Source organism: Mesoplodon mirus, assembly GCF_964341445.2.
Source record: "Mesoplodon mirus genome assembly, chromosome: 7".
In the NCBI taxonomy this organism is placed as follows: domain Eukaryota; kingdom Metazoa; phylum Chordata; class Mammalia; order Artiodactyla; family Ziphiidae; genus Mesoplodon; species Mesoplodon mirus.
In genome coordinates, this window is record NC_138983.1 from 116635178 (window position 1) to 116698592 (window position 63415).

The following is a 63415-nucleotide window of genomic DNA, read 5'->3' on the forward strand; positions in this document are numbered from 1 at the left end:
CACTGAAAGGTCATAATTTTAAACTATGTATGACCTTGAACAATGTCCTTTCCAAATACTCCATGCTTCCCCTTTCTTCCTAGGTGTTCAGACTTTTTCATTCCTACAACATCTTTTACACATGGTCAATTTGTGTCATAAGCTCTTCCTCCCTCCCACTTCTGAGTATATATCCAAAGGAAACATCATCAATATTTGAAGAGATATCTGTACTCCCATGTTCATTGTAGCATTATTCACAAGAGCCAAGGTATGGAAACAATCTAAGTGTCCATAGTAGATTATTGGATAAGGGAAATATGGTATATATATGCAATGGAATATTATTCAACCTTAAGAAGAAAATCCTGTCATTTAAGACAACATGGATAAAACTGGAGGACACTATGCTAAGTGAAATAAGACAAAGACAAATAGTACATGATGTCACTTATATGTGGACTCTAAAAAAATAACGAAATAAATCAACTCTTCTTCCCTGGACATTTTCCTCAGCAGAAGCTAGCAGCCTCTACTATGAGTCTCATCTTTTTTTTATTGTTTGTACCAGATCACAACCCCAGGGAACCTATGTATTTACGGATGTATATCTAGATTACAGTGTACCGTTGTTCATTTTCTTTGCAATTCATTCCTTCCACTTCTGGCATCAGAGCCTCATTTTTCCTTTGGAGAAGTCCTTGTGATTCAGGTAGGTGGTGTGTCTCCTCCCAAGGCTGTGTGACTTGGGCCTGGCTAGACACAGTGTTTTACATATACTCCATATGTCTTATGTACTTATTTCTCTGTTTTCCATGCTTTTCCCTCGAAATTTTAGTGTAGTTATTTTTTAATTGACATTTGTAATACTTTCTTTTGTTTGACTAAGGTACTGTTAAACTGATCTTCTGAGTGCTTAATTTCAGCTTTTTTAATTCTAGAACCTTTGGTTGCATTTCACAGATAATTTTTGCTTAAATTGTATATGTTGTCCTTTTTGAATACATTAATCATAATTTTAAATAATAGTTTCATTGAGATATAATTTACTTTCCATATTATTTAAAGTGTACAATTTAATGTGTTATGCATCTACCATCACAATCAATTGTAAAACTTTCATCCACCCCCCCCCAAAGAAAAAGAATCTATTATAAGTCACTCACTCCCCCACTTCTCCAAACCCTAGGCAGCCACTAATATACTTTGCCTCTACAGATTTGCCTAGTCTGGACATTGCATACAAATGGAATCATACAATTACTTAGCATGTTTTCAAGGTTCATTCATGTTGTAGCATGTATCAGTACTTGATTTCTTTTTATGGCTGAATAATATTCCGTGGTGTGGATATTACTGTGTTTCATTTATCCATTCACAGTAAATGGCCATTTGGGTTAGTTCCACTTTGGGGCTCTTAAGAATAATGCTGCTGTGCTTGGATTTACGTGCAAGTTTTGTATGCAGGTCTAGATTTGTTCTTTAAATTTGTAGACTATTTTGGAGAAGTTTCTGGTTTACAGAAAAATTAAGCAGAAAGGAGAGAGTTCTCATACCTCCTTACCTCTCTACCCAGTTTCCCCTATTACTAACATCTTAAATTAGCGTAATATATTTGTTATAGTTAATGAACCAATATTGATACATTATTACTAACTAATGTCCATGCTTTACTTTAGACTTCACTCTTTGTTTTGTATATTATATGATTTTTGACAAATGTGCAATAACCTGTATCCACCATTACAGAACCATACACAGGAATTTCTCTGCCATTAAAATTCCAGGCTTCACCCATCCTTTTCTCCCTCCCCACAACCTCTGGCAACCACTGATCTTTTGATTATCTCCACACTTTGCCTTTTCCTAAATTTCAAATAGCTACAATCATAGAATATGCATGTAGCCTTTGCAGATTGGCTTTTTTTCATTTAGCAATATGCATTTAAGCTTCTTCCATGTCTTTTCATGGCTTCATAGCCTTTTCTTTTTATTGCTGAATGCTATTCCTTTGTACGGATATACCATAGTTTGTTTATCCATTCACCTACTGAAAAACATCTTGGTTGATTTCAAGTTTGGGCAATTATGCAAGAAACTGTTATAAACATCCATGTGCAGGTTTTTATGCGGACATAACTTTTCAGTTCCTATGGGTAAATACCAAAGAGCATGATTACTAGATCACTGTATGGTAAAAGTACGTTTAGTTTTGTAAGAAAGTGCCAAGTATCCCGCTAGCTACAAATGAGAATTCCAATTGTTCTGCATCATCACCAACTTCGGTATTTCAGTTTGGGGATTTTAGCCATTTGAATAGGTGTGTAGTGGTATCTCATTATTGTTCTAATTTAAGACTCACTGATGACATGGAATGTGTAGCATCTTTTCATATGCTTATTTGCCATGTGTATATTTTCTTTGTTTAATCATAGTTTTTTTTTTTTAACCAAGGCCTGCTAACTCTTGTCCTCCTGTATCTATTTATATTGTCTCTTTTCTTTCTTTCTTTCTTTCTTTTTTTTTTGAGCTTTTGATCATTTCATCTTTTTCCTGGTATGTCAAATTATTTTTTATATTAAAATTGGGTTCAGCTTATTTTAGGAAACTATAAAGATACCTCCACATTCTGCATGTTGTTATCTTTCTCTTGAAAAGATTTACTTTTGCCCATGGCAGACAGTTACTATAGGGACTGGTAACCTTAGTCCATTCTCAGTTTGAGCTCTTTCAAAGCTGTTTTTCAGTCTGTGTGAAGGTTGGTCTATTTCTGTCTTGTCCTTCCTCTACGGGTGTTGCCCTTTGGGATTACCATGTGAACGTTTGGATTCTCCCTATTCCCAACTACCCTTGTATTTGTTAGGCTTTAAATGTAATGGTTCCTGCAGCCCTGTGAGACTAAAGATACACTTAGCTTGTCGTTCCATTAGTTGTTGCCTTTAGCTTTAGCTCTTGCCATTTGGCTTCTGTGGTTAGAGTCTTTTGATCTCCTTGGCTTTTCAGCTCCTAGGCTGTAAGATTTGAATCAGCAAATGCCCCAAGGAGAAAAGCTGCACCAAATGTCTAGCTTGCATTTGTGTTTCCCTTCTCTCCAGAACTTGGCCCACATGTCTTGGTGTCTCTCTAACATTCTGATGCCAGCGAACAGGTGTTTTCTTACTTTATCCAGGTTTTCTAAAATTTCTTTAGACTTCAACTGATCTTATGTTATTACTGAACTATCATCTCAATTACCCCAGGAACGAAATTTACAATTTTATGTTTTATTTTTTTATTTTCTATATTACCTCAGTTTCTGTAGAGACCTTTTACCTGATTGTTCAGTCTAGTTCTTGTGTTACCAGTAAGACTGAGATAAGGTGGAGGCTAAGAATATTGGCAGGAAATCACTGATGAATGGTATGTCTCGTCCTTTTTGTTTTTCCTCTCCTTATTTACTTTGGCAGCCTACATTTGCCTTTCTTCATTTGACCCAGTTGCCCAAATAAGGAACCCACTCTGGCAAAGACCTGACTTTACTCTCATAAATGTCTGCATGTTAAGATTAGCTAGATGATGAACACCATGCCAAAGTTCTTTGTGTGAGACTTTTGTAGACTTTTGTTAGCCCTTTAGTTTGCCTCTTGCCAACACTGCTCAGATTGTTGAGGTTTTCTAAGATTCTGTAGGTCAAACCTCTCTACCTGCATACCAGATGAGCCCTTCTCTCTTTCCTGAGGTCATTTGTGAGAGGTTAGCCCTCGGTTTTTCTTTTTCCCCATCCAATCATAATTGTTCATGAATTCCAAAAAGCCCTCAAAGTACCTGTCGTCCCTTTCTCTCCTCTTTTTTATCAACACTGTTAAGTATTAACCATATATTTGCATACCTCTTTCTTACTTACAGTGGAATACTGGAAGGCTCGATCATTAAGTGTGAGCCCCACCAAACTAGGACTCATACAACACTCTGCTCCAGGCCTAAACTTGTGATATCCACTGGTTTTCTTTATAATATCTTATATGTATCTAAATTGGTAATGATTTAGTTAATTCCTGAGTTATGTGACAATAAGAACTCAGTCAAATTAGCATGACAGAAGTGCAGCTTAGCTCTAGGGACCAGAATCAAGGACCACAAAAACCTGTTAACCAATAAGTTCCACTTGTACTTTATGTTTAACAGTGCTGAGGGTGAATGGGAAGTGAGGGAAAAGGAGTTTACCTCCATATCACAGAAACTTGCACTAAAATGAAGAGGAAAATGACCGAGTTCCTGGTTCAAGTCACTATAATCAGCTTAAATAAACAATAACAGCACATAAGAAAAACAAACACTATATGATAGGAACAATGGATAATTAATTACCAGATCAGGGAGGACAGATTACACTTGCTATGGGATTTCATTAAAGAAGTATTCCAAAAAGTACTGGCTTCTTCTGAGAAGACTTCTTAGAACAGGAAGCATTTAAATTGAGTCTTGAACAAGTATATAGGAAGAAGAGCAGAGGATAGGGAACAGGCCTTCCGGGCAGGGAACAGGCACAGTGTCAGGAACGGCACAGAGGGCTTATGGAATAGGGAACAAAACTGGCTGAACACAAGAGTGCTACGTGTTGGGGAATATGGGGGAAAGGCTGGCTGAGGTGGGTTAAACAAAACATAATTAGATGGAAGAGAAAGTAGGTGGAAAGACACATGGAAGAATGTGGAAAGCCCCTGAAGATGGAGGTCAGCATAATAATATTTAAAAATCAGTGGTTCTTTGACACTATATGAATGTCTAGGTTTAAAAAATCAGGGAAACACAATAAAAGAATAAACTACTGATATAATGATATGTGCCCAAATGCCAGATACCAAAGAATACACACTGTGTGTTTCCATGTATGTCATATATGGTGATAGAGGTCAGTTTAGGTGTTGCCCTGGGGGAATATGGAACAGAAAGAAGTAACAGAGAACATTGTAGGGTGTTAGAAATATTTTATAATATCTTGACCTGGTGTTGGATACATGGGTGCATAGAGATGTAAAAATTCAGTTATTAGCAATGCAATTGGAGTTTATTGTTTGTATGCATACATTAAAAAAAAAAAAACTCCAGTACGTTAATTAGGCTGTCAGTTGTATGAAGTAAATTTTGGTCAAGGAATAGCCAAGCTAGTAATGCAGTAATAAGTTATAAATGAGCTCACTGTGCTCTAGAATGTCACGATTGGAATTCAAGAAATATGTGTAAGAAAAAAGACAAATATTCAATATTGATGGTTGACTGAGCTGAATAAATTAGATACTCGCCTTTCAGTTTAAGAAGTTTGCCAGTGTTTGGATACCTTTGAACAAAGAAAAAATAGAAATAAAATTTTTATTAAGCATATGCTATGTATCAATTCCTGACTTATATTTTGACACATATAAACATGGGAAATATTGCACCTTGTAACTGAGACAATGAAGATGAGCGAGGTACCTGGTTTTGACACTAGAGGCTGAGAAAACAATCAGCTCATAATCGTAAGGAGTTTGAAGTCAGAGGAAAAGAATCAAGAGGAAATAGTGGTAAGTGCCAGGAGCTCCTGGAAACTACATAAGAGATGAAGAGCCCAGAATTGTTGAGCTTTCTAAGAGGCCCAATGACTCAAGTAAAAACAGAAGGCTTAAAACTGAAACCTGGGGGTATATGTATACATATAGCTGATTCACTTTGTTATACAGCAGAAACTAACACAACACTGTAAAGCAATCATACTCCAATAAAGATGTAAAAAAGAAAAACAAAAACTGAATCCTGCAAAGTAACAATTGTTAGGACAAACAGTAAAGAATTATAAGAAAAATAATCACATGCCTGTCCCAACACAGAAATATCCTAAGCTCCATCTCAGCATTTCTCCAATTGGCCTTTCACAAAATACAGTCCCATCAGCTGAATATAGGTTTGTCAAGTAAATGTGAGTAAGACTGAATTAAAAAAATTAAATCAATTCCTTCCTCCAAAACTTTTCAGAGTATATAATGTAACAAAGTGAAACTTGAATTTCATGTCGGGATGTAGAGTACGGCTCTTCCCAAATGCTTTTGTCTTGTAACTACATTAACATCATCTAAAACCAGTGTTCCTCAGGACAGAGATTGTGAAACACTGCTCTCATCATGTAAGATAACAAGTCTTTCTCAAAATCCATTCTTCCTTCTGCCCTTTCTCAAGTTGTCCCTGCCACCTGGAAGGTCCTCCTAAGCTCCACCTGCCAAAACCCTACCCATCTTTTAGGATCCAAGAGATAATAAAAGGCTTACATTACTAAAAGGCAGAGAAAGAAATTCCTTCCTAGCGATCTACATCTCCTTCCTAGGGAAAAGAAAAATTGTAAAGTATACCACAGTGACCTTAAATCTATGAATGTAACTGTGCTGTGTTACTCTGAGTTCTGTAAAAGTCAATGTGCTACAATATATATGGATATGAATGTTTGATCTCTTACAAGTAGAACTTGCTGATAACTTTCATCATGAGCAAGGTTAATGATTAAGGGAGCCATCATGTGTGTGGCTCAGCCCTTATACCCAGGGAATATTAAAATTGGAAAGGTCCCTAGATATTAGCAAATCTATCCACCTCATATTCTAAGTAAGGAAACTGAGACCTTCATAGATTGGATATTTATATTAACAAAGAATAAGGAATAAGATATTGGCAGATCTATCTTTTAGGTTAAGAATTTTGAGATTTTTGTAGAATACTAGGACATTATGTCCACTGATATTGAGACAATGTGTTTCTTAGTCATCATTTTCTATTGCAGTGACCAAGCGAGGTGGTAGTCAGTAGTTGTACAAGGGGAAAAAGAAAACTTTAGAAACTCCCAATTTATATACACAAGGAAATCCATCATTCATATTATTTAAGCTAACTGGATGCAGTTTATCAGCTACATTGAGGAATGGTGAAGTGAAGTGTCTATACAATTAACATGTTAGTTTGTGTCATGAGCTCCTTGTTGTTCAAGTGAGTTAAATGGTTAGCACTCAACTAGGCACTTAGAGTCCATTATAAAACTGGACTAAATGTTTATCTGTGGCATCTTTATTCTGCTTTGGTGCCCTTAGGCAGAATTAGCTCTCTTATGTTTTGATAAATTCAAGTATTAAACAGGGCTAAGGTTCCACAAGTTCCTTGGCCTAGACATGGGGGTAAGGAGGACCAATGAGCTGGAGTACTTCTAGATTTAAGAATGGTCAGATTGAGGAAGAAGAGTCTTATGCCAGAGGTGAAAGAAGACTGATTATAATTACCTATTTTAAAAAATTCCAACCCTTTTCAATGTTCTAAAATCATGAAGTACATGGGTATGCTAGGAAGTAAGGGAGTCAACCAAGAATATTCTGTAAGAGCTTGTGGATGGCAATAAAGTGTCAAGGAAAATAGAGAACATACTAGAAAAGGTTTCCGTTGGCCATAATAATGAAGTCAGAAGGAGAAGAAGAATGACAGATGCAATGGGAAAGAGAAAGCAAGAATAGAGAAGTAAAAGGGAAAGTCGAAAAATGAGACAAATTTGGAGAAGGAAATGAGGGAGAAAACTGGGTGAAAGAAGGAGGGAAGCACTGATGGTAGACCAGATGACACTCAAAAATTAACATGATGCACATTTAAGATGTGCCAACAATGGCCATGGTCATTACCCTCAAATAATTGACAGTATGTGTTTCAAAGACATTTATAAATAGAAAATGCCATTAAACTAAGTGCCAGTGTAAAAGTATTCATGGAATTGTATGGGAGAATAAAACGTCCCCTGTCAAAGAACCAAGGGCAAATCTTGAAGCACCCAGTAAAAGCCAATTCAAACAAAAAAGCTTTTCCACTTAAACTTGAAAAAGTTACGTTCCCAAGAGACCCCCTACATCAAACACCGAAGCTCATTTGGCAGTAAAAACAATAACATTCACCGAACACAAGAAATCTAAAACAATAGTTGTTTTACCAAAAAAAAAAAAAGCAGCTAATTAGTGTCTTTCCTGTTTGAAAGAAGGGGGTGGGAAGTGGGCAGAAGACCTGATAGGACAGATAAAAAGAAAAGGAAAAGGAAAATAAAAGTTTCCAGTTTGACAATCAAGCTGTCTTCTGCATCCATTTCATCTCAAGACCACCAAGCCAATGTGGAGGCTTTTTCCTCCTTTCCTTTTCTTTTCATGAGACTGATCACAACCAGCACTGCAGTGTCCATGGAATTAAGGAATGCTGTTGCCTACATGTGTGAATGAGCTGTGAGTAAAGTACTGAAGTAGAGGAGACCTAAATGGAAAAGTCCTCATGAATGTCCATGTGGCTGAGCAGGAAGGTAACCTGTCATAGATGTGCTAAAGAAGAAGAGTTGGGTTTTATTTTATTTACTTTTCCCTGGACTGTGTTGAATGACTATCATCTACAAGTTCAGGCTACTTTCTGGTGAGGATTAATGCACTGGGAGAGCTGCGAGAAAACTGAATAATAGAGCTGTCTTTTTCTTGCCCAGTTCACCTTACTTTCCCAAACTCAAAGTCTTTCCCTAACTCTTCCTCCTTTTTATTGTAGTAAAATGAACATAACACAACATTCACCATTTGATCATTTTACAACTCACTGTACCATTCAGTGGAATTTAGTACTGTCACAATGTTGTGCAGCTATCACCACTGCCTAGTTGCAAAACATTTTCATCACCCCAAAAGGAAACCTAAACCCATTTTAAGCAGGCATTCCCTCTTTCCCTCTCTTCCAAACCCCTGGCAACCACTGATATATAATATTTTCTGTTTCTATGGATTTGCCACTGCTGGACATTTCGTAGAAATGGAACCATACAATATGAGGCCTTTCGTGTCTGAGTTCTTTCACTTAGTTGCATCCATGATGTAGCATGTATCAGAAATCCATTCACTTTTATGGCTGAATTCCCTGATCCTGTTTTCTTCATACTGTTTGAATACAAACTTAAAAATATGTTGAGAGTGAAGCTCTGTTTTAACGGCACATCTATTAGGCCAATTCTTTAAAGAAGGTGAAAATGGAGATATTGTTGTGAAATGATAGTCGTTGAGAAGCCTCAGCCAATTTGATAATGTAAAGTTTGGGAAATGTTGCAAAAAATTATCTGCTTTATATTAAAAGGTAACCTAAATGAGTCAGAAGAAAATAACTGCCCTTTAAAACAGATTTTGAAAGGATTCTATTTATTCTTAATAGACAAATGGGAGTACAGGTTGTTCATATCCAATATGGACTCCCTGTCCAAACACTGTTTATCATTCTAGCCACCACTATCGAATTATATTTCTTGAGAGTAATGCAGCTTAATTCCTGCATATTACTTTTTAAAATTCATCTATCAAATCCATTAATACAATATAAACAGGAGAAGTTCATGTTTCAGTGCAGTTCAAATATCAGGTATAAAGAACCCCCAGTAAGAAAAAGAATCCTATATTTCTTGCCAGAATGTGGTCAGCTCTGGGGTGCTTTGCTAGCTGAAAAACACTTTTATTGTTAAGAGGATAGAACTTGTTTAAGAGGGATGAGAGCCAAAACATTTTAAGTACTTGTATGTGTTTAGAACAGTGCTAGGCTATCTCATACACTGTATCAGTCAAGGCTCACTATTTTACATATCTGAAAAGCGAAGTTAAAAGTGTTGTAGTAACTTACTAAAAGGCACAGAACCAGTAAATTCGAGCAAGAATTCAATCCCAAAGCTGTCACACTGAACTTTGAGCTAATACTTGAGATTAATAAAAATAGCACTAAATTAAAAGTTCAGAGATATTTTTTATTTCATACTCTTTCACTAACGCTCTTTGGAGATCAATCATTTCATTTATATGGGCCTTAGTTTTCACAACTATAATAGTTGGAAGCTTGACTAGATGATCTCTACGTAGTCTTCCAGTTCTAAAATGTTCCACTAATTTGGATTCCTAAAATAATTGCCCTTGCAATATATGCATGCTGCCACCAAGTAACAGAACAGAGTACTAGTTCCTTTTTTATCCCTAGTGGGGAGTGCATTTTGACATCAGACTTATCTGTCAATAGTACAGCCTATTAATATAACTATAAGATAACAAAATAATCTGGTATTATTTCCTGTAAAGCAGAAGCTTTACATTGTGTCTATGAATCGTATCAGAATCACCTGTAGGTTTTTAAACATAGAGGAAAGGCAGAACCCATTGAATGAGAATCTTCAGAGATGGGACTTGGGCTTCTGGATTTTTGGGCTCTCATCATTTGTGCATTTTATTTTTTGCCTATGTACAATATTTGTCACATCCTCTTGAATCTTTAACGATTTCTTTTTGTTTAAAAATTTTAGAATATTCTATAATCTTCATGTACGTTTCATAAGGCGTTTATCTGTTATGTTTATTCAATCTTGTGCTTCTCCTGGTTAAGACTTCTTATTTTCTTTCTTTCTTTCTTTTTGGGCCCTGCCTCATGGCTTGCAGCATCTTAGCTCCTGACCGGGGATTGAACCCCAGGCCCCAAGCAGTGAAAGCGCCGACTCCTAACCACTGAACCACCAGGGAATTCCCAAGACTTCTTTTTTAAATGACTTTTTTTCCCATTCTAATTCATTCCTGGGATCACTTTCATGTTTGAACATTAAACCAACCTTGCATTACTAGAATACAACCACTTTGATTGTGACATATTACTCTTTTACATACCATGGATACAGTTTGTGCTTTTGTTTACACATTTTGCATGCATGTTCAAAGGAGAAACTGGCCTGTGATTCTATTCTTGTAATATTCTTTTTAGTTTTCATCTGAAGCTTATGTTGGGCTTATAAAAATTTGGAGCAATATATTATTTTCTGTTTCCTGGAAGATTTTTATGTAAGATTACCACGATTTCTTCCCTAAATATTTGGAAGAACTTACTTGGAGAGCCATTTATCCCTGGAAATCATTTTCTGTAAAGGTACTTAAGTATACAAACAACTTTCTGAGTAGATATAGATTTTTTAGATATTTTTTCTTCTTGGGTTAGTCTTGTTAGGTTGCATTTTTTAAGAATGTGTAATTTTGGATGAATTTTCAAATTTATAAATATAAAATTATCATAATTTTAACAGCTTTATTGGGATGTAATTTACATACCATAATTTCAACCTTTTAATGTATACAATTCAGTGGTTCTTAGTGTAACCACTAAAAGACGTGTGTAACCATCACAACACTCCAATTGTAGATTTTTTTCCCCCCCCACAAAAAAACCCACTACACATTAACAAGGTTTTTTCATTCTCCTCAACCCTCTCAGCCCTAGGCAACCACTCATCTCCTTTCTGTCTCTACAGATTTGCTATTCTGGGCATTTCATATAAATGGGACCATAAAATATGTGATCTTTTGTGAGTGCTGCTTTTACTTTACATAATGCTTTCATGGCTCATCCATGTTGTAACATGCATCAATATTTCATTCCTTTTTATAGCTGAATGCTATTCTATTGTACGGATATTCCACATTTCGTTTATTCATTTGTCAGATTGATATTTGAATTTTTAGAAATATGCTTCTGTGAGCATTCACGTACAAGCTTTTGTGCACACAGAAGTTTTTATTTCTCTTAGGTATATATTTAGTAGTGGAACTGCTGGGTCATAGGGTAACTCTATGTGTAACACTTGGAGGAACTGTCAAGCTGTTTTGTAAAATGGCTGCACCATTTGATATTCCCACCAGCAATGTATGTGGGTTTCAATCTCTTGTCTTATAGCCTAGCATGTCATCTATGCTGGAAAACGTTTCACATGTAGTTGAGAAGGATGAGTATTTTACTGTTTGGTTGAGTGTTCTCTAGACATTTATTAGGTCTTGATAATTCGTAGTGTTGTCCAATTCTTCTAAATCCTTATTGATCTTCTGCCTAATTGTTCTATCCATTATTGACTGTGGAGTACTGAAGCCTCTACCTAATGTTATGGAATTATCTATTTCTTCCTTCAATTCTTCATGTATTTTGGTATTTTCTTCTTCATGTATTTCTGTTTTATCTTATTCAGGGCACATATGCTAATAATTTTTGTATCTTCCCTTTTTAATCATAAAATGTCCCTTTTCATATCTAGTAATTTTTTGTTTGTTTTAAAGTCTATTTTTTCTGGTATTAGTAGAGCCACTTCAGCATTCTTATGGTTGCTATTTGCATGACGTATATTTTTTCATCCTTTTACTTTGTTCACATTAGACCTTTGAATCCAAGGAGTGTCTCCTGTAGAAAACATTTTTTTAAACCCAGTTTGATAATATATGCCTTTTGATTGTATTGTTTAATTCATTACATTTAGTTTTTATTAGTGATATGGTAGAATTTATTTACGTCTAACATTTTACCTTTGATTTTCTACATGTCTCATGGTTTTGTTTTTTTTGTTACTGTTGTTGTTCCTCCACTTTCCTTTTATATTAAGTGGATATTTTCTACTGTAACATTTAATTCCTTTAATGATTTTTAACCACATTTTCTGAGTAATGGCTTCTCTAGAGATTACATGTAATACATCTTCTCACAATCTCTTCAGCTTCATTCCAGTGAGAAACAGAAACTGTACTTTTATAGAGCTGTATTACTTTCCCTCTTTTTTGTTTTTATTACATTTATATATGTTACATACTTAACAAAATATTATTATAATTATTACTTCACACAAGCTTATCTTTTAAAGGAGCTTAGAGAAGAAAGTAGAGCAAATAAATATTCATAGAGTTTGTTGGGGTAATCTATTTATTTACCATTTATGGTTCTCTTTCTGTCTTTCTGCGGATTCAGGTTATCATGCAGTGTCATTTTTATTCTAATACAGCTTTGTTCTCACTGCCTTCTTTGTGCCTTATCATCAAATATATGACATTTCTTTATGTTATATACAGGACAATCCAAATACAGTCATATTGTTTATGCACTTACTTTTTAAATTAGTTAAGAGGAGAAAGGAGAAGAAATTTGAAATTACATTATCTTTTATAATTCCCTACACAACTGCTGTAGTCAGCATTGTTTTGTTTTTATGGCTTGAGTTCAGGCTTGCTATCATTTGAAGAACTTCCACTAGTATTTCTTGTGATGCCCATCTGCTAACAATGAATTCACTCAGTTTCTGTTTCTGTTTCTGTGTTATGGTACAGTATTGATAATAAGTTGTGGACTGGTAGGAAAAACTAAAATGTGATGTACTGTATGATGTATGTTTTACTGAGGTGGCTTTGTCAAATTCTAATGATTTATGATAGAAATCACCTAAAGCTAGCATCACAATTCTCCAGGAATGTTCTGTAGAATACTGATGTTAATGATGAATATGTGAATCCCAAATCTTTCATTTGTATTGACCTTATCATCATTAACTCTTCTCCCAACAATGCCATAACTAGAGTTGACTTCTAAAGTGTACCTTCCTCTTTTCCCATAGAAATTGTCCCACAATTTCAAAAAGTGCTCAAAGGTGAAAAAGTGCACACGACGTTTATCACGTTTGCAAATGCCAATGAAAATGCTAAGGTAACACTGTCCAAAATGCAATATTCTTCTGTGAGAGCACCCAACTTTAAACAAATACACATATTCTAAATACAACTTAGATCTGTGACATATTTTGGCCAATGAAGTGTGAGCAGACATGATGGCCTTAAATGAGCAGCAGAGGCCTTAAATGGGCTTGTGCGGTTGGGCTCACCTCTTATGTTTCACTGAATTTTGTGAGAAGACAGGGCCTGGGAGCTGTGGCCTCACAGTTGGGGTCCAGAGGAAGATGTGTGGGACAGACCTCAAACTGACCCAAAACACAGAGCAAAAGCAGCCATCTAGAGGTCTAAAAGAGAGCCACTGCAGCTAGCCCATAGGTCCAAGAAAAACAAATTCTTGTTTATGTAACTGAGTTTTGGAGCGATTTGTTCCAAAGCATTATCACAGCAAAAGCTGACTAATACAACATCCTCCAAAGCTTTGTTATATATATGGCTGCCACCATGCCTACATGTAAGGCAACTGTGTACTCAAATTTTGAGAATTCTTGAACCCTTGGTGCCTCTCCAACACAATGTACATGGCTAAAGTTTCCCCAAATAAAGTCACTAATATACCACAAAGATCTCCCTAAACTTTTATTAAATGTAATGCAAAGTTCTTTCTATTCATTTTCTGCTTCTACGTAGTTAAAACACTTTTTATGAATCTAAAAGGATGGAAAATTCGAATGAAACATCTTTGTGGATAGCTGTTATTCACAAAGGAAAATTAAAAACAAAATAGGCATTTCACTGAGTATAGAGCACTGATGCCCCTAGTGCCTCTAAATGCCAAGTGGACAAAGGCACTTAATAAATATTGAATCCTGCTCTCTCCACTTGAGAGGGAGAGCAAGCTATTCTAAAGTGGTGGAAGGATGCTCTTAGCAGCTATTTGCAACACTCTTTGAGCTTGGACACTGTGTAGCTGCGAAGAAACCTTTTGTCTAAGGAAACTAACTAAAGAAACTTGAAAGTGGAAAGAGAAAGAATGAGAGAATAAATACCCTTCTCATGGTGACTCATTCACTTATTCGTTCATTTACCAAACATTTACTATGTGTATAATACTGTGCTAAGAACTGCACAGAACACAGAGATGTACCCCTGTTCTCAGGGAGGTTAGATACCACAGAGGGAGATAAGATGTAGATGCCTTATGGCGGTTCCACATATGTCTTGTTAAACTGTTTACAAGTTAAGGGGAGAGAAGGAATCCATATCTTGCTTGGATTCTCAGTGAAGTTTTCCCAGAGAAGGTGTAAGATAGATTGAAAAGAAAAAAAACTAACATCATAGGTAGATATGAAAGGGAGCAAAGATGCAGAGACAATTAGATCCAGTTATTTCTTAAAAAGTCTAGAACGTGAAATTAAAGCCAAATTATGGAGGGACTTGAAGGTCAATCTTAAGAGTCTGGCTGTATTGTGTTGACAATGGGTGTCATGGACGGTTTGGAAGAGGGCAATGGCATAATCCAAGAACCTTGGGAGGTGTAATAGAGGTCGTAGGGAGGAACATAGGAAGACATGCTATTCTCCGAAGCAATCATCGTAATCCAGGTGTAAAAATAATAAATGGTAGAATCGGAGTAATGGCAACACAGATGGAAGGGAGGAGTAAAGAGACACTATAAAGAAAAACTGTCAGGGCTTGGTCATTGACTGGATACATTCATTTCTCCATTTAACAAAGGTTATCAGTAACTGTGCTAGCCGCTGGGGATGAAAGAGTTAGCAAAACAGACATGATCTCTTTCTTACGGACCATATGGTAAACACCTATCTAAAACTGAATGTGAAATGTAATGAAGGCTATAAGCGAAAGGTACCTGGTGTTATGTGAGCTAAGGTAGGGGGATGTCATGAGTTGAGTAGGTAAGGGGATACTTTTTTGACAAAGTGACACAGGAGAAGAGATGAGAAGGATGAGGAGGCATTAATCAGTTGCAAACTAAACAGAAGGACATTTCATGCAGAGGGGCAGCATGGGCAATGTGCCGTTGTAAGTATGCAGGCCTGAAAGGAGGCCACTGTGGGCTGGATGACTGAGAATGAAAGGAAGGAGGTGCAAGACAAGGCTGCAGAGATCATGTTCCATCATGCCGAGGGGATGCCCTGACCTGCAGACTAGCGCACCCAGAGTGCCAGTGCACAACAAGATGAGAAGCTTGCTCTAGAATGCAAGTCAACACCCTGCTTCATTCATCAAGAAAGTCTTGCATGTTAAACCAAACAGTATATCTAGTGGACATATGATTTACATTGTGAAGCAAGCACCTTATCTTACACAATGGCAACAGCTCTCCACCGGCAGCTAGGCTGTGACTCCACATTTTAGACCACTGTGAGGAGGTGGGTCTTTATCCTAAGAGCAGTGGACAGTCACAGAAGGATTTGAAGAGGAGGTGGTGGTGCCTGCGTCATGGAACATGGATTGGAAGGCAGCCAGAGTCAGCAGAAAGAAGACGAGGAAGTGTGTGTCTGAACCCTTACTTTCCTGGTGAAAGAAGAGGTATCCTCTTCAGGTGAGAGAGCAAGGACACAGAACAGAGTCTAGTGGGACATGAAAAGCATGGAGAAAGAATCATTGTTAACAGCCATAAGTAAGGGAGTAGAAAAAAGAAATGGGCACCACATGTCAGTTAAAATAAAACAGCCTATGTTGTTGACATAGCTCTGTGACTGCATTTAACAAAACGCATTGCTCTGAAAGCAGGTCCAGAGAAGACGAATGTTAGAGATGAGCAAAAAACATCCCCACTGAGGTTCCATGGGAAGGTAAAATGGCTTGGCAGTCTGGGTATAATGTTGTCATGATGGACCAAGTCAAGTACAGGGAATCAGAGGTAAAATGATAAACTGTATTCTAGTCAAACTTACACTCACCATAGCCTGGAAGGAGGAGAGCCCGTGTCTTGTACTGCCCGGTAGCCATGTCCCTCCCAGCTCAGGTATCGGCAGGGAAGCCCAGGCATCTTGTCTTGGGCCAGGCATGCACCTGGCTTGCCAGAGGGTCCCAGAGGTGCTGTGGGGAGGCAGCTTTTGCTCACCATGTTCAGGGAAGCTAGAACACACCAGATGCTGAAAGGAGAACCAAAGCCACTATTAAGCCATAATTCAATGTAAGGAGGGAAGAGATGATCAGGCAAGCCTTGACTGCCAGCCAGAAAATAGGGAAGCTCGAGGAAAACACATTTTGAATTAACATATTAGATGATTATTTAATATGATGAAGCTTCACTAAGCTTCATCTGTAGGCAGTAGCCACAAGGTGCTAGTCATGACTTATATGGAGAATAGATGAGAAAGTTCCAGGAGTCATTAATCAGCACTTGCTCTGTACCAACATTGTGCTAGGCATAAGGAATATAAGGATGAATGAGACACGGTCCCTGCCTTCAAAGGGCTTATAGTCTATGGAAGGAAAACTATCTAAAAAGATGCTTATCGTTGGAGACACTAAGTATTATGATACAGGGATGTCAGGGAGCAGAGTAGTGAGGCACTAAAGAAGCAGCGGAGGGGCTTCCCTGGTGGCGCAGTGGTTGAGAGTCCGCCTGCTGATGCAGGGGACACAGGTTCATGCCCCAGTCCGGGAAGATCCCACATGCCGCGGAGTGGCTGGGCCCGTGAGCCATGGCTGCTGACCCTGCGCGTCCGGAGCCTGTACTCCACAACAGGAGAGGCCACAACAGTGAGAGGCCTGCGTACCACAAAAAAAAAAAAAAAGAAGAAGAAGCAGGGGAGGAGAGATGAGGGTTAGGGAAAGAAGGTCTCCTAGGGAAGCTGGCCCCCAACCTGAGGCTGGGAAAGCAGCAGATGTCAGCTCACTGAAGAGCAAGCAGAAGAGGAGGGTCTTAAGTAAAGAAGCAGCATCTGTAAAGGCCTAGGCAGGAATGATAGAACATCAAAAACTACAAGCTGGTCCACATGTCTAGAGAAGACATTCAGGAAGGAATGTAGCCAGAAGGCAGACAAAAGAGGTAGTCAAATTGTGAAGGAGCTCATATGCCAAGCTAAGGAACACAGATCTGATGCTGAGGACAATGAGAAATATGCAGCTTTCCAGGAGGCAGTTTGATGTATGGAGACAGTTATCTTTTTTAGAAGACATCACCCTGGAGGCGGAAAGTTAAGCCCGAACAGGAAAAACAGGAAATAAGATCGCCCAGAGAAACTGTGAAATGTCCGAAGGAGTGGATGCTGAGGATGGGAACCTAAAGAACACCTACATTGAAACTGGGTAAGCAAGAGACATCCAAGAGTGAGACTGAGAAGAAGGAAGTAGAGAGGGATAAAAACACTAACTGACTTGATGGAAAACACAGAAGAGGGAGCTTTAAGAAGATAGGAGACAACTACATTAAGTGATGCTGGAGACTAAAACAAATGGATGTAGCGACACAGAAATCATACTCATAAGGATTCCCACTCTCACCACTCACATTCAACATAGTTTTGGAAGTCCCAGCTGCAGCAATCAGAGAAGAAAAAGAAATAAAAGGAATCCAAATTGGAAAGGAAGAAGTAAAACTGTCCCTATTTGCAGATGACATTATACTATACAAAGAAAATCCCAAAGAGCCACCAGAGAACTACTAGAGCTCATCAATGAATTTGGTTAAGTTGCAGAATACAAAATTAATACTTAGAAATCTGTTGAATTTCTATACACTAACAATGAACTATCAGAAAGAGAAATTAAGGAAACAATCCCACTTACCATTGCATCAAAAACAATAAAATACCTAGGAATAAACCTACCTAAGGAGGCAAAAGACCTGAACTCCAAAAACTATAAGACACTGATAAAAGAAATTGAAGATAACACAAACAGATGGAAAGATATTCCATGTTCTTGGATTGGAAGAATCAATATTGTTAACATGACCATACTTCCCAAGGCAATCTATAGATTCAATGCAATCCTTATCAAAATGCCAATGGCATTTTTCACAGAACTAGAACAAAAAAATTTTTGAATTCGTATGGAAGCACCAAAGACCCCGAATAGCCAAAACAATCTTGAGAAAGAAGAACAGAGCTGGAGGAACCATGCTCTCTGACTTCAGACTATACTACAAAGTTAGTTATCAAAACAGTATGGTCCTGGCACAAAAACAGACATATAGATCAATGGAACAGGACAGAAAGCCCAGAAATAAACCCACGCACTTATGCCAATATACGATGAAGAGGGCAAGATTATGCAATGAAGAAAAGACAGTCTCTTCAATAAGTGGTGCTGGGAAAACTGGACAGCTACATGTACAAGAATGAAATTAGAGCATTCTCTAATACCATATACAAAAATAAACTCAAAATGGATTAAAGAGCTAAACGTAAGACTGGGTACGATAAAACTCCTAGAAGATAACATAGGCAGAACACTCTTTGACATAAATCACAATATTTTTTTGGATCCATCTCCTCAAGTAAAGGAAATGAAAGCAAAAATAAACAAATGGGACCTAGTTAAAGTTAAAAGCTTTTGCAAGCAAAGGAAATTATCAACAAAATGAAAAGACAACCTACTGAATGGGAGAAAATATTTGCAATGGATAGGACCAATAAGGGATTAATATCCAACATATATAAACAGCTCATAAAACTCAACATCAAAAAAACTAACAACCCAATTAAAAAATGGGAAGAACTGAATCGACATTTTTCCAAAGAGGAAATGCAGATGGCCAACAGGCACATGAAAAGATGCTCAACACTGCTAATCATCAGGGAAATGTAAATCAAAACTACACTGAGGTATCACCTCACTCCTGTCGGAATGGCTATCATCAAGAAGAGCACAAACAACAAATGTGGGCAAGGATGTAGAGAAAAGGGAACCCTGGGACAGTGTTGGTAAGAATGTAAGTTGGTGTAGCCACTGTGGAAAACAGTATGGAGGGTTCTCAAAACACTAAAAATAGAACTACCATATGACCCCACAAGTCCACTCCTGGATATATATCCAAAAACAACAAAAACACTAATTTGAAAAGATATGTGCACCCCAATGTTCACAGCAGCAGTGTTTACAATTGCCAAGATATGGAAGCAACCTAAGTTTCATCAAGAGATGAACGGGGGCTTCCCTGGTGGCGCAGTGGTTGGGAGTCTGCCTGCTGATGCAGGGGACACGGGTTCGGGCCCTGGTCTGGGAAGATCCCACATGCCGCGGAGCAACTGGGCCCATGAGCCACAGCTGCTGAGCCTGCGCGTCTGGAGCCTGTGCTCGGCAACAAGAGAGGCCGTGACAGTGAGAGGCCCGCGCACCGCAATGAAGAGTGGCCCCCACTTGCCACAACTGGAGAAAGCCCTTGCACAGAAATGAAGACCCAACACAGCAAAAATAAATTAATTAATTAAAATCAGTTGATGATAATCTATAAAAAAAAAAAAGAGATGAACGGATAAAGAAGATGTGGTACATATAACCAATGGCATACTACGCAGCCATAAAAAAGAACGAAATTTTGCCACTTGCAGCGACATAGATGCACTTGGAAGGCATTATGCTAAGTGAAATAAGTCAAAGAAAAACAAATACTGTAGGATATCACCTATATATGGAATCTAAAAAATACTACAAACTACTGAATATAATAAAAAAGAAGGAGACTCACAGATATAGACAACAAACTAATTGTTGCCAGTGCGGAGGGGGAGGAGGGGGCAATACAGGGGTGGGGAAGTGAGAGATGTAAACTACTGGGTGTATGATAGGCTCAAGGATGTATTGTAGAACACAGGGAATATAGCCAAAATTTTGCAATAACTGTAAATGTAAAGTAACCTATAAAAATTATATAAAATTTTTTTCAAACAGAAATCATACTGAAAATTGGAAACAATTTAAATGTCCATCAACAGGAAAATACACATATAAATTATTGTATTTCCCTACATGGGAATCCTACATAGCAAGGAAAGTACATGAACTACACAGATCTTTAGGTGTCAGCATGGATGAACCAAGCAAAGATAACACTAAATAAAGCAAGTAACAAGAGAAAACGTAGTAGAATACTATATGCTGTTTAAGAATACTTAAAAATGTAGCCTAAATATAAAGACATCCATGGCAGTGATGAAGACCAAGTTCAGAGGAGTGGTTACCCAGGGTCAGCTGGGGAGTAGCTGTGTTTGGGAAAGTTGTCACACCAGGCTCTTCAACAGGAATGGTAATGGTCCACTTCACACGCTAGCTGGAGGACGGAGGACTGTCTGCGATGTTATAATGTTAGCACGCTGCATGTAAAAGCCATTGCTGACCACATCTAGGGGATCTGATGCGCGGGAGCTGGTAGTGAGTGGAGGCATCCAGAAGGCGGTGGTAGAAGAGGAACGTTGTACACGTAACGCCTAAGGCCTGACCAGAGGACGACCACTGTTCTAGAAACTGGACACAAGTCCAACTTCTACAGCCAATGTTAAAAGACAAACTGAGGCACATTTAAAATTTTAAGAGTTTATTTGAGCAAAAATAGATTCAATTCAGGCACCACCAAAGCGAAAGCGGTGAGGAGCACTCCAGCCACAGGAGCTGCAGAGATTTTTATTTTAAAAGGGCAGAAGCAAAGCAAGGAAATGACTGACTTGCTATAGCTTTAAAGCCTAGTTGGTGGTTTGTGACTGGTTGTCCTCAGCGGTGTTCCTCACCCTCGGGCGTTGACAGGCTTAGATTTTGGTTGGTTTACGTAGGCGGCCGCATCACTAGAGCCACCGCAGGCTAACGGCCTCCTTGCAGGGTTCATTTACTAACACCAGTTGTCTGAGTCCTTCCTCTTACTCAGTCACTTCACTTCCTATGCCTCAGTTTCTCTTCCGTAAAGTGGATATTCAGTAGTAAATTCTCTGTGGAGTTGTCAGTACAAAACAAAGTGATTATTAGTAACCACGATCATGTCCTGAATGCATGGAACACGTCACCATTTGCCAACCACCGTGTCAAGTCAGCAGAAACTACAGAAATTAAGAGCTCTCCGCAAAAATTCACACAGCCGTGCACCAGGTAACGGACCACAGGCAGACGTTCACTCAGCTCTTCATGTGTCCCTCACGGAGTGCACGCTCTCTCCTGGGCGGGGCGAGCACAGACACTTATCGGGAGTTTACTTTTAAAATGCGCTGATACAACCATGTCTCACTTTTGTTTGGATGAGTCAGCAAACGCTTTTTGGAAACCCCAAATTCTCCACACCCCCTACCTTTCGCACCGCCCTAGTCTCGGAGCTCCCGCCCCTGCTCCTCAGGCCGCGTCCCCATGGGAGGCGTAGCTGCGTGGTGACGCACGGCGAGTTCGCTGACGTCCTAGAGCCCCGCCTCCACGGGGCCTCACACAGGCTTCAGTTGCAGCCCGGCGGCGTGGAAGCAGTGGAGGTCGGCGTGAACTGCAGATGTTGCGGCTGGAGGCGGAGCTGGAGCGCGGCATCAAGGGGCCGGCCTAGCTGGGGCCCGTGGCCCTGTGTCTTCTGGCTGCGACGCCGTTCCTACGCATGCTGCGGGGCCGCAGCCGCCGGGCGGTGGGCGCCCAAGGGGCCGGGAGGCGAGCCGTGGCCCCCAGGCGGGTGTGGGCATCGTTTCCGCAGCCAGCGTCCCCGAGGCCGCGTTCGGGCCATGATCACTCGGTGAAGCTGCTCCGCGACAGCGCGGCCGACTTCTTCTGGCGCTGTGAGGACCTGTGCGCGTTGCAGGATTCGGTGTCTCTGCCCGCCGTGCGCGCCGCCCCGCGGGAGAGCCTGCTGGACTTCAACGCCGACCGCCTCCGCGGGGTGGACTAGGCGCCGCTCCTGAGCACCGTCTGCCCCTGATCTGTATCCAGAGCTTCTTCCAGCCACGGCTTGGCGAGACAGGTTTGTAATTCCCGCTTCCGTGGTCTCTCGTGTGGGCGCTGCGAAGCGGGGTTTTAGATGGTGCAAGGTGGAGGGTGGGCACTAGAACCGGCGCCCAGTGCCCGGGTTTGCGTGCACTAGACGGGGCGTGCGGCCTAGGACTCCTACCAGCTCCGTGACCCTGGCCGAGTGCCCTAAACCTTCTAGGTCTCAGTGTTCTCATCTGTATCATGGGCGTAACAGGACCCGCTCTCTGTGGCGGTTGTATGGACTCACTCTGTTAATGCTCGTAGAGTCTACAATGTAGAACACTTAGCACAGTTTGGAGCATCGTTAATTATTCCACAGATGTTACCTGGTCTGTTGAATGACTTTGTCTGGTACAGACCAAAACGATTAGGAAATTGATATATCCCAGCTTCATTTCCTTTCCGTTAAAACAGGGCTCAGGAAAAAAAAATCTTTTTTTCAATAGTCGTATCATATAGGGGAAAGAGCACCGGTGTGAAGGCAGCTTAGGGTTTAAATTCCAGGGCTTATGCTCTCTGTGGCCTGGGCAGGTTACTTTTGCACTACAATCCCCACACTTGTAAAATGACATTAAAAACCACTCTTTCTTTGGGTTCTTAGAATTAATTAAGCAGGTTATGTGTGTAAAGTAGCCTGGCACTTGAATGAGTTGTCAGAACCAAGGGCTGCTGGAGACGATGCTTCTGCCCTAGGTAATCTTCCCTTCTACTGGGCGGCAGGTAAACACAAGCACAGTAGTCAGTGCTCTGGAAGAAGTGAGTTCTGGTGCTACAGAACACAGAATCTTTTTTTTTTTATTTAATTTTTATTTTATCTTGGAGTATAGTTGATCTACAATATTGTGTTAGTTTCAGGTGTACAGCAAAGTGATTCACTTATACATATATCCATTGTTTTTCAGATTCTTTTCCCATACAGGTTGTTACAGGATACGAAGTAGAGTTCCCTGTGTTATGCAGTAGGTCCTTGTTGATTATCTATTTTATATATAGTCACGTATATATGTTAATCCCAAACTCCTAATTTATTCCTCCCCCCAACCTTTCCCCTTTGCAGAGCACAGAATCTTGGAAGGGAAAGTTCAGGATAGGCTTCTTGGAGGAGGTGCCATCCTTTCTAAGGATATGTAGAAGCTCCTGGGGTGGCAGGAGGGATCAGTGTGTGTCAAAGTTTGAGAAATTGTAAGAAAATATGGCAAAACTGAGGTACAGAACTGGAACTCAGGGTTTGGGAAAGAAATGAGAGTTGATACTGGAAACCTAGTGGGGACAAACAGAAAGGGGCCTTGTTTGTCATGTCAAAACTTTGGATGTTTATCCTGAAGGCTGTGGGAAACACCAAAGAACAGTGAAATGGAATTCTGGTTTAGAGGCTCACTCGGACCTCCATGTGGAAGGCAGTTGATTAGGTGCAGGGTGAATTGTAATCTGAGGGTCACACTTAAGTTATAAAAGGTGGGACTGGATTTTGCAGATCTGAGAGAGAGTGGGTGAGGCCTGGTGACCAGTTAGCAAAGGGAGGGCAGCAAGCGTGGGTGACAGTTTACAGCTGCATCTTTTTGAGAGATACAGAGCACAGGAGAAAGGGAATGGGGGTGGCGAGAGGATCTTACTTAATTTTCAGTGCTTTAGAGAGGCCTGATAGACAGGTCTGGGCCCAAGGTACAGATCTGGGCTTTTGGGGAGGACAGGTGTTTGAAGGCATGGTAGAGACTTAGGTTATCCACAAGAAGGTCCAAAGAATCATAGGTCTGAGAGTTTTTTAAGTGGGTATATTTGAGGATGTTTATAAGGTGAGAGAAAGTAGCCAGCAGAGGAAGGGTGTGAGGATCTAGGAGAGGAAACGATTGTTCATTTGTTTTCAAAAAGCTGAATACTTATCGTGTGCCTGGCCCTTTTCTAGGATCTGGGGTTCACACCATCTGTTATCTCTTCTGCAAGGACAGTTCAACTCATCCCCTGGTGAAGAGAAGTCAGATTATTCTTTGCATCCCATTCAGGTGTAAGAACTGTTCTGTCCCTCTGAAGGCACTTTACTTAACCAGAGTAATAAGTTAGAAATCAAAAGAAATTAGAGCTGGCAGGGACCTTAAAGGCCACTGTACTTAATTTTGCCTAATGTTTTACATTGAATGTAAGAAAAATTTATTGCAGAGCCCATTCTCTTCAGAGTTCCTTCACTGAACCTTCTTTATGTCTTGCATCCAGTGGGTCTAGCTTGTGATTTTGACCTCCTAAATTTGCTTCTTCATCCATATTACATTTTGCCCGGCAGAAACTATGGCAGAAGCTCCTGGGTAGTTTCACAGCTCCTGGGCTCAGTTCCTCTAAGTTCATCTGCCTACTCAGGTTGAGTGATCTGCTAACATAAAAAGATACACCTGGGGCTTCCCTGGTGGCGCAGTGGTTGAGGGGCCGCCTGCCGATGCAGGGGACGCGGGTTCGTGCCCGGGTCCGGGAAGATCCCACATGCCGCGGGGCGGCTGGGTCCGTGGGCCCGTGGGCCATGGCCGCTGGGCCTGCGCTTCCAGAGCCTGTGCTCCGCAACGGGAGAGGCCACAACAGTGAGAGGCCTGCGTACCGCAAAAAAAAAAAAAAAAAAGATACGCCTAAAATAATGCTGCTAATGGCTTGCCCACACAGAGTTAGTGCATACTAGCCGCCCAGCGTGTGCTCTGCACAGAGGCGTGAGTCTGAATTGTGCTTGGCCAAGCCTCATGGGGCTCTTTGGCCCTGAGGAAGGGAAGCTTTCTGTGATCACTCCCTTTATCTAGTCGGTCCTTAAGCAGCGGGGCGCCTTTTTCTAATCAGCGAAGGCACCCTTACTCAGCCAGTGGTAGCCCCAGGCCTCATCACCTGTGGGATACAAGCCATGCTCTCTCCCAGGCTTGCTTCGGCCAACATCTCTATTTTCATTTCTGTCTCTTCTCACACTTGGACCCCTGGCCTTTAGTCATCCCCACCTGCAGTATTTACAGTGCGCAGCAGTTGTTAGACTTGAGTGTCTTTGCACAGGTGCTCCCTCTGCAGTTAAGGCACCTCCTCCTCCAACTCTGCATAGCCTCATCTTTCTAGATTGTACTTCAGGGTTATCATGAAGCCGTCACTTAGATATAACTTTTTGCCTCCATAGGAACCTCTGTGCATAAAGGTTATGGTTCTTTATCTCATGTGTTTGAAATTTTGAGTTTATACATGTCCCTCCTTAATGAAGGCTTTAAGGGCAGGAGTCGTTTCTAACCCTTAGCACGGAGCAAATGCTTTTTTTTCTTTAGATGCTTTTTAATGATGATAAAATGTATGGTTTAAATCACTCATTTACAATAATTTTGCTTTAGGTTCTGACAGAAATAAAGTTTACAGAAGTCGTGTTCCTGCGATAAGATATAAAGATGTGACCTTCCAGTTGTGTAAAGCTCTTAAATGCTGTGTAAGTGCGTCGGGTGCGCTAAGGAACCTGGAGCTAAGTGGGCTAGTTGTGAGAGAGAGAGACGTAACTATGTTAACAAAGGTAAGCCTTCATTGTGTCCTGCCAACATTTGATAGTTGCTTTTGGGGCGAACTAAACCAGTAAAATTTTAAATTCTTCCTCCACATTAAAGAGATTGAATAGATTGGCCACTTTGGTGCACCTGTGTCCTGCAAATTGTCCAGTTGGAGTTGGAGGTTTAGAAAGTGTGGTTCAGTCTTGTTTAAGTCTCTTCCCATCGGGCTGGTTTCGTGATTTCCTACACACCATGTTACTTCCTGTCTACCTTTTCTTGGTGTTGTTCATGCCTGGATTGTCTCCTGTACCTGCTCAAACCTTGGTCCGTTCTCATTTGTACCATGAAAGTTTGTCATGCCGGATACTGTCACAATTAATTTTACTTAAGTTTGTGTTAAGCCACAAACCACACATTTTGTATATTTTCTGTTTTTTTGTGTTTGTCTATATTTTTATGGTTTCTCTTCAAGAAATATTATGGGAAGGGAAATAGCAAGATGTAAAGAGCAAAAAAGTCATCATTCTCTTTAAATTGTTAGAACATCTATCTGCAATCATAATTATGATGCACTGTGGTATGTGTTAAAATAGGAAATACATGTAACGTCTCATAGGAGCAGCAAACTCAGTGGTGTTGGTGAGGGTGTGTCATGGAAGTAATCACAAAGCAGGTGACTGTTGGTTGGGGTCCTGAAACATTAGTGTGTGTTCCCTGTGTCCAGTAGTGGTCTGGAGGTGTAAGGAAGCCTGCCTTTCAATTTGAGGGAACAGAGGGTTTGAGGTCCTCTCTCTTCTATTGCTCTAGTACACTGCATAGCAGCAGTATACTGGGTTTATAGTTGACGTTTAAATCGCTGATTGATCATCAAGATTGGGATGTATCTTTGGAAATGAAAATAGGAAGAATCTTATGCTTTTTATTTTTTTCTTTTTTTTCCTATATCTGAAAAGGTGTGTAGTACTTTGCTGAGTGGTTGGGAATAAAGTTTTCAGTATTCAGTGTATTCAGTTTTAGTATCTAAATAGAATTAAACTGTTGCTGTAAACTGGAATAACACTTTGTCACTGACAAGTTTTAGAATGCATCTGTTCGTCAATTACCTGTTTGGGAAGATTGTAGTTAATGATTTTAAAAATGTGGCTATAAACCTCCAATTGACTCAAGAAAAGCAAATAAGTCAAGATTGACAAATGTATAGGCTCTTCATCTTATTGTGTGTGTGGTTTTTTTTTTTTCCTTTTAGTTATTTGTCAAGGTATAAAGAATTCTGTCACACTTAAGACAAGTTAAGTAAACTTCACGGGGTGTAATCTGACATGGCAGGGAACAGATCACATGGCCTAGATCTTAAAGGTGATTTTAAGTTTAAACTTTCATGAAAACATATGTGATTGAAGCACATTAATATATTGATACAGATGGCAGTTAATTTTTGTCTTTTGATACATGTGAGTGCAGCTTTCATTTTGCTGAAAGAATATGACCAGTTTGCAGTTTGGGATTCTACGATTTAGTAAAGATAGTCCACTTAATTTTAGAAATAAGAGATTTAATATATAATACATAATAATACTTTTATGTACTTTTAGTTACTGAAAACATTTATTGTAATACTGTGAAGAAACTATGCTGTTATAGTCTTCAAGACTTAAATGAATCAAGTGTTTATTAGTTGCTGTAGTTTTTAAACTAATAAAAATCAGTACATCGGGCTTCCCTGGTGGCGCAGTGGTTGGAAGTCGCCTGCCAATGCAGGGGACACGGGTTCGTGCCCCCGTCCGGGAAGATCCCACATGCCGCGGAGCGGCTGGGCCCGTGAGCCATGGCCGCTGGGCCTGTGCGTCTGGAGCCTGTGCTCCGCAACGGGAGAGGCCACAACAGTGAGAGGCCCACATACCACAAAAAAAAAAAAAAAAAAAAATCAGTACATCAGCAACTTGTAAATACAGTTTTTAAAATAATGCCTTAACAACTTTACAGTGGTTATAATTACTGTATTTAGGCCTAACGTTATTTAATAATTTGACATGAAGCCTTTTTAATAGTTTGCTGGTGCAGATCAGGGATAGGTAAACTATGGCTGGTGGGCCAGATCTAGCCCGTCACCTGGTTTTGTAAAGAAAGTTTTTTTGGAACATAGTCGCACCCATTGTTTACATGGTAGTTATGGCTACTTTCACCCTACGCTAGTGGGGTAGAGTAGTTGCAACAGAAACTGTATAGCCCACAAATCTGGAAATGTTTAAATTTAGATTTTAAAAATTGAAAAATTCTTTGAACCTATACAGGCCAAGTCCATTGACCCCTGAGGTAGAAAACAGTCAAGAACTTGGGTGCCGAAGCCAAATGGCCTAGGTTCAAATTCCCTTTCTCCCATTTCATAGCTAGTGACCATGGGCACATCACTTAACCTCTATGCCTCATTATGAGGTTTAAATGAACTAATTTGTATAAATAATGCTTGGCACATACTAAGCACTGTGTAAGTGATTGCTGTTGTTTCTGCTTGGAGCTTTTAGAAGTTATTGTTAATAGAAAAATGGCACTAATGATTTTCCTTTTAGAGTGTCAAAGGCACTTTGAGTCTTTTATTTTTTCAAGAATGTAATAAGACTTTTTTCATTTACAGTCAGTGTTCCCTGTTACCAAAATTTATTTTATGAATACAAAGAATTGAATGTCTTTAAGGCAGTACTTGTGCTTAAATGTCAAACCATTATTTTCCCAAGACACATCAAACTGGCTCTGCATAGTCCAGGCCTCTAAAGCTTGTGTGCATACCCTAGGTAGCATGTGAAATCCATTTTGTAAATATAGTTTTTAAAATAATGCTTGGGACTTCCCTGGCAGTCCAGCAGTTAAGACTATGCACTCCCAATGCAGGGGGCTTGGGTTCGATCCCTGCTCAAGGAACTAGATGCCACATGCATGCCGTAACTAAGAGCCCACATGCCACAACTAAAAGATCCGGCATGCAGCAACTAAAGACTCGGCACAGACAAACAAACAAATAAATAAATAAATATTTTTTAAAAATAAGTAAAATAAAATAATGCCTTAGGAGTTAGGAAAAGAAAATATTAGAACATTTTATTTTATTTTATTTTATTTATTTATTTATTTAGGGCTGTGTTGGGTCTTTGTTTCTGTGCGAGGGCTTTCTCTAGTTGCGGCAAGTGGGGGCCACTCCTCATCACGGTGCACGGGCCTCTCACTATCGCGGCCTCTCTTGTTGCGGAGCACAGGCTCCAGATGCGCAGGCTCAGTAATTGTGGCTCACGGGGCTAGTTGCTCTGCGGCATGTGGGATCTTCCCAGACCAGGGCTTGAACCCGTGTCCCCTGCATTGGCAGGCAGACTCTCAACCACTGCGCCACCAGGGAAGCCCCTAGAACATTTTTTACCTTTGTATTTTTAAAAATCTGTACATAAATTATATGTATGGAACTTTGTGTATATGATTTGTTAATAAATAAGATGCATATTAAAAAGTTTTCTTATGGTTTGTGCAGTCAGGTGTTTGGAGGCCATTAGAGGACAGAATGATGAAATATAGAACCTCATCAAAGATAGAATTTAGAACCAATTCCCTGACTTAGAAGATAAGGAAAATAATTCCTAGACTGTAATTGAGTTGTCCAACTTTACATAAATGTTCAAAAACAGGACATCCAGTGACTAGAATCTAATCACTGACCGACTAGAATCTGGGTCACTGGACTCGAAAAACCAGAACTGACTGTTTAATTTCTCAGGTTGATGTTCCTGGCATATATGCTTGATATGTGTGTGTGTAAATCTCTGACATAAAAAGCCATACTCAGTAGGCACACCCTGTTTCCATATTCAAGCATCTTAATTTCATCCCATTAAATCTTTGAAGTATCAGACTATCAGAAGGCACAAAGAAACCTGGGCTGAGAGTCTTCTTTCCAGGAGACCTGATCTTGACTGTATGGCTGGTTTGAGGCGCATCACTCTGAACTGCAACATGCTCATTGGTGACCTGGGTGCAAGTGCTTTTGCAGAATCTCTTAGTGAGGAATTATGGCTTAGAGGTAAATTCTAAAATTGAAAATATTGAATTTTTAATATGATATATGCTTAGCTTTTGGCATGATACTGTTGTGATAGGAATCTTTTTTTCTGATAGCTCTTATGTTGCTTTTAAGCTTTCTCTAAGAGTTGCATATATTCTTTACAGAAAATACAGAGTAACAGGAGAACAATTACCTTAATCTTAATACCCAGACATAATCACTGTTCATTTTGGTATATATACTTTCAGTCTTTTTTTTTCTATAAATATATTTGTACACTTAGGGATTACAAAAATAGAATTGTAGTACACTTGCTATTTCATATTCCTTCTTTTTTCACTTAATGATGTATCATGTAGTATTCCATCATATTGATGTCCCATAGTTTAATCAATTCTTTGAAATTAGATTTAGACAGTTTATTTTTCCCTGTCAGAAACAATGTGAATACATTGTATATACATCTCTGTGTCCATCAGGATTACTTCTGTAGAATAAGGTACTAGAAGTGGAATGACTAAGTGAGACATATTTTTAAGACTTTTCATACACGTTGCCAAATTACCACCCAGAAATGCTGTGCCAATTTGTAGTCCACCCCAACAGTGGATGTGAAGCCTGCCTCTCACAAACACTGGCTTGTAGCACTTTTAAAAAGTGTAAAACTTCAAAAATGAGTACCTCTCCCTTTTTGATGCAAGTGGGATTACTCCAAATTTTGTAACTTTTTTCAGTTAATTTAGTGTGAGCATCTTAGCAAGTCAGTAAATTTGCATCTACTGCATCATTTTTTGTGACTGTTCAGTGTTCCACTATATGAATATGCCACAGTACACATAGCTTATCCATTCTTGTATATAAGCTATGTCCAGGTTTTCAGTTACAAATAGTACTCTGATATATATCCTTACCTATATCTCTATTTCTTTTGGTTAAATTCTTAGAAAGAGAGTTGTTGGATCAAAAGGGTATAAACTTTTTTTTTTTTTTTTTTTTTTTTTGCATTACGCGGGCCTCTCACTGTTGTGGTCTCTCCCGTTGCGGAGCACGGGCTCCGGACGCGCAGGCTCAGCGGCCATGGCTCACGGGCCCAGCCACTCCGCGGCATGCGGGATCCTCCTGGACCGGGGCACAAACCCGTGTCCCCCGCATCGGCAGGCGGACTCGTAACCACTGCGCCACCAGGGAAGCCCGGCTTTTATTACAGAGTCTTGTCTTAATCTGATAGGAGAATAACCACATGTTGTTTTATTTTGTATTCATTTGATTTACTGGTGAGGTTTACTGGCTGTTTGTATTAATTTGGTTAATTGGTTAATTATACCCTGTGTCCATTCTTCTGTAGTGAGAGTTTGTAAGGGTTGTATCATATCCTGTCAGATCCATATGTCTGACTTTCTATTTCCGTGTGTCATGGGGTGTTGAAAGACTCCAGTTATTTTAATGTGATGGTCCACACGACACTTAAAAAAAAAGACTCATGGTAGTTTCCTTTCATGTAATATTTTTTAATACCTGTGCTTTTGTGATGATCCCTTTTGTTTAAATGAATACGTTGTTCAGCCCCAAAACTACTAGAATTCATGATCATTTATTCTGATTTTTGTCTGACCTTTTTTTTTTTTTACAACTTTATTGGAGTATAATTGCTTCACAATGGTGTATTAGTTTCTGCTATATAACAAAGTGAATCAGTTATACATATACATCTGTTCCCATATCCCTTCCCTCTTGCGTCTCCCTCCCTCCCACCCTCCCTATCCCACCCCTCACGGCAGTCACAAAGCACCGAGCTGATCTCCCTGTGCTATGTGGCTGCTTCCCACTAGCTATCTACCTTACGTTTGGTAGTGTATATATGTCCATGCCCCTCTCTCACTTTGTCACAGCTTACCCTTCCCCCTCCCCATATCCTCAAGTCCATTCTCAAGTAGGTCTGTGTCTTTTTTCCTGTTTTACCCCTAGGTTCTTCATGACATTTTTTTTCTTAAATTCCACATATATGTGTTAGCATACAGTATTTGTCTTTCTCTTTCTGACTTACTTCACTCTGTATGACAGACTCTAGGTCTATCCACCTCATTACAAATAGCTCAATTTCATTTCTTTTTATGGCTGAGTAATATTCCATTTTATATATGTGCCACATCTTCTTTATCCATTCATCGGATGATGGACACTTAGATTGTTTCCATCTCTGGGCTATTGTAAATAGAGCTGCAATGAACATTTTGGTACATGACTTTTTTTGAATTATGGTTTTCTCAGGGTATATGCCCAGTAGTGGGATTGCTGGGTCGTATGGTAGTTCTATTTTTAGTTTTTTAAGGAACCTCCATGCTGTTCTCCATAGTGGCTGTACCAATTCACATTCCCACCAGCAATGCAAGAGTGTTCCCTTTTCTCCACACCCTCTCCAGCATTTATTGTTTCTAGATTTTTTGATGATGGCCATTCTGACTGGTGTGAGATGATATCTCATTGTAGTTTGATTTGCATTTCTCTAATAATTAATGATGTTGAGCATTCTTTCATGTGTTTGTTGGCAGTCTGTAAATCTTCTTTGGAGAAATGTCTATTTAGGTCTTCTGCCCATTTTTGGATTGGGTTGTTTGTTTTTTTGCCATTGAGCTGCATGAGCTGCTTATAAATTTTGGAGATTAATCCTTTGTCAGTTGCTTCCTTTGCAAATATTTTCTCCCATTCTGAGGGTTGTCTTTGGGTCTTGTTTATGGTTTCCTTTGCTGTGCAAAAGCTTTGAAGTTTCATTAGGTCCCATTTGTTTATCTTTGTTTTTATTTCCATTTCTCTAGGAGGTGGGTCAAAAAGGATCTTGCTGTGATTTATGTCATAGTGTTCTGCCTATGTTTTCCTCTAAGTGTTTGATAGTATCTGGCCTTACATTTAGGTCTTTAATCCATTTTGAGCTTATTTTTGTGTATGGTGTTAGGGAGTGATCTTATCTCATACTTTTACATGTCCCTGTCCAGTTTTCCCAGCACCACTTATTGAAGAGGCTGTCCTTTCTCCACTGTACATTCCTGCCTCCTTTATCAAAGATAAGGTGACCATATGTGCAGAAATAAAAAAGATCATGAGAGATTACTACAAGCAACTCTATGCCAATAAAATGGACAACCTGGAAGAAATGGACAAATTCTTTGAAATGCACAACCTGTCAAGACTGAATCAGGAAGAAATAGAAAATATGAACAGACCAATCACAAGCACTGAAATTGAAACTGTCTGACCTTTTACGGAGAGAGTTCTTGACCATAATACTTTCATGATAGGTTTTTTAGTATGCTCTATTCACACACTCTTTGAATTTATTATTATTTGTATCCTCTTAGACTTGTCTTTTTTGTTCTAAAACTAACAGTTATTACATTTCTTCTATTTTTGTTTTCCCCTTTTAACTAGTTGCAAGTGTGATTTGGAGCTCAAGATCATGATCAAAAGAATGCAGTGCATTTCTGAGCTCCACCAGTTTTTGCTTGTGAGGTTTACACTGCCACTGCCACCCTTGCTAATTATGAACTGAGATTCATTTTGTGATGTTTTTTGCTCATAGGTTATATACAGTAATTCTTCAGTTCTGTAATTGTAAAATATGTTGGATGATTTATTGGTACTAAAGGCAGGGTTATCATTGCACATCCAAGAAGAGGTTTTTAAATTGGATTATGCATTATGTGTGTGTGTATACATTTGTTTTTTTCCATACCCAAAATTACAAACCTGCCATGACTTGTCTTCTGCAGGACTCTTCCACACGTGAGAAAATGAGAGTTGTCTATATGTTAAATCTGTATAGAGTTAGCAAGTGACCTTTTGTCTTTCATCAACAGCACTTGATCTGCAGCAGTGTGCCTCACCAATGAAGGAGCAAAGGCTTTACTAAAGACCCTTGAAACCAACAGAACTCTGCTCGTTCTGGATATAAGAAAAAATCCACTTGTTGGTATGGGTCACTTTTTTTTTTAATTGATAAACACATAGCAAAACAAAAAGAATTGGTTCACGTATTGACAATTTTTAAAACTTAATGTGTTTAACCTTCCTCATCACATACAGTTGACCCTTGAACAACTTGGGGGTTAAGGATGCCGCCCCCCACACAGTTGAAAATCTGGGTATAAGTTTATAGTCAGTGGTTCCACATCTGTGGATTCAACCAACCTTGGATCGTGTAGGATGATAGTACATATTTACTGAAAAATATCCGTGCGTCAGTGGACCCGCGAGGTTCAAACCCATGTTGTTCAAGCTTCAACTGTACTTTTCTAGTGTTGCACTTCCCTTATGTTTTTAGCAGATAATGTACTAATTAAAGTGAGTTATACTTGTAAATTGTTCTTATCTCTACTCTGAATAGAGGTGAACCTAGATACTAAGCCTGCTTCCACTGAGAGCATTGTTTCCTTCTTGTGCAAACTCTGAATTTTTGCAAGGAATACTTTATTCATTTGTCAGTTTCACAAGTAATTTTTTAATACCTTCTGTGTGCCAGATACAGGTTTAGGCACTAGGGATAAAGCGGTGAACCAGACAGACAAAAGTCTTGCCCTCGTGGAGCTTACATTCTAGTGAAGGAGTTCAGATAGAAATGAGTAAACAGATAAGTAATATAATTTTAGAGAGTAGGAAGTGCAAAAATACCTTAATGTAAGGAGAGTGACAGGGGGCAGGTAGGATTCCATTGGATAGGTTTGTTAGGGGACAGCTTTACTGGAGAAGTGGCATTTGAATGGAGACCTGAATGAAGAGAGGAGCAAGCCATGGAAGATCTGGGGTAAGCACATTCCAGGACAAGGAGGCCATGAGTATGCAGACATGTAGGTGGGTGGAGTATTTAAGGAAAAGCAAGGAGGCCAACATGGCCAGAGTACTGAGTGAACAAGAGTGTGGTATGACATGCGGTCAAGGAGCTAGCCAGGGGTCTACTCTTGTAAAGTCTTGAAGGCCAGAGTAAAGATGTGGATTATTCTAAACGAGTAGAGGGGTTTTGAAGTGAAAAAGGCATGATCCAAATAGTATCTGAATAAGGTGACCTGGTATAGAGAATAGACTTGGGGGGATCAAGAAGAGAAACAGGGAGACCAGTTAGGAGACTATCACAGTGGTCCAAATAAAGAGATGTTTATGGACTAGCTTAGGTTGGAAGTTTGGAGCAAGTGAAAAGCAGTTTAATTCAGTGTGTTTTGAGGGTGTAGCTAACAAGACTTGCAGATAGATTAGATGTGGGGTATGAAGGAAATAGTAACAAGGAGACAAGTTGTTGATGATTATGTGTGCAACTGGATGGTATCACTTAGCAAAAGGGGGCTGATGGGAGGAGCAGCTTTTGAGGGAATATCAGGACTTTGGTTTGATATCTTAGATGCCCTTTAGGTATCTAAGTGTCTGGATAGTGCTCAGACTGTACTTTCTATCCAAAGGTATCCAAAGCCACTTTAGATGCAAAATGTTTAAAGTTGACCTTTGCTGCTGCCAAAATAGTAGCCACTGGAGGCAGTCTGCAAGGTGGCATCTTAGGTTTCTGAGGAAGAAATTAGAATACACAAAGGGGGAAATAAGTGTATAATTACATAATGTAGATTTCATATTTAATTTTATGGGAAAAGCAATAATTAGTTGGCTTTTGGTTTTAAATGGAAATAGCCACTCATTGGGAAATAATTACTCTAATTTCAATTTATTTTACTCTAGATCATTCTGTGATGAAAGCAGTTATCAAAAAAGTCTTCCAGATGGAAGGAGTGCCAAGTCAGAGGTATATAACATGTTTTAGTTCTTTCGGAAGAATTTCTCTTTAATGGCTTGTTTTTCTTTCTTTCTTAAAAGAATATTATCAGGGTACTTTCTGCCATCTTAAAACTAAGTTTTTAGTCAAATGAAATGGCTTTTCTGTTTCTGAAAATGTTGTGTGATGCTTTAATTTAGGTTCCCAGAAATGCAGATTGAAAACCTTTTATTAACTTAAAGTATCTTAATTTCCAATGAAGATCAAACCCTCATAAATTACCTGTTACTTAAATGGCATATTTATCATTTCTGTCTCAGTACCAGTGGATAACTTCTCCATCTGTGAAGGAACCATCCAAAGCTGCTAGACAGAAAAAGAGAACTATAATTTTGGGAAGTGGTCGAAAAGGAAAAGCTACTATTGGAATTGGTAACTTTTTCTTTTTTTTTTTTTTTTTTTTTTTTTTTTTTGCGGTATGTGGGCCTCTCACTGTCGCGGCCTCTCCCGCTGCGGAGCACAGGCTCCGGACGTGCAGGCCCAGCGGCCATGGCCCACGGGCCCAGCCGCTCCGCCGCACGTGGGATCCTCCCGGATCAGGGCACGAACCCGTGTCCCCTGCATCGGCAGGCGGACTCCCAACCACTGCGCCACCAGGGAAGCCCTCTTTTTTTTTAATGCTAGTAGAACTTATACCTCTTATGTTTTCTGGTGTGCTAAAATTAAAATAGCCTTAACGGTTAATTATTTCCTTAATGGTTAGCTGTTAATATTATTTGTGGTTCTTATGGAATGCACCTAGGATGTTCCTGACACATAGTGTTTAATATGTATTAGATATTAATGATATTAATTTTCATATGATAAAGCTGTTGAAGTGATCAAATCCATATCTGAGGTCACCTTTTCTCACTTTCATGGAGGTCCAGGCCTTAGGAAAGAGAGGGAAGCATGTGATATGTCTAGTGACAACCCCAAAATAAAATAAAATATGCAGAGCCCTTGGCGCTTTACTGATACTAATACATTTTATTACCATCACAGCCCTGTGAACAGACAGTGTTTTACAGCAGCACAGACAGGTTAGGGTCAGGTGCAGTGGGGAAGTGGGATCAGTCAGGATAAGAACATGGGGAGAGTCGGGGGGCTGGTTCCAGAGCCTTTACTAAGGAGACAACAAAAATCACAGATGATAATGACTGTTTTTTCAAAATGCAGGAATCAGTGGAAAAACTAGAAATGATCATGTTCAGAATTGTGATCGGTTATGTCTAAGTATATAAAAGTCAGTTATTTTCCCATTCTCCAGAAATAACAATAAAAAACAAGGAAAGATCCCATTCGCAGTAGTCACAAAAATTAGTAAATATCTAGAAGTCAGTTCAGTGTTCACCTGAAAAAGTTAGTGCAGAAGGATAGATGAAACATTTTAAACATATATGTTAATATTAATAAAATGTAATTTTAACATATGAACTATCAACATATAAAGCCACTGGCAGGGGGAAACACAGATTGGTGGAAAAGTCCAGCAACTGGTCCATGTTTACTTGAGAATTGCATTTTAAATTAGACAATTTTAAAGTCTGACTTGAATTTTTGTCTAACTGATTGAAGCATTGATAATTCATTTAAACAGAAATTAAATATTTGCATCACAGCATACACAGACCCTCCGCAGTCTGCAGTCCTGGCCCCAGCCAGGCACCCAGCACCCCAGGTGCTGCAGAGAACTTGCTGGGGTCCCCCATACCTTGGCAGAGACAGCTCTCTGCCACATGCCCTTCCTTCGTCTCCCCCTGCCCTGACCGCTCCCACCTCCCTTCCTCTGAAACCTTCAACCTTCTCTCGGGCAGAGTTACTTGCTCAGCTCTGTGCTTCCACAGCGCTTGTCCTGTGGAATTTGAATTCCCTCCACAGCCGTCTTGCTAGGTTGGGAGCAGCCAATTCCCCTTCATCTTTTTCTTCCTTCCCTCAGCCCCACACCAGGGACACTCTCGGGCACCATGCAAATTTAATCTTCAGTTTCTAGTTGTTACGACATTGTTGCTGTCATGGTACCACCTACGTTCACAGTAGTGTGGGTAAATGTGTGGGGGACGACTGTAAATACAGATTCTTTGTAAATCCAGGTTCTTAATTCTTCCCCCTTTTAATATTTTTTCCCCTTAAATCACATGTCCTTTTTGCTGCTCCAGCTCTATAATTGGACTCTCACCTGGGGAGCCTGAGGCAGCAGAATATCAAAGAGGGTAGACACTACATTTTTAATGTAAATGTCAACCAGGATACCTATGACCTGTGCAAAGGGGGGCCCAGAATTCAGGCTCAAAGCCTATTACCAGATACTTGGTTTCCCTGCTTGCGTCTCTTCTGTCTGTCAACGTGCACTTGACTCCTATCAACTTTAACAGGAATTATGTGTGTGCCCTGAGGGGCGAGCATAGCTTTTAATGGGGGCTTCCTCACACTGCTTTTCTGTGTTGTTTACTTTTAATGAATCCCACCCTGTAGAAGTGAAAGAATAAAACAAGATGTGCTTGAGAAAATGGAGAGAGTTATTACATATTTTCCTTGTAACCCAGAATAGCATGTCAGCTCTTCTGTTTGTCTCCTTTGGTTGTCAGTGGAAGATAATTTTGGCTTGCTTACTTTCCAAATCAGAAACTGAAGTCCAATACTAACGTATCCTAGATGAAACTTGACCCATTCATTTTTGAGAGTCTGTATGAGCCCTGTGCAAGGTGCTGAGAATAAAAAGACAAATTTATTGACTTCAATAGATATTTACATAGAATTGAATGTGTTCCAGACACTGTTCTAAACTCTGTCAGTTATCTACTTTTGCATCATAGAACACGTCAAGACAGTGACTTAAAACCACAGCCATTTCTTTTGCTCAGGATTCTTTTCAGTCAGCAGGTCGGGCTGGGCTCAGTGGGGTGGTCTCTTCTACTGGTCTCATCTGAGATCACTTATTCAACCAAAGTCATCTGGTGATTCACCTAGAGTCTAAAATGGCCCCCCTCACCTGTCTGGCAGCTGGTGCTGGCTGTGGGCTGGGCCTGTTATTTCCAGCAGGCTAGCTTGGGCTTGCTTACATGGCAGTGATGTTTTAAGAGGGCAGGTATAGAAGCCTCATGCCCCTTGAGGCCTCAGCTTGGAAGTTGCAAAACATCACTCCTGTTGCAGTCTCTTGGTCAAAGCAAGTGCACAAGGCCAGCCCAGATTCAAAAGGTGTGGAGCCCTACACCCCACCTCTTGCTGGGAGGGGTGCAGAGAATTTGTGGCCATTTAGTCCTCATATCAGAGAGGCACAACAGAGAGACTTAGTAACTTGTTCAAGGTCACACAGCTTGGGACAGTACAGTGTTTTAAGGGCTTTGAAAGCTGCTGCTCATTATTTTTAAATCTTACAGCCACTATTTGGACCAACTTATTTTTTTTCTCTGCAGCCTTGTAGAGAAAAGGTCATTCACATTGCTGTGTGGCTGCCATGGGTTGGAAGTTTCATATATGTTGTACCACTGAACTGTCATAACTAGTATGAAATGGAGATATTATTATTATTCCCAATGTTCAGATGAGGAAATTGAGACTCTTGGAAATTAAGTATGAGTCGTATAAGAGAATGTTAACTCACTGTTCCATATCCAAGAGTGGTCTCCCTAAGTAAATTATAAATGTCCTGGCACAGATCTTTTTTTTAATCTCTTGTTTGCATCTGGAAAATGGTTTTTAAAACTTTTCTGTTGCTTTGTTAATGGCAGTTGCACATTGCATAAAGATAGCTGGAACAAAAGACATGTTTTTCAGATGTCCAGCGGAGCCCCCAATAGAAGCAAGATGAATACTCCATTCCACATTGGCAACACCAAAGGAGACGATGCTTTAGAAAAAAGATTTCTCGACAAAGCTCTTGAACTCAGTATCATCTCCCTGAAAGGGCATAGGTGGTGAGTACTTGTCCCATCCAGAAGCTTGTCAGAGAATTAGTTTAGTTTTCAGACGCTGAAGGAAACACATCTAGGAGCCTGCCCATCCTGGAGTAGCAGTTATTGTAACTAGCTGGGAAAGACCATTTGTTACGGGGGTTCTCCTGCTGCTGCTTACAGACCCCTTAGCACGATTCCACGGCCGAGAGCATGGTGGGGCCACACCTTCTAGGAGCTTTGGTCAAAATTTCCTTTGAAAATCTGCTCTGAGAGCACAAAGGGTGCCATCCCAGCTCTGGTGCAGCTGGCACAAGCCTGTTCGGTGTAAGAACAGATCACTGTTGCTCCCCTGAACATCAGAGAGAGTAGTTAATTCTGTAAGCTCCATGAAAAATGTATGTTCTCACGCATGAGAATAGCTGCCCGCTCCCTGCCCCCTGTACGGCAGGCTCATCGAAGAGTTGAGCTAACCTAGGTTACCTGTGAGCATGACGGTCCTTCACTGCGTTGGAAAGGAATTTTCTAGTGACTGAGATGTCTGAAGCTCCTGGCCACCTGCGGGGGCTTTCAGGTGAGAGGGTGGACACGATGGCCTCAGGTGCCGTGACTCTTGAAGGAGCTGGTGATGGGAAGGAGGGTCATCTTGATGCTTAACCAGATGCTCCTGTTCTTAACAGCTGCATCGGTGGTTCTTCTGGGTCCGTGGGAGTCATTCGGGCCTCTCTGTATAATGCTGTCACCATCGAAGATGTCCAGAAGCTGGCAGCCTTCATGAAGCATTTTTTGGAGATGCACCAGCTATGAGCACATCCTAACCAATATACACTCTGCCCTTGAACAATGTACAAAATTGAAAGTCACCTGGACATGGCTAAAAAAACTAAAGAAACACAGTATTTTTCTCAAATGAACATGCTTATGATAGATTTTCTTCTTTTTTCAGAGAACAGCAAAACAGCCACAGCTATCCCAAGCTGTTGAAACTTAACCTTAATTCTGACTTGAACTGGAAGCTTTTAAAAAAATCTTCTCTTGCTTTTCTACCAAATTCTAGCTACTGTTGTCTTTGCTGCTACTTTTTCTGCCTAGATCTCATATTCAAAGCTGCCTATGGGTTTAATTATTTGCAAAGTGCAGGTTATTATTTTTAGAGACACACAGACACACAGCATGGAGGGTGGCTGGGACCCTCTAGGTGCTGAGTTTTGATCCTTTGCAAGATGACAGCAGTGGGGTCTTCTGGATTCTTTCTTTATACGGTTATTCTCATAAAGGGATAAAAGTGACATATGTTTATCTAGCAAGGTCTGTTTTTAATACCAAATAGTTTATATCTCTATGCATTTATATCTCTGTGCCTTTATATTTCTAATAATATGGTTCTTGTTGGTATATGTTGAGACTATGAGAATGTTAGAGTCCTTGACCTTGTGCATTAGAGTGTTACATTCTCAACAATTGTGTGCCTCCCCTCCCCCCTCCCCTTTCCCTTTTTAAGCTGCTTCACAAGATTTGGAAGCTCCCTGATTCACTTTTACTTTCCTTTCAGTGGGTAGAAGAACGGTTGGTTGATTGGTTGGTTGGTTTTGTTTTTCAGTTATGCTGTTAAACCAAAAATCTGTGTTAAATTCCCTTACTGTTTGTTCACGTGACTGTTCTCTTTATGGTGTTTGACCAGTGATGCTGTGAGTTCGGGAAGATCTTTGCTGAAGAGTCTTTTCCTCTATTGTTCATCCATTGTCAGTGTTTTATGTTGTCCATGTGAAGGACATTAAAGTCCTAAAACATCTAAACCTTTGTCAGTGAATTTCTTTACATGCTTTTTAGACAGATTGTTCTTTTAAAAACTTTATGTTGGGAAAACTTGAGTCTAAAAATAGCATCTGTGAAGGGTATTTTGTTCAAAAAGCTATAAGACTTGAGTCCTGTACATCCATGTTTTTAATGATTCAGCATACTGGTAGCTTTCTGTTGGCTTTTGGAATGGCCATTATCAACAAACCACTTTACAACACAGCTCACAGTATAAAGTTGTATGAACTTTGTCCCACTTAGGCTGGAAACATGCTAGGACAGTTTTGAGCTATCTTCGTGTTTCGTTGGATTGTGTAATGAGGACTATACTGATCTTTCGTCCCAGCTCTGCACCAATTAGTTGAGTTAGTTGGGTTTCCTGCTTAGGGCTAAGCCTTGCCAGTCTTGGTTCTCTCATCTGTAAAAAGGAGGATTGAAATAACTCCCCCACTTATCTCAGGGATGTTTGAAGAGCTTAAAACGAGGGCTCAATGCAGAATGTGACTGTTTAAACACAGTAAATGTTTAAACAGCAAAAGCTGGCCAGTCCATGGATGCCATCCAAGTGTTCACATATAATAGTGCTCAGAGTCTATTTTGCCTACTTCCTCATCCATTCATAGGATGGTTCCAAGTCCCTGTGGTTTGTACCGGCCCCAAATCTCTTGAATCTCCACTTATTTCCATTCCCATTGCCACAGCCAGCTCTGTCAGCCCTCAGTGGATCATTTCAGCAGCCTCATCTGCCCCCCTGCCCCTACCAGCACAGCCAGTTGGACCATCACTTCCCCTTCATGCTCCTCCTTGGTTCATAAAAAAGCCCAGGCTTCTTAGCCCAATGGTCACAGCTTTGTGGTGTCTGGTCTGGCTTCTTCTTTCTTGTGTTTCTGGTTCTTGGAATGTGGCGTGCATATATGCCCAAGCTACGTCGGGCAAGCCTGGAGTTCCTGTCCCCGCTCAGCAAGACTGACGTTCCTTCAAGACACCTGCCAACCTCCTGACCTTGTTTGTGTCTCCTGCATTGGAAGGATGCCCTTTTCCTTTGTTCTTATAAGCGTGACCCTTTTATCCCATCACAGCACCTCCATTCTGTGTTTTCCTGTGCTGAGGATGTCTGCTTACATGCCTTTCCCATCAGAGCAAGGAACAAGCCCTGTTTCTCCACCTCCATCACCTGGCATCCTGCCTTGCCCTTAGGAGGTGCTCAACGACTGTCCGTTTAATGAATGGAAAGGCAGGGCTTCCTGAATTTCGCAAACAGCCTGCAGTAAAGGCAGAGGTACAATCTCACATACGTGGATGTTTTAATTTTTCAAAAGCTTACTATGTAATTTCATTTTTTACTAAACTTTAAAATCTTGGAGGGCTCCCAGACTCTTCTTTACATATGTGTGAAAGTGTTTGGAAAACGGTGAGCAACTGCGTTCATACCAGGACAAAGGATAGTCACTGTTGTCTGCAGCACAGATCGCTGGAAGATACTCATTGAGCAAAAACCTTGACCTTTGAATGTCTCAAGTGAGTGAACGGACGCCAGTCTGCTGACCACGTGGAGAGAGGGGAAGGGGAAATAAGGATGCAGGCCCTGGGTCAACAGGCTGCGGCAGCCACAACTGTCCAGTCTTTAAGGTTAAAAGCAAGGTGGACAGACACTTGTCTTTCAGGCCTTGGGAAATCTGTGTAAGTCTTGGTGACCTCATGTTCCTTTATATCCTCCAGAGTGTCCTTCTTCTCTCAGACTGATTTTGACTATTTTTCTCTTTCAAAATTTGACAACACATAATCATGTTAATACCACCTAAGTGAGAAAAAACAGATTTGTTCCCACATTGCTTATGTTTACCTCCACACACTGCTTCATCCCCAGCACTGCGGCTCTGCTCTTTGCCTGCACAAGAAACAAAATTGTTCTGTTCCGCGGTAGTCTATGTTTATCTAAATATCTAATGCTGTCTCGTCACAACTTAGCAGATGCTGGAAGGTTTGGCAAGCCCTTAGATGAACTATGTGATGTAACAAATAATTAGTCCCTTTTTTCCCTTTAGAGCTTAAGGAGCCACTAAGACCCCATAAAATGGACAAGACCCATTGATAGATGTCCAGCCCTGCCGAAGGCCCTTGCAGGTCTGGCCTTGTATCACTCTGGGGATTAATGTTTGTTGTATTGTGTTTGTTGGAAGGAAAATAAAATGAGGAAGAATTTTCTCACATTTGATCCGAATGAACATAATTAAAAAGTGAAATGCTACTGCGTCTGCAAAGAAGTCAATCACTTTAATTGCAAAGAAGATTCCCTGCCTCTGTTAGTAATTGGGCTCTTGGTAATTTAGAATCAATCCATGATAGTTTGTGATAAATTGGCTCCTTTTGGGCTAAAGAAGGTAAGAAGTTCTAATTACCCCTGGATTATTCCAGAGTGGGTGGAAAAGCTTGATCAAGGAGATATTGGGAGAGAGCTAGGAAAGCTAGCAGTGAGCAAAGATTTCTTGAATTTCTTTTTAAGAAGCTAAAGAATAAAATATTTCATTTGTTGTGACAAAAACAAGAACCTGTGGTATTTGAAATCTCAGAGCAAATTGGATTTTCTAAGAAAATAGGGAACTGGGCATATTAGAAAAAAGTCCTATAGTTAGGTTATAGAAATTGGCCTTGCTTACTTGTTAGCACACGAGAATATTGACCGCCTTGGGCCTCACTTGGGGAAAAGTATGGAATTCATACTTTGAGTGTTTAAATGTATAAGTAATTGGCACTAAGTTTAAGGCAGTCCAAAATGTTTTATTCAAATGAAAGCATAATTTAAGTTAGTAGAAATGTACTCAGGGTCCTAATGAATGAATCTACTGACCCAATCCCTGTTGGTATCCTAGCCTTTGTCTCTCTTCAGATTGCCTAACAATACCTGAAGAATAGGCTGGATTTTAGGTTGATGCACTTACTTTGAATGGTATGTGTTGATTTTATATATCTATATAGATGTAGATATATAGTTATAGATATAATTTCAAACTTAAAAGTTGCAAGATAAGTACAAAGAACTCTTGTATATGCTTTACCTAGATTCACCAATTATTAATATTTAGCTTTATTTGCTTTGGCATTCACTGTCTCTCCATATATACATGTTTTTTTCTCCTGAACCCCTTAAGGGTAAGGAGACATTGTGCCCTTTTCCCTGTAAATAGTGATTACTTCCTAAGTGAAACAACATTTTCTTACCAAACTGCAGCACAGTGGTCTAAGACACAAATTTAACAATGATACTGTTGACTGATCTACTGTCCATATTCAAATTTTGCCGCTTATTCCAGTAACATTCTTAATGGCTAATCTTTTCAGCCCAGGAACCTGTCTACAATCATGTGTTGCACTTAGTTCTCGTGTCACTTTGGTCTAAATATGAAATAACTCTTCAGCCTCTTTGTTCTTCATATTATTGAGAGTTTGTTAAGAGTATAGGCTGGTTGTTGTGTAGAATGATCCTCAGTCTGGGTTTGAGCTCTGTTTCCTCATGGTTGTTTCATGTTATGTGCTTTTCATGGGCGTTCCACAGAGGTGGCAGTGTGTCTCTCTGTGCATCCTTACAGGTGCCACCTAGTGGTCATCTGTCTCATTAGTATCTTGGTTAGGGTGTTGCCCACGAAGTTTCTCCACTGTCAAGTTATTATTTGTCCCTTTGTAGTTAATAAGTAATTTATGGAGAGATATTTTGAGACTCAAAGTATTCTGTTCTTCATCAAACTTTTGAATTACATATCTGGTTCATAGAACTGGTAATTCAGGTGGATTTATTTGATGGAGAAGGTGAAGTGATTCTTAATGCTTATTTTCCACTAGTATTTTTACAAGCCACTCTTCTCTCTTCCAAAGGGGGAAAAAAAACCCTAAAATATAAGCAGCAGAGGTGTGCAGAACAGTTCATTGAGAAGTCAAAAGGCAACCGTTGGAGGATATATATTCCAGGAGCCCTGAGAGTAACAAACATATTTTGAGAATTGTGAACAGTATGGGCAAGTGTGCTTTCTGGTGAACCAGGGAAGGAGGAAAAGAATCCACTGATCAGTATATAGCAACCAACTTGTAGACTTTTCCTTCCCTGTCTAGTCAACTTTGTTTATTTCTCAATAGTTTTAGAAGTACAGCCCTTTGGCCACACAGACCTTTAATCTAATAACTAGATCATGAACCACAGAGCCTGATTATGCTTTGAAAGATGTGATATATATAACAACCTAAAGTTAAAGTTGCTTCTAATGACTCTAGCCTAGCAGAATAGCCCCCAACAGAAAAGTAAAATCTTGGCTTCCATCTAGCCAGGTGAAAAGCCATAGGCATCCCAAGAAATGAAACTTGAAGTTGAAATGTAAGAAATGTGGGAAGGGGGCCTCCCTGGTGGCGCAGTGGTTGAGAGTCCGCCTGCCGATGCAGGGGATACGGGTTCGTGCCCCGGTCTGGGAGGATCCCATATGCCGCGGAGCGGCTGAGCCCGTGAGCCATGGCCGCTGAGCCTGTGCGTCCGGAGCCTGTGCTCCGCAACAGGAGAGGCCACAACAGTGAGAGGCCCGCATACAGCAAAAAAAAAAAAAAAAAAAAAAAGAAATGTGGGAAGTTACAGGTCATTCTGGGGGAAAAAAAATAATTATCTTATCCAGCACAGTAAAAAGCTGCCAGAGGCTGAATCATTCTTTTCTGTTCCCTTCCCCCAGTTTAAAACCATAGTTTCCTTAGATTGAAAGTACAGGGGTTGAAGCAGAAATCTTTAGGAGTTCTTAGGAAATGACAGGTGAGCAGGTTAATAACCTCAGGTAGGAACAATTCTGCTGTAAAACACACCGGGGAAAATACTCCTGAATTTCTGATGCATTTAAATCTAAGGCAGTCTAACATATTTTTTAAAGAACTATGTTCAAATTAAGGCTCCAGCTGATGTTACCCAGTCACCTCCCACATTAAGTCATCCCCAGTTCTCCCAGTGGCATATTGTTCAAGATATGGTGTCTTCCCAAGGCTGCCCACTCTCACCACTCTTACTCAACTTAGTTTTGGAAGTTTTAGCCACAGCAATCAGAGAAGAAAAGGAAATAAAAGGAATCCAAATTGGAAAAGAAGAAGTAAAGCTGTCACTGTTTGCAGATGACATGATACTATACATAGAGAATCCTAAAGATGCTACCAGAAAACTACTAGAGCTAATCAATGAATTTGGTAAAGTAGCAGGATACAAAATTAATGCACAGAAATCTCTGGCATTCCTGTACACTAATGATGAAAAATCTGAAAATGAAATCAAGAAAACACTCCCATTTACCATTGCAACAAAAAGAATAAAATATCTAGGAATAAACCTACCTAAGGAGACAAAAGACCTGTATGCAGAAAATTATAAGACACTGATGAAAGAAATTAAAGATGATACAAATAGATGGAGAGATATACCATGCTCCTGGATTGGAAGAATCAATATTGTGAAAATGACTCTACTACCCAAAGCAATCTACAGATTCAATGCAATCCCTATCAAACTACCACTGGCATTTTTCACAGAACTAGAACAAAAAATTTCACAATTTGTATGGAAAAACAAAAGACCCCGAATAGCCAAAGCAATCTTGAGAACGAAAAACGGAGCTGGAGGAATCAGGCTCCCTGACTTCAGACTATACTACAAAGCTACAGTAATCAAGACAGTGTGGTACTGGCACAAAAACAGAAAGATAGATCAATGGAACAGGATAGAAAGCCCAGAGTTAAACGCACAGACATATGGTCACCTTATCTTTGATAAAGGAGGCAGGAATGTACAGTGGAGAAAGGACAGTCTCTTCAATAAGTGGTGCTGGGAAAACTGGACAGGGACATGTAAAAGTATGAAATTAGATCATTCCCTAACACCATAGACCAAAATAAGCTCAAAATGGATTAAAGACCTAAATGTAAGGCCAGAAACTATCAAACTCTTAGAGGAAAACATAGGCAGAACACTCTATGACATAAATCAGAGCAAGATCCTTTTTGACCCACCTCCTAGAGAAATGGAAATAAAAACAAAGATAAACAAATGGGACCTAATGAAACTTCAGTGCTTTTGCACAGCAAAGAAAACCGTAAACGAGACCAAAAGACAACCCTCAGAATGGGAGAAAATATTTGCAAATGAAGCAACTGACAAAGGATTAATCTCCAAAATTTATAAGCAGCTCATGCAGCTCAATAGCAAAAAAACAAACAACCCAATCCAAAAATGGGCGGAAGACTTAAATAGGCATTTCTCCACAGAAGATATACAGACTGCCAACAAACACATGAAAGAATGCTCAACATCATTAATCATTAGAGAAATGCAAATCAAAACTACAATGAGATATCATCTCACACCAGTCAGAATGGCCATCATCAAGAAATCTAGAAACAATAAATGCTGGAGAGGGTGTGGAGAAAAGGGAACACTCTTGCACTGCTGGTGGGAATGTGAATTGGTACAGCCACTATGGAGAACAGTATGGTGGTTCCTTAAAAAACTACAAATAGAACTACCATATGACCCAGCAATCCCACTACTAGGCATATACCCTGAGAAAACCATAATTCAAAAAGAGACGTACCAAAATGTTCATTCCAGCTCTTCACAATAGCCTGGAGATGGAAACAACCCAAGTGTCTATCATCGGATGAATGGATAAAGAAGATGTGGCACATATATACAATGGAATATTACTCAGCCATAAAAAGAAACGAAACTGAGCTATTTGTAGTGAGGTGGATAGACCTAGAGTCTGTCACACAGAGTGAAGTAAGTCAGAAAGAGAAAGACAAATACCGTATGCTAACACATATATATGGAATTTAAGAAAAAAAAGTCATGAAGAACTTAGGGGTAAAACAGGAATAGAGACACAGACCTACTGGGGGTGGGCTTGGGGATATGGGGAGGGAGGGGCTGTGACGGGGCGGGGGAGAGGCATGGACGTGTAAACACTGCCGGGCGTGGGGTGGATGGATGGTGGGGGGTGGCCACGTGGCACGGGGGGATCGGCTCGGTGCTTTGTGGCCGCCTGGAGGGGTAGGATGGGGAGGGTGGGAGGGAGGGAGATGCAGGAGGGAGGGGTTGTGGGAACAGATGCATATGTATGACTGATTCACTTTGTTGTAAAGCAGAGACTAATAAAAAAAAATGTTGACAATCAAAAAATATATATATATAGGAACTCAGTTCATTTTGTGCTATTTTATTGTGTTTTTTAACTTAACTACCGTCAAAAAAAATGTTTCTATGCATGTGGTTTGTATGTGTATACCCTTCCTTTACTTTCAGAAACAAATGCAAATACATTTGTATTAAAATTTTTTTTAATTACACTTTTCTTGTTAGGAGATAAAAAAAATTTCTAATGAAAGTTCCCATCTGTTTTTAGGCATACATAATTACAATATAAATGTGACACAATTCACACCATTATTTCACCCCTATACTCACCTGGATCTACGTATATACCCAGATGCTGATTTGGCTGACTTCTATGTCTCCAAATAACTGAGGCAAATACAAAAAAAAAACCCCAAGCAATAAAATTACTCTTAAAATAGCTCAATGAGCTTGTATACTTCAGTTACATTTCCACTTTGTTTAATCATGCTAAAAAAAAAAAAAAGGTTTAATTGTTTTCTTCTCATTCCATGATGCCCTATTATATACCACCAGGTACTAATTTTACAGAATTCCTAATATGTTTTACATATACATGTTTTATTTATATATATTTCCATTTCTAATATCATAGCAAAAGTCAACTTAGGTATTTTAAGAATGCTTTACATATGATGTAAATTTTTAAGAATAATATCTAATTAGTATGATATCACAAATCTTAACTTCTTTGTATGTACTATTTGATTATTAAAATATCACTCTCTTGAAATAACAATTGGCAGACAATCATAAGCTTTTTTTGACTTCATAAACGCTCTCAACAACTTCTATTTAATACACTATTGTCCAAGCAAGTTGATTAATAGAGAATCAAAAACATACATCTTGGGCTTCCATGGTGGCGCAGTGGTTGAGAGTCCGCCTGCCAATGCAGGGGACACGGGTTCTTGCCCCGGCCTGGGAAGACCCCACATGCCGCAAAGTGGCTAAGCCCATGAGCCATGGCTGCTGAGCCTGTGCATCCGGAGCCTGTGCTCCACAGTGGAAGAGGCCACAACAGTGAGAGGCCCACATACCGCAAAAAAAAAAAAATAAAAAATAAAAAAGAAAATTTAGGTAAGAATTTTGAAGAAAGAAGCAGGGAAAAATGGGAAGGTTGCAACTGGGAAGAAATTTTGTTTCTTATGGCACAAAAGGTAATTCTGCATTAAAAAAAAATCATTCCTCAAAAGCACCACTACTAAAATTATCATCAAAGTGCACCCCAAATTTCAATTGCAAAGTATTAGAAGTAATCATTCACCAGGAAGTATTTTCAAAGTAACGAAGTTTTTATGAGATCCAAACAATAATGTTGGTTAATATTAACATCTCTTTAAATTCATTTATTATATCTATATTCTATAAATTCTCATAAGTATCAAAATAATTATAGGCCTCCTAATATGCATGTGGTTAATATTGGCTGTTTTAATTTTAGCACACCGGAAAACATAAGAGGTATAAGTTCTAGTAGCATTAAAAACAAGAAAGGGGGGCTTCGCTGGTGGTGCGGTGGTTGAGAGTCCGCCTGCCGATGCAGGGGACATGGGTTCGTGCCCTGGTCCGGGAAGATCCCACATGCCACGGAGCGGCTAGGCCCATGAGCCATGGCCTCTGAGCCTGTGCGTCCGGAGCCTGTGCTCTGCAATGGGAGAGGCCACAATGGTGAGAGGCCCGCGTATCGCAAAAAAAAAAAAAAACAAAACAAGAAAGATTACCAATTCTAATAGTAGCTTTTCCTTTTTGACCACTTCCCAAAATTATAGTTCTCTTTTTCTGTCTACCAGTTTTGGATGGTTCCTTCACCGATGGAGAAGTTATCCACTGCTACTGAGACAGAAATGATAAATATGCCATTTAAGTTACAGGTAATTTATGAGGATTTGATCTTCATTGGAAATTAAGATACTTTAAGTTAATAAAAAGTTTTCAATCTGCATTTCTGGGAACCTAAATTAAAGCATCACACAACATTTTCAGAAACAGAAAAGCCATTTCATTTGACTAAAAACTTAGTTTTAAGATGGCAGAAAGTACCTTGATAATTTTCTTTTAAGAAAGAAAGAAAAACAAGCCGTTAAAGAGAAACTCTTCCAAGAAAACTAAAACATGTTAAATACCTCTGACTTGGCACTCCTTCTGTCTGGAGAACTTTTCTGTTAACTGCTTTCATCACAGAATGATCTAAAGTAAAATAAATTGAAATTAGAGTAATTATTTCCCAGTGAGTGGCTATTTCCATTTAAAACCAAAAGCCAACTAATTATTGCTTTTCCCATAAAATTAAATATGAAATCTACATTATGTAATTATACACTTATTTCCCCCTTTGTGTATTCTAATTTCTTCCTCAGAAACCTAAGATGCCACCTTGCAGACTGCCTCCAGTGGCTACTATTTTGGCAGCAGCAAAGGTCAACTTTAAACATTTTGCATCTAAAGTGGCTTTGGATACCTTTGGATAGAAAGTACAGTCTGAGCACTGTCCAGACACTTAGATACCTAAAGGGCATCCAAGATAACAAACCAAAGTCCTGATATTCCCTCAAAAGCTGCTCCTCCCATCAGCCCCCTTTTTCTAAGTGATACCACCCAGTTGCACACATAATCATCAACGACTTGTCTCCTTGTTACTATTTCCTTCATACCCCACATCTAATCTGCCGGCAAGCCCTGTTAGCTACACCCTCAAAACACAACCTCAATTCAACCACTTTTCACTTGTTCCAAACTTCCAACCTAAGCTATGCCATAAACATCTCTTATTTGGACCACTGTGATAATCACCTAACTGGTCTCCCTGTTTCTCTTCTTTATCCCCCCAAGTCTATTCTCTATACCAGGTCACCTTATTCAGGTACTATTTGGATCATGCCTTTTTCCACTTCAAAACCCTCTACTCATTTAGAATAATCCACATCTTTACTCTGGCCTTCAAGATTTTACAAGAGTAGACCCCTGGCTAGCTCCTTGACCTCATGTCATACCACACTCTTGTTCACTCAGTACTCTAGCCATGTTGGCCTCCTTGCTTTTCCTTAAATACTCCACCCACCTACATGCCTGCATACTCATGGCCTCCTTGTCCTGGAATGTGCTTACCCCAGATCTTCCATGGCTTGCTCCTCTCTTCATTCAGGTCTCCATTCAAATGCCACTTCTCCAGTGAAGCTGTCCCCTAACAAACCTATCCAATGGGGTCCTACCTGCTCCCCCTCAATCTCCTTACATTAAGACATTTTTGCACTTCCTACTATCTAAAATTATATTACTTATCTCTTTACTCATTTCTATCTGAACTCCTTCACTAGAATGTAAGCTCCACGAGGGCAAGACTTTTGTCTGTCTGGTTCACTGCTTTATCCCTAGTGCCTGACCCGTATCTGGCACACAGAAGGTATTAAAAAAATTACTTGTGAAACTGACAAATGAGTAAAATACTCCTTGCAAGAATTCAGAGGTTGCACAACAAGGAAATAATGCTCTTGGTAGAAACAGGCTTAGTATCTAGGTTCACCTTTATTCAGAGTAGAGATAAGAACAATTTAAAGGTATAACTCACTTTAATTAGTACATTATCTGCTAAAAACATAAGGGAAGTGCAACATAGAAAAGTACAGTTGAAGCTTGAACAACATGGGTTTGAACCTCACGGGTCCATTGACACACGGATATTTTTCAATAAATATGTACTATCCTACACGATCCAAGGTTGGTTGAATCCACAGATGTGGAACCACTGACTATAAACTTATACCCAGATTTTCAACTGTGTGGGGGGCAGCACCCTTAACCCCCAAGTTGTTCAAGGGTCAACTGTATGTGATGAGGAAAGTTAAACACATTAAGTTTTAAAAACTGTCATTATGTGAACAAACTCCTTTTGTTTTGCTATGTGTTAATCAGTTTTTTTTAAAAAGTGACCACATACCAACAAGTGGGTTTTTTCTTGTATCCAAAATGACCAGAGTTCTGTTTGTTTCAAGGGCCTTTAGTAAAGCCTTCTTCACTGCTTCTTCACTGGTGAGGCCACACTGCTTCAGGTCAAGTGCTTTCGATGAAAGACAAAAGCTCACTTGCAAAGTCTATACAGATTTAACATATAGACAACTCTCATTTTCTCACATGTGGAAGAGTCCTACACAAGACCAGCCATGGCAGGTTTGTAATTTTGGGTATGGAAAAAAACAGAAATGTATATGCACACACATAATGCATAATCCAATTTAAAAACCTCTTCTTGGAATGTTCATTGCAGCTCTATTTACAGTAGCCAGGACATGGAAGCAACCTAAGTGTCCATCGACAGATGAATGGATAAAGAAGATGTGGCACATATATACAATGGAATATTACTCAGTCATAAAAAGAAACGAAACTGAGTTATTTGTAGTGAGGTGGATGGACCTAGAGTCTGTCATACAGAGTGAAGGAAGTCAGAAAGAGAAAAAGAAATACCGTATGCTAACAGATATATATGGAATTTTTAAAAAATGGTTATGAAGAACCTAGCGGCAGAACAGGAATAAAGACACAGGTGTAGAGAATGGACCTGAGGACACAGGGAGGGAGAAGGGTAAGCTGGGACAAAGTGAGAGACTGGCATGGACATATATATACTACCAAATGTAAAACAGCTAGTGAGAAGCAGCAGCACAGCACAGGGAGATGAGCTCGGTGCTTTGTGACCACCTAGAGGGGTGGGATAGGGAGGCTGGGAGGGAAATGCAAGAGGGAGGAGATATGGGGATATATGTAAATGTATAGCTGATTCACTATGTTACAAAGCAGAAACTAACACCATTGTAAAGCAATTATACTCCAATAAAGCAAAAAACAAAACAAAACAAAACCTCTTTTTGGATGTGCAATGATAACCCTGCCTTTAGTACCAATAAATCAACCAACATATTCTACAATTACAGAACTGAAGAATAACTGTATATAACCTATGAGAAAAAAAATCACAAAATGAATCTCAGTTCATAATTAGTAAGGGTGGCAGTGTCATGTAAACCTCAGAAGCAAAAACTGGTGGACCTGAGAAGTGCACTGCATTCTTTTGATCATGATCTTGAGCTTCAAATCACACTCGAAACTATTTAAAAGGGGAAAATGAAAGAGAAGAAATGTAATAACTCTTAGTTTTAGAGCAAAAAAGACAAGTCTAAGAGGATACAAATAATAACAAATTCAAAGAATGTGTGAGTACACAATACATACTAAAAACCTATCATTAAAGTATGATGGTCAAGAACTCTCTCAGTAAAAGATCAGACAAAAACTAGAACAAATGATCATGAATTCTAGTAGTTCTGGGGCTGAGCAACTTACTCCCTTAAACTAAAGGGATCATCACAAAAGCACAGGTATTAAAAAATATTACATGAAAGGCAACTATCATGAGTCATTTTTTTAAGTATTGTGTGGAGCATCATATTAAAATAACTGGAGTCTTTCAACACCCCATGACACACAGAAATAGAAAGTCAGACATATGGATCTGACAGGATAGGATACAACCGTTACAAACTCTCACTACAGAAGAATGAACACAGAGAATAATTAAGCAACTAGCCAAATTAATACAAACAGCCAGTAAACCCACCAGTAAATCAAATGAATACAAAATAAAACAAAATGTGGTCATTCTCCTATCAGATTAAGCCAAGCCTTTAAAATGTGTATACCCTTTTGATTCAACAACTCTCTTTCTAAATATTTAACCAAAAGAAATAGTCATAGATATAGGCAAGGATACATATCAGAGTACTATTTGGAAGTGAAAAACTGGACATAGCTTACATACAAGAATGGATAAGCTATGTGTACTGTGGCATATTCATATAATGGAACACTGAACAGTCACAAAAAATGATGCAGTAGATGCAAATTTACTGACTTGCTAAGATGCTCACACTAAATTAAATGAAAAAAGTTATGAAATTTGGAGTAATCCCACTTGCATGAAAAAGGAAGAGGTACTCGTTTTTGTAGTTTTACACTTTTTAAAAACTGCTACAAGCCAGTGTTAGTGTGAGGCATGCTTCACATCCGCTGTTGGGGTGGACTACAAGTTGGCATAGCATTTCTGGATGGTAATTTGGCAATGTGTATCAAAATTCTCAAAAAGGCAGAAGGAAGAAGAACTACAATCCTGCAGCCTGTGGAACAAAAACCACATTCACAGAAAGATAGAAAAGAGGAAAAGGCAAAGGGCTATATACCAGATGAAGGAACAAGCTAAAATACCAGAAAAACAACTAAATGAAGTGAAGATACACAACCTTCGAGAAAAAGAATCAGAATAATGATAGTGAAGATGATCCAGGACCTCGGAAAAACAATGGAGGCAAAGATCAAGAAGATGCAAGAAATGTTTAACAAAGACCTAGAAGAATTAAAGAACAAACAAACAGAGATGAACAATACAATAACTGAAAACCACACTAGAAGGAATCAATAGCAGAATAACTGAGGCAGAAGAACGGAGAAGTGACCTGGAAGACAGAATGGTGGAATTCACTGCTGTGGAACAGACTAAAGGACAAAGAATGAAAACAAATGAAGACAGCCTAAGATACCTCTGGGAAAACATTAAATGCACCAACATTCGCATTATATGGGTCCCAGAAGGAGAAGAGAGAGAGAAAGGACCCAAGAAAATTTTTGAAGAGATTATAGTCAAAAACTTCCTTAACATGGGAAAGGAAATAGCCACCCAAGTCCAGGAAGCGCAGCGAGTCCCATACAGGATAAACCCAAGGAGAAACACGTTGAGACACAGAGTAATCAAACTGGCAAAAATTTAAAGACAAAGAAAAATTACCCAAAGCAGCAAGGAAAAAATGACAAAAGCATACAAGGGAACTCCCATAAGGTTAACAGCTGATTTCTTAGCAGAAACTCTACAAGCCAGAAGGGGGAGGCATGATATACTTAAAGTGATGAAAGGGAAGAACCTACAACCAACATTACTCTTCCTGGCAAGGATCTCATTCAGATTCGATGGAGAAATCGAAAGCTTTACAGACAAGAAAAAGCTAAGAGAATTCAGTACCACCAAACCAGCTCTACAACAAATGCTAACGGAACTTCTCTAAGTGGGAAACACAAGAGAAGAAAAGGACCTACAAAAACACACCCAAAACAATTAAGAAAATGGTCACACGAACATACATATTGATAATTACCATAACGTGAATGGATTAAATGCTCCAACCAAAAGACACAGGCTTGCTGAATGGATACAAAAACAAGACCCATATATATGCTGTCTACAAGACACCCACTTCAGACCTAGGGACACATACAGACTGAAAGTGAGGGGATGGAAAAAGATATTCCATGCAAATGGAAATCAAAAGAAAGCTGGAGTAGCAATACTCATATAAGATAAAATAGACTTTAAAATAATGTTGGGCTGTGCTGGTGGCGCAGTGGTTGAGAGTCCACCTGCTGATGCAGCGGATGCGGGTTCGTGCCCCAGTCCGGGAATATCCTACGTGCTGCGGAGTGGCTAGGCCCGTGAGCCATGGCCGCTGAGCCTGTGTGTCCAGAGCCTGTGCTCCGCAACGGGAGAGGCCACAACAGTGAGAGGCTCACGTACCGCAAAGAAAATAAAAAATAAAAATAAATAAATAAAGAATGTTACAAGAGACAAGAAAGGACACTACATAATGATCAAGGGATCAATCCAAGAAGAGGATATAACAATTATAAATATATATTCACCCAACACAGGAGCACCACAATATATGAGGCAACTGCTAACAGCTATAAAGGAGGAAATTGACAGTAACACAGTAATAGCGGGGGACTTTAACACCTCACTTACACCAATGGACAAATCATCCAAAATGAAAATAAATACGGAAACAGAAGCTTTAAATGACACAATAGACCAGATAGATTTAATTGATATTTAGAGGACATTCCATCCAAAAACAGTAGATTACACTTTCTTCTTAAGTGCGCATGGAACATTCTCCAGGATAGATCACATCTTGGGTCACAAATCAAGCCTCAGTAAATTTAAGAAAATTGAAATCATATCAAGCATCTTTTATGACCACAACGCTGTGAGATTAGAAATGAATTACAGCGGAAAAAATGTAAAAAATACAAACACATGGAGGCTAAACAATACATTACTAAATAACCAAGAGATCACTGCAGAAATCAAAGAGGAAATCAAAAAATAACTAGAGACAAATGACAAAGAAAACACGATGATCCAAAACTTACGGGAAGCCGCAAAAGCAGTTCTAAGAGGGAAGTTTATAGCAATAAATCCTACCTCAAGAAACAAGGAAAATCTCAAACAAACAATCTAACCTTACAACCTAAAGGAACTAGAGAAAGAAGAACAAATAAAACCCAAAGTTAGCAGAAGGAAAGAAATCATAAAGATCAGAGCAGAAATAAATGAAATAGAAACAAAGAAAACAATAGCAAAGATCAATAAAACTAAAAGCTGATTCTTGAGAAGATAAACAAAATGGATAAACCATTAGCCAGACTCATCAAGAAAAAGAGGGAGAGGACTCAAATCAATAAAATTAGAAAAGAAAAAGGAGAAGTTACAACAGACACTGCAGAAATACAAAGCATCCTAAGAGACTACTAAAAGCAACTGTATGCCAATAAGATGGACAACCTGGAAGAAATGGACAAATTCTTCGAAAGGTATAACCTTCCAAGACTGAACCAGGAAGAAATAGAAAATATGAACAGACCAATCACAAGTAATGAAATTGAAACAGTGATTAAAAATCTTCCAACAAACAAAAGTCCAGGACCAGATGGCTTCACAGGTGAATTCTATCAAACATTTAGAGAAGAGCTAACACCCATCCTTCTCAAACTCTTCCAAAAAATTGCAGAGGAAGGAATACTCCTAAACTCATTCTATGAGGCCACCATCACCCTGATACCAAAACCAGACATAGATACTACAAAAAAAGAAAATTACAACAGACTGCCAACAAACACATGAAAGAATGCTCAACATCATTAATCATTAGAGAGATGCAAATCAAAACTACAATGCGATATCATCTCACACCAGTCAGAATGGCCATGATGAAAAATCTAGAAACAATAAATGCTGGAAAGAGTGTGGAGAAAAGGGAACCTTCATACACTGTTGGTGGGAATGTAACTTGATAAAGCCACTATGGAGAACAGTATGGAGTTTCCTTAAAAAACTAAAAATAGACCTACCATACGACCCAGCAATCCCACTACTGAGCATATACCCTGAGAAAACCATAATTCAAAAAGAGTCATGTACCACAGTGTTCATTGCAGCTCTATTTACACTAGCCAGGACATGGAAGCAACCTAAGTGTCCATCGACACATGAATGGATAAAGAAGATGCGACACATATATACAATGGAATATTACTCAGCCACAAAAAGAAAGGAAATTGAGTTATTTGTAGTGAGGTGGATTGACCTAGAGTGTTTCATACAGAGCAAAGTAAGTCAGAAAGAGAAAAACAACATACCCTAACACATGTATATGGAATCTAAAAAAAAAAAAAAAAGGTCATGAAGAACCTAGGGACAAGATGGGAATAAAGACTCAGACCTACTAGAGAATGGACTTGAGGACACAGGGAGGGAGAAGGGTAAGCTGGGACAAAGTGTGAGAGTGGTAGTGTAAATATGGACATATATAAACTACCAAATGTAAAATAGATAGCTAGTGGGAAGCAGTCGCATAACACATGGAGATCAGCTCAGTGCTTTGTGACCAGCTAGAAGGGTGGGATAGCGAGGGTGAGAGGGAGGGAGAAGCAAGAGAGAAGAGATATGGGGATATATGTATATGTGTAACTGATTCACTTTGTTATAAAGAAGAAACTAACACACCATTGTAACTCAATTATACTCCAATAAAAACGTTAAAAAAAAAGAAAAGAAAAATACAGACCAATATCACTGATGAATATAGATGCAAAACTCCTCAACAAAATACTAGCAAACAGAATCCAACAGCACATTAAAAGGATCATACACCATGATCAAGTGGGATTTATCCCAGGGATGCAAGGATTCTTCAATATACACAAATCAATCAATGTGATACACCATATTAACATATTGAAGAATAAAAACCATATGATCATCTCGACAGATGCAGAAAAAGCTTTTGACAAATTCCACACCAATTTATGATAAAAGCTCTGTAGAAAGTGGGCATAGAGGGAACCTACCTCAACATAATAAAGGCCATATATGACAAACCCACAGCAGACATCATCCTCAATGGTAAAAAACTGAAAGCATTTCCTCTAAGATCAGGAACAAGACAAGGACGTCCACTCTCACCACTATTATTCAACATAGTTTAGGAAGTCCTAGCCATGGCATCAGAGAAGAAAAAGAAATAAAAGGAATACAAATTGGAAAAGAAGAAGTAAAACTGTCACTGTTTGCAGATGACATGATACTATACATAGAGAATCCTAAAGATGCCACCAGAAAACTACTAGAGCTAATCAATGAATTTGGTAAAGTTGCAGGATACAAAATTAATGCACAGAAATCTCTTGCATTCCTATACACTAATGATGAAAATTCTGAAAGAGAAATTAAGGAAACACTCCCATTTACCACTGCAACAAAAAGAATAAAATACCTAGGAATAAACCTACCTAGGGAGACAAAAGACCTGTATGCAGATAACTATAAGACACTGTTGAAAGTAATTAAAGATGATACCAACAGATGGAGAGATATACCATGTTCTTGGATTGGAAGAATCAATATTGTGAAAATTACTATACTACCCAAAGCCATCTACAGACTCAATGCAATCCCTATCAAATTTCCAATGGCATTTTTTACAGAACTAGAGCAAAAAATCTTAAAATTTATATGGAAACACAAAAGACCCCGAATAGCCAAAGCAGTCTTGAGGGAAAATAACAGAGCTGGAGGAATCAGACTCCCTGACTTCAGACTATACTACAAAGCTTCAGTAATCAAGACAATATGGTACTGGCACAAAAACAGAAACATAGATCAATGGAACAAGATAGAAAGCCCAGAGGTATACCCACACACCTATGGTCAACTAATCTATGAAAAAGGAGACAAGGATATACAATGGAGAAAAGACAGTCTCTTCAATAAGTGGTGATGGGAAAACTGGACAGCTACATGTAAAAGAATGAAATTAGAGCACTCCCTAACACCATACACAAAAATAAAATCAAAATGGATTCTAGACCTAAATGTAAGACTGGACACTATAAAACTCTTAGCGGAAAACATAGGAAGAACACTCTTTGACATAAATCACAGCAAGATCTTTATTGATCCACCTCCTAGAGTAATGGAAATAGAAACAAAAATAAACAAATGGGGCCTAATGAAACTTAAAAGCTTTTGCACAGCAAAGGAAACCATAAACAAGAAGAAAAGACAACCCGCAGAATGGGAGAAAATATTTGTAAACAAATCAACGGACAAAGGATTAATCTCCAAAATATATAAACGGCTCATGCAGCTCAATATTAAAGAAACAAACAACCTAATCCAAAAATGGGCAGAAGACCTAAATAGACATTTCTCCAAAGAAGACATACAGATGGCCAAGAAGCATATGAAAAGCTGCTCAACATCACTAATTATTAGAGAAATGCAAATCAAAACTACAATGAGGTATCACCTCACACCAGTTAGAATGGGCATCATCAGAAAATCTACAAACAACAAATGCTGGAGAGGGTGTGGAGAAAAGGGAACCCTCTTGAACTGTTGGTGGGAATGTAAATTGATACAGCCACTATGGAGAACAGTATGGAGGTTCCTTAAAAAATTAAAAATAGAATTACCATATGACCCAGCAATCCCACTACTGGGCATATACCCAGATAAAACCATAATTCAAAAAGACACATGCACCCCAATGGTCATTGCAGCACTATTTACAATAGCCAGGACATGGAAGCAACCTAAGTGCCCATTGACAGACGAATGGATAAAGATGTGGTACACATATACAATGGAATATTACTCAGCCATAAAAAGGAACGAAATTGGGTCATTTGTAGAGACGTGGATGCATCTAGAGACTGTCATACAGAGTGAAGTAAGTCAGAAAGAGAAAAACAAATATCTTAATGCATATATGTGGAACCTAGAAAAAATGGTACAGATGAACCAGTTTGCAGGGCAGAAATAGAGATACAGATGTAGAGAACAAACGTATGACACCAAGGGGGGAAAGTGGCAGGGGTGTGGTGGTGGTGGGATGAATTGGGAGATTGGGATTGACATATATACACTAATATGTATAAAAGAGATAACTAATAAGAACCTGCTGTATAAAAAAATAAACTAAATAAAATTCAAAAAAAAATCATATAGCTGGCTGTAGCAGCCAGTAGATTAAATAACACAGAGGAACAGATCAGTGAGCTGGAAGACAGAGGTAGTGGAAATCACTGATGCTGAACAGACAAAAGAATAAAAAAGAAATGAGGATAGTTTAAAGACCTCTGAGAGAACATCAAGTGTACTTACATTCACATTATAGGGGTCCTAGAAGGAGAAGAGAAAGAGAGAACAGGGACAGAGAGCATATTTGAAGATTTCAGAGCTAAAAATTTCCCTAACCTGGGGAAGGAAACAGATATCCAGGTCCAGGTAGCATAAAGAGTTTCAAACAGGATCAACCAAAAGAGGACCACAAGACACATTGTAATTAAAGTGGCAACAATTAAAGGTAAAGAGAATATTAAAAGCAGCAAGGGAAAAGCAACAAGTTACCTTCAAGGGAATTCCCATAAGGCTATCAGCTCACTTTTCAGCACAAACTCTGCAGGCCAGAATGGAGTGGCACAATATACTTAAAGTGATGAAAGGGAAAAACCTACAAACAAGAATGCTCTACCTGGCAATGCTTTCATTCAGATTTGACAGAGAGATCAAAAGTTTTACAGACAAGCAAAAGCTAAAAGTGTTCAGCACCATCAAACCAGCTGCACACGAAATGCTAGAGTTCTCTAAGCAAAAAAGAAAAGGCTACAAATAGAAACATAAAAATTACGAAAGGGGACTTCCCTGGTGGCGCAGTGGTTAAGAATCCACCTACCAATGCAGGGGACACAGGTTTGAGCCCTGGTCTGGGAAGATCCCACATGCGGTGGAGCAACTAAGCCCATGCGCCACAACTACTGAGCCTGCACTCTAGACCCCATGAGCCACAGCTACTGAGCCTGCGTGCTGCAACTACTGAAGCCCACATGCCCAGAGCCCTTGCTCTTCAACAAGAGAAGCCTGCACACTGCAACAAAGAGTAGCCCCTGCTCGCCACAACTAGAGAAAGCCCATGTGTAGCAATGAAGACCCAATGTAGCCAAAAATTACAAAAGGATGGGGACTTCCCTGGCAGTCCAATGGTTAGGACTCTGCATTTCCAATTCAGGAGACTCAGGTTCAATCCCTGGTCAAGGAACTGAGATCCCACATGCAGTGTGATGTGGCCAAAAAAAAAAGTATAAAAATTATAAAAGGAAAAATCTCATTGGTAAAGGCAAATATATAGTAAAGGTAGTACATCAGCCATGTATAAAGCTAGTAGAAAGATTAAAAGACCAAAGTAGTAAAATTATCTATACCTACAATAAGTAGTTAAGGGATACATAAAACCAAAAGATGTAAAATATAATGTCAAAAACAAAAAATGGTGGGCAGGGTGGGGTGGGGAGTGAAGAATGCAGTATTGTTAAAATGCATCTGAACTTGAGAAGCAACTTAAAATAACCACATGTTGCTATGTACAGTGTGGGGGATATAGTAAATAACTATGTAATATCTTCTTATTGGGACATAAACTTATTGTGGTGATCATTTAAAAATGTATAGAAATACAAAATTGTAATAGGCACTAACATAACTCATAGAAAAATATACCAGGGACTTCCCTGGTGATGTGTGCCACAACTACTGAGCCCATGAGCCACAACTACTGAGCCCACATGCCACAACTACTGAAGCCCGCACGCCTAGAGCCCATGCTCCACAACAAGAGAAGCCACTGCAGTGAGAAGCCCGCATACCACACCGAAGAGCAGCCCCCATTCGCTGCAACTAGAGAAAGCCTGCATGCAGCAATGAAGACCCAATGCAGCCAAAAATAAATAAATAAATAAGGAAAATATATCAGATTTGTGTATACCAGAGGCAAGGTGTTAGGGTAGTGGGAATTGAATGAAGGTGGTCGAAAGGCACAAACTTCCAGTTAATAGATGAATAAGTTCTAGGGATGTAAAGTACAACATGATAAATATAATTAACCCTGCTGTATGTTGTATATGAAAGTTGTTGAGAGTAAATCCTGAGTTCTCATCACAAGAAAAACATTTTTTTCTATTTCTTTAATTTTGTATCTATGTAAGATGATGGATGTTCACTAAACTTACTGTGATAATCATTTCATGGTGTATGTAAGTCAAATCATTATGCTGTACACCTTAAACTTATACAGTGCTGTATGTCATTATATCTCAATAAAACTGGAAGGAAAAAAATTTCAACAAGGTTGTGAATTAGCCTTTCTCTGAAACTTAAAACTAACCTCCTCACTGATCAAAAGGATTGGCCAGTACTTTAGACACCCCAAAAAGATATTTGTGAACTTCTTTTCTCTGCTGAATAAAAATGAGATTCAATAATGATTAAAAAAAAAAAAAGCAAATTAGCAAAGTGCTAACTGATTCATATGATTTACAAAGGAGACAGGATAATGGAGATAAACATTTTTCTCACAAGGAATATATAGAATTTTATTTTAAAATAATAAAGTAATTATTGGAAAGAATAATC

General features: G+C 39.4%; 1 protein-coding gene across 5 annotated transcripts; it reads left to right on the forward strand.

The window, feature by feature from the left end:
- Window positions 1–21900: 21900 nt before the first annotated feature.
- Window positions 21901–41346, forward strand: LOC309808184 (centrosomal protein of 78 kDa-like). Of its 5 annotated transcripts, XM_082628208.1 has the most exons (8): window positions 21901–22371; window positions 25718–25890; window positions 33758–33870; window positions 35619–35682; window positions 35973–36084; window positions 39469–39608; window positions 40036–40158; window positions 40265–41346. In XM_082628208.1, the coding sequence occupies exon 1, from the start codon at window positions 22015–22017 to the stop codon at window positions 22297–22299; it is 285 nt and encodes a 94-aa protein (XP_082484334.1). In that variant the 5' UTR covers window positions 21901–22014; the 3' UTR covers window positions 22300–22371; window positions 25718–25890; window positions 33758–33870; window positions 35619–35682; window positions 35973–36084; window positions 39469–39608; window positions 40036–40158; window positions 40265–41346. The 5 variants fall into 5 exon arrangements, with proteins under 5 accessions (XP_082484334.1, XP_082484333.1, XP_082484336.1 ...); XM_082628207.1 differs by lacking the exon at window positions 40036–40158; XM_082628210.1 differs by lacking the exons at window positions 35973–36084; window positions 40036–40158.
- Window positions 41347–63415: the final 22069 nt, after the last annotated feature.

What these genes read in the sequence shown, in the direction of transcription:
- LOC309808184 (XM_082628208.1), top strand. Translation starts at nt 22,015, where the DNA reads ATGCTGCGGGGCCGCAGCCGCCGGGCGGTGGGCGCCCAAGGGGCCGGG.